Source organism: Amblyomma americanum, chromosome 5 (genome assembly GCF_052857255.1).
Source record: "Amblyomma americanum isolate KBUSLIRL-KWMA chromosome 5, ASM5285725v1, whole genome shotgun sequence".
Lineage (NCBI taxonomy): Eukaryota > Metazoa > Arthropoda > Arachnida > Ixodida > Ixodidae > Amblyomma > Amblyomma americanum.
This window is the reverse complement of record NC_135501.1, coordinates 160,060,640-160,131,702: the sequence shown is the minus strand read 5'-3', so window position 1 is coordinate 160,131,702 and position 71,063 is coordinate 160,060,640. Positions and strand designations below refer to the sequence as shown.

Below are 71,063 nucleotides of genomic sequence, written 5' to 3'. Positions count from 1 at the left end.
GTCACGTAAAATGTTGATCTGCTTTCACTTAGGTTACAAACTAGAAGTGCATTTGGAAATATTCTATGTCCGCCTTCAAAGGGCAGTGACTTCTTATTGCAGCAGCCGATACTGCTCAATGGTGCAGGAAAGAGGCGTCAAAGTAAGAATGCAAGTTGTAAAAGCGTAGACCACACAACAACATCAGGTACTGCTCGTGACAGTTGCTTTGTGCGCAGGTGGCATTGTAGTTTAGGTTCTCATCGGTGAACAGGTGGCCGCGCTCTTGTTTTCTAGGGTGACAACCGCTGAAACTTGAAAAAAGTGTAACCGCCGGGCGCCCACGGCCATTATGATACGAGAAGGAACCTGAATAAAAATATAAAGTACTCTAATTGCAGGCTCTCGTGAGAGATTTATATCGAAGGTAAATTTCAATTTTTTGTTCCTATATTACACAACGAAACGCCTAGCGAGACCACACGCGCGTATTGTAAAAGCGCAGCAAGTTCATTATTAATTAAAAATTCAAAGATCTTTCGCATATCCTTAGAGAAATAAGTGAAAGCAACTGCTCTATACACCAACCCATATCTCGCCGACCCGACAGTACTTGTTACGCTCCCACGTAAACGGTATAACCGGGGTTGACACATACTCCTGTCAGGACCCAGCCGACATGTTTCTTGTGTCTGGAAATCTGCTCGAGAAAGATACATACGTGTTCAAGCTTCTGCAATAATGACCGCCTCTATGAAGTTCAAGCAGAAATCAATCAACCGCAGACTAATTGGATGTGGGTGCAAAACTATGTCGTACTGCTCAGAAAAGAAATCTTCGATTGACTTCGACTTACAGCAATACACGCAGCCTTCTTCTTAAGCGCGTAGTTTTGGTTAATATCTGTTGTCATACCGAAAAAGTGGATTAATCGTGAAAGAGACATGGCTTGTCAATAATGTCACAGAAAATGCAGCCTTTTTAGAATCAGCTGTTTTCGCCAGTTTTTTTCAGCTGGAGCTAGTATGGCCGAAAAAATATCGTGACGGTCCTTCACGTGGTTTCAGGCAGTTCTCGACAAGGTTCACAGTCACCTGCATCCTTAATGAATTGCTGCCATTTTCACAACGCCCCAGTTAGCTCTGCGGCTCATATCAATAAACACTTTCTTCTTTTAAATTAAGAAGGATTTGTATAGAGCTTTATGTAGTAGGCTAATAAATGCATTGTTTTCGTTTAAAACAAACAATCAAGTTTAGTACACAGCATTCGTACATTATGCGTGATCGACTGCTAAAGCACCGCCATGAAAGTTATTCTTGGTTTGGTTATTTTCCTGCATTCTTACTAATTATTCTGGCTCGTTGTCGTCATTGGGAAAGAACGTCGACATGAAATCCCACATTCCTCAGCAATTGCTCCAAGAACCACCAAGCAAGAACAGGACGGATGCCTTCGAGCAACCTTTCTCGCTTCTTTCCTTTCCTTACTGACTCCCTTTGGTTATCGCGGAGCTGATCGCGGGTGATCTCGAGTGCTCAGTGAAAGTTTTGTTTTTTGAGTGCTCTTCGAGTAGCCTACTCAAGCAGCATTTTCCTCCCTAGTGCACCCTAGGACAGGTGGCTTAGCGCGAAGTGTACATTCATTCACCTCAATGGCGCTGGTATGGCCCACCGTATCCTAGTGAAGCCACGTAAACCACAATCCATCGGAAGAGAGCGCCTTAAAACCACTTCCGATAGTCATCGCTGCACAGTTCTCTAGGCATAGACTGATCCTCCCTCTTTCTTTTGATTTGGCTGTTTGTTTAAGTCTCACGGTCACCGTTCGTGTGGCAAATTAATCAGGCTTTTAACCTTTGAAATGGCGTTAAAAATTTGGAGTGCGGTAATAATGAGCAGCAATATATTCTTACCGTCCTAAGAACTACGTGAGAGTCGTCGTATGTAGCAATGAAAGCATGTTCACCGCATCACTACTTAGTCATCGCAAATGCATGCTGTTATGCCTAACACCGTTGTTTCAAATTTTTGTTGTGCCCAATATTGTTTTCAACGTGCTGACGTCGTCAGACTTGTGCTAGTGTAAGCTGCTGACCATATTCTTTCCGCAACTACAATCCAACGAGACGACTAACCGAATTTCTGACACCATGTGAATTTTAAGGCGGGCTCGACAAAAAACAGCGAACCAATACGTGTCGATATGCAAATGTCATAGGGCGGACACTTATAACCCCATTCTGCACGGCTTCTGATAGGCGCCATTCCTACTCATACTCCCGTGCCTGACTAAATGCAAACTTTTTTCTTTATCGCCCACTGCGCACTGGAAAAAAAAAACATTAAACTAAACCTGCTAGATGTTCCGCGACACATGCCAGATGCGGCGGTCTTCATAGAGGAAGTCCCATATTACCATCGGGGTGTATGCGCTGGCCGCTATTTAACTGGACAGCGTTAAGGCTACCGCTCTGTGTAAAACCCAATGCCGTCAGTATCCTAGTAGCCGACTTTGTGAGCTGGGGCCTGGCGGCCCACCTGACACCTTGATCACGTGGCCTTGAGAGGTCATGAGAACTTGCCCACGCTGCAAATTGCCAACCTGGCCGCCGCACTGTAAGCGAACTGCCCACCATGGCAGGTGGCCGCTCAATAAACAATTGGTCGCGAGTGGTTGCTCGGGAAGAGTAAGCTGGATCTCACAAGATCCACCGTTTGCAGCACCTGCCATCGCAAGGCAGTGGCGCTTCGCCTAATCGCTGCATCACTGCGTCATGTGCGGTATGAGGACTCCCAGGGATCTATGAGCGTAATGTAGACAATGACCAAGTCCGCGTATAGGCCTCTTCACATTTGCATTTTTGAGCGCCGCCATCTTACCACTGGACTGTCTCAGCAGAGTCCGGATTGGCGGATTTCATGCAGGCATCTACTGCGCACGCGCAGCGCAGTCCAACACGCACGCGCGCTCAATCAAGCTGTGAACAGCGAAAAGGTGTACATGGACATGTAGACCTTTTGGCTATATTGAAGGAGTGCTTGCGTGGGAAATTTGGTATCCGCCTTGAGGGCGCACATTAAACGTGTGGTCACTTAAGGTGCGTTAAGGTAAAATAAATTTACTCTCTGGCGTACGATATCGGCTGGCATCCGCGATCTGTCTGCAAATGTGCACCTTAACGTTAGCACTCACGACATAGCCATGACCACCATTTGAAAGTGAAAAATTTTGTTAACTACCACACTTGCGCCGACTTCTGCTTGAAGCTCGCTGCACAGATCTTGTCGTGTGAGTGTGGCCGGAGTTTTGAACCTCGCTTGATGCAGTGGATCTGATCGGGGTGCACTGCGTTCTTTTTGTTCTAGGCTGATAATTATCTGCTTCAGGAGACGCAGAAATTAGACCGAACTGGACTGGTGACATTGGAAGAAATGCTAAACGGCTAACTTTTCAGTTGCGCGGTTTCTACAAAGAGATGAGTACACTGATCCTAGAAGGCCCCCTATAAAAGCAGCAACGCCACGTTCTCTGCACTCTCTTCCAAACCAGTGTAAATGAAGAAATTAATATATTTTATAAAGGCGTGCGTCTACTGCTTTGCGGTTTCCTACACGATCAATCTTAGCTCATCACTTTTTTGCGCCAAATCTCCACCCTCACCCCAAAAATATCTTATAAAGAAATGGGACTTCTGAAAAGGCAGAATGAATTAAGACTTGATCCTAGTTGATATCGTCGATGTTATCCCTGTGATGGCAGCTGCCTAGAATCAAGAGCTGTTTTGGCAGTAGCAGTTTACCATACCAATATAAACAACATAAACAACGGTTCATGTTGGTAACACACAACAGCAGAAACCTGCATGCCAAGCGTGTTTTGTTCTCCGCAACCAACTACGTGTACCTTGTTCTTACATGTTGACGAGGAAAACTTGCACATGGTGTCAGGAGCAAAAGTGATATCTTAAGAAATTTTTACACACGTCTTGCCTTATTAGAGACTAATAGAGCAAAACAAAAATGACATAGTGAGCTATTGCTGTGGCCGGCATAACTCTCAGTGCCGCTGGGTTTCAGCAGCGTAACGGTGAGTGGAAATGTGATATTGCAATGAAGAAATGCATTGGTTACAAGAACTAGCGTGCTCCCTATCGTATCAGAAACTTTTTAAAATGTTTCTGAAAACCTAATTGACGGCCCAATTGTTAATTGAACAATAGCACGTAAAATAAAGTTTAATTAGGTACAGTGCAATTTTTCCGGAATATAAATATTCCAGGACCACCAAATTACTTTACTTAAGGAGAACGGGTTGAAATGTAGAATTAAAAACGTTGAAAATTTATTATATCCACAAGTTAACAGCATCTACTGGCAGCAAAATAATGTCTGAGCAGCACAAGAACAGGAATTCTTTGCAGATTATTCAAAAGTCATGTGCAGTTTGCGTGCCGGGCGTGACTGAGAATGGTGTTTCGGTGAAACCGCACGAAATATGGCCGGAAAGTAATAGTCGATACTCCTCCTTAACGTCGTTTAAATTATTACGTTTCTTTTCCCTGATAATTTTAGGCATTTTTAAAACTTCATCTAACACAAGATCTAAAAATAAAGTCAAGAGATAAAAAGCCACTAAAAGTCGCAGATATAATTTGATTCTAAAGGTGTTAGAAAAGTTATCCTGCCTTGAAAATTAAGAAAACAACTTAGGTCGTGGATATTGAGGACGCATAAACATACCGTATAAACCGTATAAACATACAATTTTGAAAGAAAGCTCGGCGCACGATTAATTTTTTCCATTTAATTGTTGCTGACACTCCACATGCCACGTAAAATGCCCGTGCTAGTACTGAGAAATAAAAGTAATGGCGTGCACGCTGTTAGGTGATTGCTCATTGTTCAACCTTCCCAATCCTCCTTTCCTCACAACGTGCGGCGACTTGGGAGAACTACGTCAAAATGGTTCTGCTACCCAGAAAACTGGCTGAAAACAAATTCACGTGACCGACGTGGCACTATCCAGTTCCTCGGAGAGTTATCTGAAAGTTGCCGTTATCTGGCGCTTTGCGCAGGCTTGAATTGCGCATTCACAGTTCCCCAGGTGGTCGAAATTATTCCGGAGCCCTCCGCTATGGCACCTATTCTTCCTTTCTTCTTTCACTCCCTCCTTTATCCCTTCCCTTACGGCGCGGTTCAGGGGTCCAAAGATATATGAGACAGATACTGCGCCATTTCCTTTCCCCAAAAAACCAATTATTATTATTATATTCATGCTCACAGTTTCTCTTCAACCAGTGGAGCATGTGAAAGTGCCGAGAAAAAGAGGAGCGTATTTAACATATACGGAGCGGCTGCGTGAAAAGGGCGGATTGGGTGCTTGATGCTTTAATTTCTCCAGAGTGCTTTCACGGGAACGGGGTGCAAAATTATTTATGAAAATACGCATGCTTTTCTTTGACAGGCAGCAGAGCGACGCCAGAAGCTTAGCGGAACCTCCGTCCCCAGAAAAGAATTCATCGAGAGGGCCCCTAAGATCACAGCGCCGTAGATACCACATTGAAGATTGCACCTATATATCTTAACGTGTCACAGGCGATCCATTCTAACATTGTCTTTGAGTAGTTGGAGTATGCGAAATTTCCTTTTGCGATATCTTAGGATAAGGCCACTGGCGGAATTGTTTGCTCTATAGGATGTGCTTTGTGAGAATGTGATGGAAAGAAAAAAGTGTCGCACATTCCAAAAATGACCAAGGAGGATGAGAGGAAGAGAAAACTTTATTGTACTCTGCGGTTTTGGGAACGCTGATGATAGCCACAGGTCCTAGGTAATCTGGGTCATTTTTTGTCCCTGGTGCAACGAGAAATGGCCCAGAATACCTAGTAAATTCGGCGATCGTGAGGGTACGTGTTTAGCACGTTTTCGATGGAAAAAGTAAAACATGATTATCTGCTGTTCTATGTGCGACAATAATTCTATCTTTGCAGTTTGTAATTACCAGAATGAAAATATATTTTGAGTTATAGGAAGCAAACAACTAGCTATGAAAAAATATCAACTAGATGATCCAGAAAAGACAACCACACATGTCAAAATGATCTAAATGATTTAGAGCTTCTAAGAAGTGAAAATGATTCCTAAGCTAGGACTGGAACCCATTGACGTTGATCGTGACTAAACATTGTTTAGTTGTGTGCAATGTCTTGGTTTAAATTCTAACAAAACATTTCCTGCGCCGAATGAAGAAAAGAATTATTCGAATATTGCTTCTCCAGTTGCAGCACAACCTTTGCTGCCAATTGCAGAAAGTTTCATATTGAATTCTTCGAAAAATCTTTATTTCTCTTAGTGTTACAGCATCTCACTGCAGCTTCGTTGGAACAAGTTTTTTCCCCGGCACTTTTCCTTAGTCTTCGTGCGTCTTCATGCGTTGCCTTTTGTGACGCTGGTGCGAATAGTTCAAACCGTGTTGTCCACCAGAGCGTTACGAAGAACCACTACGAAGTGCTCGTTGAAAAGGATTCTCCACAGTTGTTGGAAGGCCCCATTGAAGGCGAGGCTAAGGCCCCCTATGGCTTGTCTCGCAATGTCTCCAGCCCCTTCTACCACAAGAATGAGACCTTCTGTGGCCACAGGTACCGCGGGCCCTTCATAAGAGAGCACCACATCGCGGCTCGACTCGTCTAAGGTTACACTGAACTGCGTGGTGAGGCGCGTGATCCGCGAACGAAGCCTAATGCTGCCTTCGCTTCCTGAGCAATGCCTCCATCGGGTAGAGAGCGCGGTGTTGCTGCTAGTAATGAGGTCCAACTGGAGCATTCGGGTCCCGTTGACGCAGTAGGGCAAGAGTGGCCCATACCCGTGCACTCCGTCAAGGCCGCTGATGTTGAGGCCACCAATTTCAAGGCCTGCGAACAGTGGTGAAAACGACTGGGAACCGACGAGATGGTGCTCGGGGAGCTTGGCCAGGAGTTTGTCCACGGCGCCGTCCAGATCAATGTGCGTGAAGTCGCAGGAGTTGTCTGCGCAAAAGATACGGTTAAAGTGGCAGTTGTCTTCCCAAAATTCTCTGCTGTGTTGCACTTGACGAGCCATAGATAATTGGAGAGATGTTTACGGATAAAAATAGTAGCTAAGTTACAATCACCATCAAACCTTGCGCTATATTTTGGTGCCGCTGTAAGAAGTAGGAACACTCAACGAACCAGTAAAAGGCAATTCATTGCCCATGTCACGAATCGTGTAAATAAATGATTATTGCAAGCACAAGATAATGGCGCTAGGCAGGAGGATCTATTCTTCTTTCATGCGGCCAGATTCGATAGGCGTGAGAACGTCAGAGAAGGATCATAACAGTTCGGCAGCTTTCTCACGCGATAATAGCGATGTTTTCAGTGCACTCGGAAAGAGATCCATTCAACGCGCTGAGTTATTTTTCGCATGCTTTTTATCATACCTGTTGTGGGGATCTGACACACCTCTCATCGCGTTATCTTAACCCTTGAGACAGCGAACCGTTGGCGAATTCTTTTCTATGTTCTTGTTTGCCTTTATCTTTCACGTGTTTTCTGCTACTGGACTTCTCACTTAATGTTGCTTCTTTTATGACTGCAAATTCATACCCATTGCTTCTAAACCTACAGCGTTCGCAACGTTGAGAAAAGGCATTATTTTAACGCTGCTGTTGTAAACACTCTACTGAAAAGTTCAGATCCTGTACTCCAACACATTTCCATCGGCGTTCATTCTTGCTCGCTCTCTGGAAGTAAAAAAAAAAAAATGAACCAGCGCGGGGCGAAATTACATCGCTTATATTTTCGCGAACATGAAATTATGCTTTTTGATGATTCCATTCCAGCCCAAGCCTGGTGGCTGCAAAATATATCTTGAAATCGACTGTAATCGCTTCATACGTTTGTAAGAGTGGAGCCCAGAAAAAACAGTATAGTAATTATATCATTGTGGTCGACTTAATGAGATGATTTAGCAATGAAACGGAACCGTGAAATCAACGAAAGGGCAGTGAATGTGCACGTAGTTCATTGGAGAAAAAACATTTTGACCTGCTTAATGAGAGCACCAAATGCCTGCGCTTACCTTCTCTGACAGCGCTAGTGTTTATTTCCCAAGAGACACAATGTTACCGTGGCTAAGACATTATTTCAAGTGGTGACACTAATCCTGGTTGAACCACTGACTTTGTGAGGTCTGTTAGGTGTATACTAGGATCGCGAGACCATTGTAGAAAAGAATGAATATATCTTCCTAATGAAAGTTCCCCGCCGGAAAAACCTACTTTTGGCTTCCAGCTTTGCTGAAATATCACTTCCCTGTTTTGTTACATAAAACATAAGTAACAATAAAAACGTTTTTTTTAAGTAGCAATGATTACAACGATTATACTCGACTCTATTCTGCGTACCGCTCTTCGGATACATGAACTTGATTTCTGCATACCGAGCCCCTCGTAGACATTTCTATAGCGCATTGCTGCTGCGGCTGACACCAGGCGCTTACCTGTTGTGTAGGGAAAAGCAGAAGCCATTCCCACGAAGCACACAGAAATCAGTGCAGATAGTGACCGCATTATTTTTGCTGAACCTGAAATGAAGAATCGCTTTTATATTATATATAATTGGTTTTTGGGGGGGAAAGGATATGGCGCAGTATCTGTCTCATATATCGTTGGACACCTGAACCGCGCCGTAAGGGAAGGGATAAGGAGGGAGTGAAAGAAGAAAGGAAAAACAAAGGATTGCTTTCCATAAAGAATTCGTTGGAGCAACCATTTTGTAGTTTATGCAAAGCGAATATAGATTTAGTAAGCAGCTGAAGACGACCTTTACTTTCTTGGGCAGCCAAGCCACAAAGGAATGTGGCTTCATGTACCCCAAAGTTGATGAAGAAACTTTCACAGATTCGTGATTGCCGAGATCGCAGGTAAATGTTTCGAGACTGCCGCTTAGAAAATTACCGTCTCGATTTATAGCCTTTTTGTACTATGTAATGTTTTAAAGATCAAATAGCGATTTTTTCAAGTACTCCACAGGGTTATCGCAATGAATTAGAATTTTTTATAGGCCGGACAGTTAAAGCTGGTTTGGCGAACTGGAATGCCGTGGGCTCGCGAACAGAGCGGTGATTGAACTGATGTAATTCCCATTTGCCCAACGTTAGAAAAGAATGTTTAACGACAGTTGCTTTGCTGCTGATTTGCGTGAGAAGCTGTAAATCCAGAGGTTATTTTTAAGACAATCATAGAGAAATTGCGTCTTCCTGTGCTGTGATAGGTTGTGTTAAATGATACATAGGCAGCTAAGGCCATTATTCGCCAAGCACAAGATAAATAAAGGTTTTTTGCTGAAATTTATACAATTGTAAGTAGTCAGAGGTTATGTAGTGGGCCTAAAACGTTAGTACTACCAAGCGATCCCATAGAAAAGAACTTCTAGAGGTGGCTGTTAGCAGGAGCTTTGAAGAGGGTTGGGTAACTTCAGCAGTTATCTTTGGATTTGTAAGGATCTCGAGGCTACCAGCGAACCGAAATTTCGTCTTTCATTCGGTATAACCCCGGCCTCAATTTTGGCGCCTCCTTCGATAAAATTTCGATGCCGACTGATTGTGAAGACCGCGTTTTGAAGTGGATTAAATTTTAAAAATATATTAGGTACCAGAGAGCTTTGTGATCGTAGAAAATGTTAAATTTTGGAGAGTACCTCTTTTTTGCGGCAGAGAAGCTTACCATAGGCTTTTCTAAGTATTTATCTAGCGGCTTCAGGGCCGCTAAAGTCCCATGCTACAATGATTATATTCACAATATTTAAGGAAGAATAGAGGTCATGAAATAATCTGCTACTTTTTAACCCTAGACCACAATCGCCGAATTCCAAACAAGCACCCTAATTTCTTCCAGTCAGTATAATCAATAAATATCGCATGAATATTTCGTATGAAATATCGCATAAATAAATATCGCATGAAATTTTCAACACTTTGAACCTGATGGCTATGTAGAGACAAACTACAAGATTCCCTTGAATGCTCCCGGGCGGAAGCATATCAGTGCAGTTCTGTCTCTTAAATTGCACTATGCGAACGAGGTTAGGTATTGAAGTATTTTATTTAGTGGAAGAATTAGATCAAATTCTGGCTTAGGCCGCTGTTTTCACATAAGCACACGCCATATAAGCGCTTCCATCATTGATCTACATATATCGCAGCGAATGCACACTGCTGTCTGGGCTACGATAGCTGAATAAGTATACTCACTTTTCAGCAACGTCTTCTAAGGCGAAATAATTTGGGACTTCTGTGTCGATGTAAATGACCTTACTCAAAAAAGCTGTTGTCTCCGACGGGGTTGTGGTCAACACTGAAGCACGTCGCCTCACACAGGACCTAATATAGAGCCGCAGTCGGCCTTGTTTTTGTACGTTTTTTGACACGCATTCAAGAGACGCGCGGTCGAGCAACGGCACTGAATGCAACCGCGATAAACCACCCTGCAACCAGCCTACAATAGGATGTTCTGAGCGGCGCCAAATGTATCTGATTGGCAGGATTGCTGGCCTTTAAACGACAAAATTAGCCGTGATAGGCCGTTTACGTCTGAGCGTGTCCTGACGTCTGTCTGGCATGCATGTGTCTGCTCGGGAAGAAATCGTGTTGTTTGGGCAGGGGTGCTCTTGACGCGAGTGGTGGCTGATCTGCAGCGAAGCTTTGAGATAAACCGAGCAAAAACGTCCGGTGACGCTTTTTCCTTTTCTAGAAGGTTAACGATTAAAAAACAGACAGGAAAATATCTCTCATCTTGCAAAAAATTTCTGTTTATTCTGTTTCTTGCGCTTCACTTTCTTTATTTAATCCTTTATTTAATCCTTGAAAAGTGCGGTGCAGTATGTACAATGTCGGACTTCTAGCAGCAATGGGTAGCACCTAAAAAGTCGGTTTTTTACATCCCCTCTGTGAAAAATATCTCTTCTACCATAATCCTTACCTAGGCTTCGATTATAGACCCTAGAGCTGCAATATGACGCTGCGTAGATTGCCACCTCTGCTCGCTTTTTTTGACAAATGGTATCACAAAACAAGGCTGTTTAACTGTCCTCTTTTCATAGTGTTGCTTGCGTTACTAAGTTCCTCATGCCTTTATGACGTTTGTAGCTAGCTGTTGTCTCCACAGTATGTCATGGCTAAAGAAATACTGCTTTCATATGCTAGCCTGAATTGTTTCAATCAGCTGGGATGGACTATGTAGAAAGAGAAGTGGGCGCTACTAAGAGTGGCTAATGTGTTCAATTGTGATCTGTAGGAGAATAGGTTTAGGTTATCTCAAGGGTTGTTTGGGCGACTGAAATGACATGCAGTCTTGTATTTTGTTAGTCGTTGGCAAATTTCTTGAAGGCTCAGTCATGGAGGATGAAGCTTTTTCTTTAGCTGAGTTTGGGAAGGAAAAAGCCAGGCACCCCGAAGTCAAGCCTAAATATCAGATGAATGTTTATGTGGTTGTTTAAACATTAAATGCCCAGAAACTCGTAGCTAAAACCGGCTCTCATAGAAAGGAATGGGGAGCTTACTGGACCAGGCGGTATCCTGGCTATACAGGGGTTATGTGTTAACTCGGAATTTTATACCCGTGTCACACTGGCAACCTGGCAACCACTGAGTGAATGGCCATCGAAATTTGCACTGACCATCAATATGTACTGCGGTCACATGGCTAATTGCCGTGATCATTCAGTGAGTAGTGAGCATGCGTTCCGACAGATGGCGCTAGGGGTAGCAACAGTGGAAAAAATGTACGCCGTGAAGCTGAGTAAACGATGCGAGTGGTGGAGTAAGTGTCAATTTAAATGAACATTTCACGCAAAAAGCCATTCAAATAGTACGCAGTTCGGCATAATTTACAGATAGCAATCGCAGGGCGACGATAGGCAGCGATGTGCATTTTGTTTCGAAAGAGTCCACCTTTCCCCGGTCAGGTTGCCACACATCAGTGACCGTCTTGTCATGTTCATAGCTACTGTCGTTGCAGCATTTGTGGGACACTTCTTGGTCTCAGTTGTGACAATGTGCGCTATGAGGCAAAAAAAAGAAAAAAAACAAAGCGGAAGGCCGCGATGTCGCACAAAAAAACCGTGTCGGCTTATTGAATGACTGCCAGACGTCCTGCGGTGCTGTGATTACGACTACTAATTAATCAATAATTTTCTAACTGGCTAATGTAGTTTTAAAATTTTGCAAATAAATAAAAATACATTTTGTTTATTTCGACGTTATATTTGTTCTTAGAGTGTATAATGTTGTTATAGTGTATAGTTATTAGAGTGTTGCTATAGCGTATAGTGAGTGCGAGGTTGTTCTCGATGGCCTTTGATATTCTTATAGCCATTCACAAACTTCCATTCAGTATATCTCAGTTGAGTTTAATGGTCATTAAAACCGGCTGTGTAGCACTTTCCGATACCCAGTGCATTCGATGTCCACTGACTCAATGGGGATTGAAACTGCCCGTGTGACAGGGGTATGAGAGAATTCACCATTGTCGGTGGCACTGCTCTCTCAATCTTGAACTTGTTCTTGTTAGTTCCAGTGCGTAAAATCATTAAGTTTAATTTGATTAAGGTATTTCAAGTCAGAAGGATGTGTTTCTATTCCGAAGACCTCATATCACACTAATAGCTTTGGGAACACATTTGTAAAGGATAATTCAAAGCATTGTTGCAAGATCATTCCTTTGCCAATTTCGTCAAAGTTCCAGATAACACAAACTTGTCTTGGATGAGTTTGAATTTTTTATTCACTCCTTGACACCCACGTTTCGTATAAACACGTAAGAGGTAACAAAAATAATCACAGGGTGACGATCGAGAGACATCATACACAATCATGCAAGATTTAAAAGCGGTAAAATAGTGGTAAACATTCTCTAAATTTAAATAACCTCCCAAATCAGAAGACAATGCAAGACATTTTATTTATTTCTTACCGCAGCGTTCAAAAAGCAGCAAATATAAATTGTTGCACTGGCTAAGAGATACAAGCAATGAAATAAGTATGATATCGAGAATTATCTGTTTTTGTTTACACCGCGTTTGATATAGTCAATCAATTCTACCTATGTTTTAAATCTGACTAGAACACGTCGCTCTCTGGCAACACGACTCTGCTCACGCCATTCCAAGGGTGTGGATGTGAGCTTGGCGGTGTAGTCGCTGGTGACATATTGATGGACCAAGCCGCAGGTTATTTTCAAAATACATATCAGCTCTGTCAGTTTGCGAAGGGCCCCCGTCCGCATACTTAATAGTTATTCTGCATCAATGGGCATGGACAGAACGCATGCGGTGGACTCGAAAGCTCGTCAAGCAGTAAGCAGCGCTCCATAATATGAGAGTAATTCCCTTAAGGCCGACCGGGATGATACAGACAAGCTAACTGTTTTATTGGACGAACTCAAAGCGGCGCATTTCTTATAAAATGGGATGGTAAAAGAAATTGCTGGCTTCCGCGAGAAATTTTGAACGACAGAAAATGAAAAAGGAGTTCTGAAACACATTGGCTACCTATCGCAGCATTCAAATTTCGCATGAGTGGCAGCCATCCAGGACATCAGGAAAAGCATCTTAGAAATATCCCCTATAAAGGACAGCCCAGTCTGCATGAAAAAACAAAAACTGTATGCGAACCGCAATGAAGGCACCTTGCATTTTCAAATTAATACAATAAAGCGATAGATCATGAAAATTGATGATTTTTAACTAAGCTGCTTTCTACGCGCTTTTTAAATATCTTCATAACACTCAACATTTGAAAAAAGTTTTCCTTCTTGTTTAACTTCAACCGCTTTAGTGTAATCAAAGCCGCGGGATCAAATCTCAGCCCAATGTCGGCGCAGACGAAATGCGGAAAAGCCGGTGAGCTCGGCGATCCGAATGTATATTAAGAAGCCGTAGGTAGTGGAAATTACACGGTGCTCTCCGCTACGGCGGCCCTCATAACCCATTTGCTTCGTAGGGCTATCAAGCACAGCGCACCCCATCTTACTAAGGAACCGCCGCTATGGCGAAACGCCGTATGAGCAGAAGTTTTGGCTACCGTCATTGCCGGCTCCCGTCGTATTTCAGCCGGCTTGCAACGCAATCTTGTTTTCGAGCCTTTGTAATTCGAGGAGCGGCTTGCGTGGGGAACGTCACGAGGATAGTGGAAGAGGTAGCGTTGCATTTTTCCCTTAGTCGTGGTCAAATAAACTTTGGCAGGCATGATGTTGAACGCTTACGGTCCTTTCTGCATGTTTTTGCGACTTTTTGAAGCATACTGTGAAGACGGCGGGTGCAATAGTTGCGGAAGCAAGCCAGCAGCTATCGGAGAAAAATAGAGATATCACTGGTTGTGCGCGCAAGGTCTTTTTTGACTTGGAACATAGGCGGTTTGTGTGGGTCGCTGCCCGTATAGCTAACTCTTCAAAGACAAGTTCGTTAGGTTGCAATTTCGTTACATATGTCGGCAGGCTCTAAAGGGTACCCGCTTTTCTTAATCACTATCCTTTCAAGGTGAAAACAGCGTAAATTTGTAGTGGACCTGGAAATGATGTGGACTGGAGGAAATATTTCAGTTTCCACTTTTTCCTTGGGGTGTTTGCTTCTGTTACCGTACTAAGAAACTTTATTGTACGTAAATGTCTGAAACAATTGTGACGTTGGAAACGAAAAGTGAGGGAAAAAACGGTTTTAAAATACGCACTAAATATTTCCGAGTGTACGAAAAAAATAATGGATGCACCTAAAGCGAGGAGCCAAACAAAAAAATGTTAGTGGCAGAAATTTTGGCACAATATGCGTATTCACCTTAGTAGTAGTAGTATAGTACTAGTGGTAGTGGTAGTACTAGCAGCAGCAGTGGTAGCAGAATTATCATAGCAGTAGTAGTAGTAATTGCAGTAGTAGTACTAGTAGCAGCAGTAGTAGCAGAAGGGTATAGTAGCAGTAGTAGCCGAAGTAGTACAGTAGTATTGGGGTACTAGTAGTAGTACTAGTACTAGTTGTAGTAGAAGCAGTAGTAGCAGTATAACACTTCCTTTTATTCTTCACAATGTGCTCAAACCAAGTGCTTCAGATATGCTACGGCAGCTACATTAGGCCTCGCTGATCCTTTTTCAAGAGAAGCCAGCCAGTTATGCTACTAGATAGCTGGAGATTTATTTATTTGTACATACTCTCGGTCCAACCTGAACCAAGATAGGAGTGGACACAACATCGGACTTGTAGCTTACACAGACCAGCAGGGACAAGATGCAGCCAATACAATAGAAGCAATAAAACAGTGCTAACAAAGTACAGTCATAAAATACAGATGAAAAATTCCACGTAATAAAAGGTTCGTTTTATATACTTCATTGCTTTGTATGTTTAGCAAGACGGATGAAAAATTAATCTCTAGATTGTGCATAATACAACTTCGTTTAGCAGTCCATTCTATTTGGATGCTGTTACAGGGAAAAAAGAATATTTAAAACAGTCCTTGCGAAATCTCTCTATCTGAACATGTCTACAATGTTTATTGCGGCATATGCGTGCCTTTGTTTCGTTTATGTATCTGTCTTTCCTCACATGCACTAAACTAATATTAGCACAATCAAAAGATTCTCTTTTTTTCTTTTCGTCTCTGAGAAAGAGGGGGCAAATGAGCTTTCGCATAAAGAGGAGTCACGGAATCCAGCCTTCGGTATTCAGAGAACATGAAGCGTAAGGCCCGTCTCTGCACCTGCTCAAGTTTAGGTATGGGCTTTTTGTTGTATGGATCCCATATTTCACATGCACATTGAAGTAAGGGAAGTACAAGCATCTTGTACGCTGTCAGTTTTGTGTCTGTAGAAGCCGGTTTTAGGACGCGTGTGAGGTAGCCTAGTCTTTTGTTCCTCTTGCCGTCAACGTTGTCGATATGTTTTGTCCAGCTGAGATTTGATATTATGGTCACGTCGAGGCATTTGTATTCATTTACCCGTGAAAGCGGACAACCTTGCTAAGTATATGTGTAGCGAAGCGGCTCAGCCTTGCGAGTAAGCGTCATTCAGACCGGCTTTGGAGGGTTTAAGGTCAATTGCCATTCTTTACACCACTTCTCTATTTGAACTAAAAAATTTTTTAGCAGGACTTGGTCACTAGCGGATTTAATTTCACTATAAATGGGGCAGTCGTCTGCGAAGAGGCTTACTTTCAGTGGCGAATCTTGAATCAGGTAATTTATATATATCAGAAATAAAAGGGGGCGATGAACTGACCCCTGTGGCACCCCAGACTTAACTTCGCTTAAACTTTACTTCTTGTCTCCAATGCCCACAGGCTATTTGCGATTGTTGAGAAAATCCTCCACCAACTGAACTAGGCAGGAACATGTGCGTATTAAAGGCAAGAAAATTATTGCTATTTCCATATTTTACTGCACCTTTTCTGTGATAAATCGCTCTCTTCTCGAAGATTTAGAGCGTACCTTCGCCTGCGCAAATATTTTCTGTCAAGGATGGGGTGCAGAAGTGAGCATTGCAGAACAGGCCCTGTATCTTCATTTCTTGGGTCCGACGTTTTTGGAAAATTTTCGTTTCCAGTAACCATTTGATCACCGACGCTAGTCAGCAACAACAGAAAAATCTACTTTTTTTTCTAGACGCGTTCGGGGGAACGTCGTGCACTGCATCTTTATAAAGCACAAGAGTTATAATATCATGAAATTAGGTGTACGGCCAGATAGCACCACACAATTATCTATATACGTCTTATAAGTGTAATAAGCGCCGCTTTATTGGACGCAGTATGAATACAATAAAAGAATTTCGATGTGTAGTTTACCACGCCCTTTTCGTTTTTGTGCACCTAGTGAAGTGCACTGCGCAAGATCTGTGCTTCGCGTGAAATTCGCCCGCATAGCAAAATTCAGTGCTCTTTTTTTCGTTAGGAACAAAGCAATATACCTGACACCTCTATGTTTTCTACTTCTCTGATTGCTTCATTTATAACCTTCCTAATTGTGTACCTTAGGTAACCGAAAATAAACGCGAAAAAATATGCTTATACGACGCACATTATATTTATACCAGTGGACCAAGCTACAACAGTACCTTTGTGACATTTGAGAGAATAAGCTAAAGGAGGAGAACAAACAGGACAGAGTGCGATGAAAAATATGTCACTGCGTGGAATTAAATAAATGTACGTCTTAGTTATTAGTTCTCTGAACCCAAATCATTTCGCAGTGTTTTCCGTGCGTCTTAAACAGCACCGAAACCTTCAACACCCCACCGTATGCTACAAGATATTCCTTCGAAAGCTATTGGGCCTCTCATTTTTTTTTTCAGCTACTGAAGCGGCCGTTGCTAGCGTAGTCGACCAAAAGCCATTTCGAGCTTCACCGTCACTCAAACGTAGCGTCCAATCTCGTTAAGTTGCGGCATATATTTGCAATTTTCCGTCTACTGCCGCCCAGCAGACTGACCAAGGGTCGCCGTGATAACGAATGCGATTATGATCACATATTTGCTTCCATTTTGCTTATTCTCGTGGGACACAGTATCTAAGCCTCTATACGTAGCAAGTACCTGAGCAGTCATAGCACGAGCACATGTAGATCCAGTATAGAAAGTAAATTGAAGGAAATCACCGAAAGTTGTAAACCCTGTGCCACTTGGATAGTGCTCTCCACACGAAAACGGAATGACGAGAAACTCAATCGGCCCTGCCACCAAACACAGAGCTTAAAGGATGATTCTTGAGCCAACGTTTTGTGCTCGTAATGGTTCAAGTTATGTGGGAAGACCGGGCACGAAAAACTCTCCATCGGGTGAGGCTTGATACGACACCAACGAAAGTGCTTGATCTGCATCATCGGAGGCTTGCATCGCGTGGAAAGCACTGGGACAGTTTTCCTAGGTTGAATATATATACGGCGGTAAATTGCACTTTTGGGCAGCTAATTTGATTGTTGGCTTCGATGTCCGCTTAACCGCTACATTGCGATGATCGTAGTTATCCAGGTATGGTGGCTAAAATCAGTGCATGCTTCGAGATTTTTCGTGCCACCCGGTAGGCCGTGAGAAAAAGGGAATGTCCAAGCAACACCATTCGGATATTCTGATCGAAGGGAAGCAGGCATTTACACACTTTTTTGTTTAGGACACGGCTCCCTTACCGGCCTGATCAGAGGAAAGTGAAGTGACGCACGACAGTGAAGATTGCAGACTGTCTACTCATCGTTACACTCCTCAATGCCATGCCGCTTCTTTACCTAATAAATGACTTTAAAATCCACTTCATATATTTATTTATTTATTCTCCATCAGGCTTCAGAAGCATTACAAAGCCGAGTGAATAGATGAAAGATATAATACAAATCTCAACAAACAGCAAAGAAATAAAGAGAGATTGAAACAGGCGTTAACGTTAGAAAATACTGCATTATATGATATGTAGTGGTGTGATTCGTAATTTAAATTTAACGCTTCTCAAGTTTCCGTGTATTTTGTGAATGAAACCGAAATTAATAAAAAAAATGTAGTTTTCCTTCTCAGTAGAAATTGCGCTTAAAAGCACCTTTTTTGTAATGCTTTCTTATCAATTATCTCTCAGCCATAAACCGATTACAGTAGCAATCTCTTATTAACATCACAAATGAAAAACTAAACGTCACACCTGCATTCCTTCAGTACACTGACGATTACCTTCCTTCTAGTATGTCACAAGAGCCCCTCATTTCCCTACTCCTGTCTGCGAAGTAGCATTAGGAGGACCTCTGTTCTCGCAGTCTATATTTCATAGGCAGCAGAAAAGGGTTCTCGCACAGCTCCCGTTTTCACCGATCGATCACGTTCCACGTAAAACTAGCGGTACTGCGGGACGTGTTACATTAGGCACGATGGACGAGAGTGGCGCTAGTGAACACTCTGAACGATTTTGATTTGATTTATGGGTTTTTAACGTCCCAAAGCGACTCAGGCTATGAAGGATGCCGTAGTGAAGGGCTCCGGAAATTTCGACCACCTGAGATTCTTTAACGTGCACTGACATCGTACAGTACAAAGGCCTCTGGAATTTGATCTCCATCGAAATTCGACCGCCGCGGTCGGGATCGAGCCCGCGTCTTTCGGGCCAGCAGCTGAGCGCCATAACCACTCAGCCACCGCGGCGGCCCGAACACCCTGAACTTTAGGTTAGATTAAGCACAAATAGCCCCCAAAGCAGAATATTGGACAGCCGGAGAAGTAGCTCAGTTGGTAGAGCACCATACGCGAAAAGGAGGTGTGGTTCGCTTTCCTGACGTACAGCAGTTCTGGGCGTTTCAAGATGTAGGAACCATTTACATAGTTTTCATTAAACAATGTACTACTGAGGACAGAAGTTTCCGGAAAGCGAGTTCTAGGAAAAACGTTTATTGTAGCTGCACCTCGCTATAACCAGTCGCCTGCTATGGAATGAAGGCATTAAACGCTTAAATGCTCCTTCCTCTCTTCACAATATCAGGTGACTGGGTAGCGAGACGGAGCTGCAATAAACGTTTTTCCTGCAACTCGCGTTCTGGAAAACTTTTGTTCCCAGTACTACAATATGTATTCTAGGTGTAAGAGAACTGGAGAAGCCTTTTGTTATACAGAATTAAGGTTCATGGCTCCATGGCACATTTAAGCGGCACCTCGATTCCTCACTGTACGATGGCGCTCAATATGACCGAGTAAGTTTCTGGCCTACCACGTACGTAAGTTGCTCAGAAAGCTACGTTTTCTCCGTGTTTTTCGTGAAATAATGACTAAGCAAAACTGAGTTGCCCAGACCGTCCAGCAATCTTTATAGACCTTTGAGTCCAGGCGACTGACACGTGGGCAATGTGTTCGTTCTCCTCCACAGCCCCGGCTTCGCTGCTATGATATTAGAAATTGTTCGTGTTATGCAGTAACGCCTTGTGTTTGCAATTATATTCTAAAATTTTGTAAGACGCGCACTTCTCGAGGGGTGCTTGACAAACACGCAATATGGTTGTGCTAGTAGCTCTGCGGTAGGCAGTATATAATAGGTGGGGGAAGCAATCAATTAAAGTGCTTTCGTGAAGCGCTAAATAGAATTTACTAACGCAACCCGCGTTGGTGGTGCATTAAATACATATCAAACCGAAAACCCGTGTCAGTGTTTTTTGCCGTCTACAACTACACCTCTGCGGATACACCCAAAATAACAGTTGGTTCAGGCTGCACACATAGCGATAAGAAGAAATAAGGGAAGCAGCCTAATCACTACCCCGCGTTTCGACAATCAGCTGCTGTGCCTGACGGATGTATCTCTCCGGGTGCAGTTGATATTGTCGCGGATGTAACATTAAAGAATCCGGGGTGACTGATCGAGGCTTTCTTGAAGGCAGGACGTAATGGTGCACGCGCTCTTGTCTTTGCACCAGCGCCTTAGATTCAGTCTTATCGACGGAAAGCAGCACGCTCCGGCTACATATAAACAGTCGCAAGCATGCCGTGTTGTCAGCCTTCTTGAAGACTGCAGAACAGACCCGACACACTTTACGCAGTCTATGGACGTTCGCCTTTGAACGAAAAGGAGTAAACGGTAGGCTTTTTGATTCTACTGCATTTTAACTTAGTATAGTATGCTTTATGTTTGTCGACTGTATTGATCAACTAGCGAGTCACATTCTTAGGTGTAGCCTCCAAGTATTAAAAAAAATTATATTAACCTAAATTGTTACTGTTTGGATTTTCTTGTATATTCACAAAGTAACCTTTTCCACAGAGTCTCCTTATTTATCTACTTACGTTTATTATAATTACGTTTATTATACTTAAAAAGCATTCTGCTAGATGGCCAACGTAATCATCTCAGATTCTATTGTTCACTTATTTACGCCATTTCGGGAGAGACATTTCTGAACCTCTCGATGCAATCGATGTACACTTATAGGTATGTGCTTGTATGAGCCTGCCCCGATAGTTCAGTGGCTGTGGTGTTTCACTGCATACTACAATGTCTCTCATTCGATCTCGGCCATTGTGCTCATATATTAGGGGTGCTCAGGGTAGAAATTTTCTGGCACTGAGATTTAGGGGTATGTTTAGTAGACCTAGCTGGTCAAATTCAATTAACGAATGAGACACGTTAAAACAAACTAACCGATTAGATTTAATCATGTTACATTCGGAGAACTTTCCTTTTTTGAAGGAATTTGAAGAGCAAACTTTCCTGAAACTGAATTTTCCCGGAGCTTTAAAGAAATGTGAAAATAGAAATATCCTCACTTAATCCCTATTCGGCATATTCCTTCTGAGTGTTTACGTAGTCTAGCAGATACAATGTTTCCATGTACAAAGATGTTGGTATTTTGAATATCCTCCCTATACCAAATAGATTTTATGAAAAATAACTAGGTGCGCTTTGGTGGTTTACGAACCCTCAAATAATACGTTATTATGTGGAGCCGGGCCTGATTTGGTACACGAGGGAAATTCCAAGGATGCTCTTACCCTTTATTTTACTTTGAAGAGAAATGAACTAAATAATAGCAAAGTTAAAAAATTTGAGAAAAAGGTAAATATACCTAAAGTGCTCTAAAAGGTAAAATTTAAAAACAAATTGGGAAATGTTAGCTAAGAATGAAACTGCGGCATTTTTTACTCGAGTTCTGCATAAATATCAGTGTGCAGTCATTCCTAGTCACATTATGAACCAAGCATGATGACAAAGGGTATAACCTGCAGGACACTGCATCCTGTCACAACTTACGCGCATTGAACAAAAAATTGGCAGTGGCTTAACTTGGCTAACCCTGGAATACATCGAAAAGCAAGCTCGCTTGCTAAGCGTCTGAGGCTTGTCAATGACATTCCTCTATACGCTCGCGACAGAGAAAATCAAAATTGGTTTCTAGGAACGGAAATGGCACGGTAACTGCCTCACATATCTCGGTGGACACCCGAACCGCGCCGTGAGGGAAGGGATAAAGGAGGGAGGGAAAGAAGAGAGAGGTGCCGTGGTGGAGGAGGTTTCTGGAATCATTTCGACCACCTGGGGATCTTTAACGTGCACGGACATCACACAGCACACGGGGGCCTTTTTGTGTTTCGCCTCCAACGAAACGCTGCCGTCGCAGTCGGGTTCGAACCCGGGTGCTCCGGCTCAGTAGACGAGCGCCTTAACCACTGAGCCACCTAGGCGAGCACGTCAGCCGTTCTATATATACCTACACGACCACGTAGCTGTGACGTGGTATCACATGGTCTTACGACACCCTAATCGGATGCCATCTAGTGGCTTCTCATGACCCAATCGGATGTTCTTAAAGTCAAAGATCTAATTAAAGGTCACCCAATGTCAAAGTTCAAAGGTCAACTAAATATCATTGGTCAAGGTCAAGGGTTCGACACCATAACTGTACCACAATTGGTCATACACGGCTATCCTTGGCCGTTCAAGGTAATTATCCGGCCTACGCGACGACTGCTTTACCTAGCGTAGTGAAGCTTTTCGCTTCAAAAGTATCATTGCCCACACCCTCTAAACGCTGGCGAAGTGCTTTCCCACTTTCTACAGTCGTATATTAAATATACAACCACTGCTGCTTGCACCGCGACCACAAATAGGTAGCCGTACGTACGACGAGAGAAGCATGTTTTATTCGTAGTGTTTCACAGCTTGATGATGCTATGGCACAAAAGCAATGAAAATTTAGGCAGGCTTGCGCGCCGGATTTAAGCTGGTTATAAGCATCTTTTCCTCATTTTTAGCATAAAACATTCGGCCTGTTACGAAATGTATTGTTCTAGAAGCAACGGAAACAAGGAAATAAAGTAGCGTCTTTCTCTTACCTTTAGCGTTTCATTGCCAAATAGTGGATATCTGCTTCAACTCCAGTGTCTACTGATAATCAACAAAAACAGTAACATTGTGAGCCAGAGTTGGGTGTGCGAAAAGCCAAATGCAATCCCGACACAATCCGCACCGAAGCGCCGGGCGGAGAACAGCAGCACCAATTTTGTCGTCATGAAGCGGCGGCACACGGAAACATGCTTTGTCCCTTACCGGTCGGCACACCTGCTGATGCAGCCATCGTAATTTTTCATTGGAGAACTGAGATTTATGTTCCCCAGGAATAGTCAGAGGTGCTGTCCACCTTTCACAAATTCTACGAGAAACAGGGCGTTATAGCTAAGTAAGGAAATGCGAGCATTAGTGCGGATTGGCGTGGAAACTTGCGCCGTTGTTTGTCACTGCCGCGCTATAGGTAAAGATACGACATATGCTGTTCCCATCAGGTGTCATCAATTTCCCAACCCGCGTGCCTGTTGGTGACACGCGCTCGTCGCAGGTCCGTGTGTTCTTAAGAGTCGCGTTAAAACACGGACGACCTCTAACTTTTTAAAAGCCAGTCCTAATATTCTATAACTTCGCATAAAAAAATGTCATTTCGCGGAACAGCAAGCAGGCCCCTTACTGCAGTAGCTTTCTAGGTGCCCTGAAGACGTTTTAACACAGCCTGGGAGTTAAATGGGTGGTCTGAGTGGTTAACGTAGCCAGTGTTCTAGCTGGCGTAGCCAAAAAATTGGGTTAGTGTAAAGCAATTTGGATGCGTCTAGAATCATCTGAACAAGCATTCCAAGCTGGTTGATCAATAAAGATAATAAGGTTATCTAAGCCCCCCCCCCCCCCCCGCTCATACGCACACCTTTTCAGCATTTTTTCTCTTCTGTTCTCGCAGCCTGCAAGCAATTATGGCGCTCGTGACTGCACTGGTTACTGCACTTAGCGTTTTCCTGCCAGTCATTGCTACAACCTATAATCCAGGTAAGAAGCCTCTGACGGCAAGTTTATTTAAACTATCAGTGTCTTCAGTGCTTGAGTATGCAGAAAACGTGGTTCCAAAATATCTCAAATAAATCCATTGTGTCTCACATTCCTCAATCAATATCAGTACATTCATAACCTCCACGCGGTTTCTCTCCGAGTTTCAATGGTGCCTTAGGAGAAGGTTTCGATGCTTTCAAATTCGAAGATTTGTTTTGTACTCCTCCGGCCCGGTTCCACCGCACACCAAAAATGAAGGTAGCATGGTGTAACCTCATTTCAGTGATTTTGCTTGCCGATTTCGTGAATAAGAAACTTTTTAGCGCACGTTTCTTGAGCAACATATGTTTCCCTGAAACTTGACTGCATTGAAGATTTCTTCTAATGCTTTTCAAAATGGTGCATATAATTTTTGCTGCGGGAGCAGTATAACTGCTCCTCGACATCAAAGAGCACCCGCTGTCCGAAGCCTCCTTATGGAGGAAAAACGCTTAGGCGCCCGTGTGCTGTGCGATGTCAGTGCACGTTAAAGATCCCAAGCTGGTTGAAATTATTCCGGAGCCCTCCACTACGGCACCTCTTTCTTCCTTTCTTCTTTCACTCCCCCCTTTATCCCTTCCTTTACGGCGCGGTTCTGGTGTCCAACGATATATGAGACAGATACTGCGCCATTTCCTTTCCCCAAAAACCAATTATTATTATTAATATTATGTCCGAAGCCTCCGCCTAATTTGTGGTGGAAGCACTTTGGGCGGCCGCGGCCTCCTATGACTACACTCACCCAATTTCTTCTTGAGGAACATCTTTAAAAGCCAGTGCAGTTAGCAAGAGGCAATGAGAATGCGTTTTATGTTAGAAGGACCACAACAATCTGTCATGGTCACGTGGCGTCCGTCGTCACTAACAGTTTGAGTGAAGAAATTATTGATCAGCGCCCCTGGCGGGGCGGAAAGCAACTAGCGTTTTGGAGCGTCCAAATACTGTCCTGTGATGCGTGTGCTACTCCTGGAGAGGGTGTGAGCATGACGCACTGTGCGGCGATAGGCACTACAAAAAGCGCTGCCGCCACGCGCTCGCTCCGTTCACCTTTTTGGGTGACTTACAGAGGTGTCTACTATCTACTGCTAACTTAGAGCGACGTCACCGTAAGCAAATGAGGAAGACCTGGTGGCAGTTCAGGGTGCTCGGCGAGGCGAGCAGTAGCGTCATCTGTGCGAACAACAGAGAGAAGGACCCTTTCAGCAATTGCTGACAACGATTTCGTGTATCGTATCGCGTAAACGTAGATTTTTTCACGTCGGGCATAGGACCTTTATTACTGCATAAAGCGGGTGTAACCATTAATCCCAGCAAATATTCAGCGTAAGTTGGTTATCGATGAAAAATAATGACTTAGCAAATGTCTCGCATCTCGGTGGACACCCCGACCGCGCCATCAGGAAGGGAAGGAATGTGAAAGAGGGTAGAAAAGGTGCGTTTGTGGTTGGTGCAAATTATTACACCACCTAGGGATTTTTAACGTGCACTAAAATTGCACCGAACACGGGTGTAGCACGGGTATTTGCCTCGCTTTATGTGGTTTGCGATAAGCACAGCTTATATTGGCGATTTTCGCAGTAGTAAGCAAGGAAGCGTACGGCTTTGCTAACTTCTTGGCCGTGGCCGGACAATCGACGGAACTGCCACATTCTAAACATGTGATTAAGTATAGAAAGTATTCTATTGAAGTCACAGAGAAGTGAGAAGTAGCTTCTGTTTCATCGTGCTAAGCCTTACCTTAGCCGTTGTAGTTTTCTCATTCTGTACAATTTTCCGCTTTTGCTACGCAAAAAAAACATAACAGTTTACCAAATGTAGCCCTTTAGCAAATGCCAGAAGAAATGTAACGCTCTTCCATTCCGCAGCCTGCGACTTTAAAGGCTGGGACTTGGACAGCGCTGTGAACAAGTTCCTCTCAAAGTTGCCTGAAAGCCATGTACCTTACGTCCACGAATTCCGAAGAGCTTTCGAAGGTGTCGAGACGGGCCCTCTGAATGTGACTGGCCTCAACAGACTGAGACAACTCGGACCGCTCGTGCCATACTGCGCCGGGGAGAAGCGCCTCCTAAACGTGGAGCTGCTCAACGAGGGAGACGCCGTGCTCTCCTTACCGTGGAGACTGTGCAGCGGGAGAGAAGGGACTCTGACGATCTCCGCCAGAGTGTCTCGCTTCACTGTTCTTTTTAGCGTAGCCTCAGGTGGAGCCGGACAGGACGTTAAGCTCTCGTACGTCGGACCCGTTTTGTCGATCTCCACGGAAAACCCAAAGATTATCATTCATGGAGCCGGTAAACAAGTGGAGGTAGCCACTGATGCCCTCAGCACCTTCTTGTCGGGATTGACTCACCGTGTATGGAACGACTACTTCTTTATCTACCTGCGTGGTGCCATCCGCAAGGCACTGCAGGAAGCCTTCGAGTAAACTTTGCTAGTAAAAAGTTGCCGAGGGCCATCAGAAGCAGAAAGCCAAAGCTGAACGTAATTCATGCTCGATGTACGGCTCCTTGCTTGGTTAGTAAGATATTGTGTTCCAACCACATGGCAAAGGTTTGTGCTTAGATAGTTGGTTTTCTTCGCTGGATTTCTTTAATAGCACGTACTTTCGATGGTAACTTGCACCTTCCCGCGTTGAGCAGATTCATTATGATGTCTCTTTCTTTGTCTCTACTTCCTGTTTGTGTAAAAAATGATATCTTGCTGTTTGTGTCCCGTACCGCCCTGTTGGAGAAAAGGGCAGGATTTCTGTCAAGCTTGCGAACTTTTATTTCTGTGTCCCCTTCTTTATTTCAGAAAAATAAATCACTTACCGATAGATTGATTGATTGATTGATTGACTGACTGACTGACTGACTGACTTGCAGACAGACAGACAGACTGACTAATACTATAGCTCAATGGAATGCCGCGTTTGAACAAAAGTTTTTTCGTAGTAGTTTGCTTTCAGGCCTAAATACTGTTAAATGGCTACACGGAACACTGACTATTTTAAACACATACAGTACAGACCTTTGATAACACAATGACAAGGAATGAAGAGGCTCGGTACTTTTCCTCTACGTTCATAAAGGAAGAGTACACACGGAAGCAAAAGGCGCGACAGCTGGCCGAGTAACTCAGTTTGGTATATCGCCGTACGTGAAATGCGGACGTCAGGTTTTCGAATCTATCCGGCCGCATGTAAGTGGCTTTTCACTCTTAATTTTCCATTTGCATTATTTTCAGTTGAATTATTTCCTATCCAGCGATGCTTGCACTCCTTAATCCCAGTGTAATCAACACTATTAATAAAAAAAATTCTTTATCCTTTTTCTTGTTTCACTGATGAACAGCTTCATTTGTACACATGCTATTTTCTGCATAACTATATGCACTTTTATCCTAGCTGTAGATAAAACTTTCAGCTGTGGTCATTTGTGTCCTTTTATGTCCGCACATTGCAGAGATGTGCATGATGGATGATGGATGAATAATTTTTTTGAATGGAGGGGTACGCAGGTTGGCCCAAAAGATGAGCATCAGTCCTGCTACTCTGCACTGGGAAAGGGGAGGAGGAGAAGAAACAGGGTGTTGATGGGTGATGATGTGGTGAGGAGAGAGGTGGAAATCTATACAAACACAGTTTTTGACATCACAATCAAGAAACAAGACCAATGTCACTCAAAAAAAGTGAAAACTGACGCATTGCCTTGACAGCTTTCCAATTCTGAGGATAAGGGCCTAGCAGTAAGTCCAGAGGGAGTGGCGTGCTTTGGAAACCCTGCAAGGAAGCAGCCAACGTTAGTCTTACGTGCGCTTACACTGGGCACATGCTGCATAGTGTGGGTTATACCACAAATGTATGCTGATTTTGATATCTTTGTGTTATCTATTGTGATATCTAGTGTTAAGCTGTGGTTTCGTTCTCAATAAAGATTAATAATGTTCTTTAGCTTGCACCAGGCATATCCCAAGCAGCACATGTAATGGGCCAAATATTGGAAATTTGCTTGTAAAGGCCTGTTCTATAAAGGGACAGGGTAAAGCCATCAATTTCCATTACTGGACCAATTGCCTGTGCTGCTTGGGATGCAGCAAAGCAAGGGAAGTAAAGAGCGGAACTTTGCAAAAAGGCCACTGTATATTTCTCAGGTTGTTACGAATGGGGACAATTTTGGTGTTTTTTTACCGCTTTGATACTCAGCGCTTGTCGGTATTCGCAGCAGCGTCCTGCCGTACATCTTTAGAGATAATATATGTCAGAAGTTTTTGAAATAATCTATACAGCAGGATAGTACACACCTATCCTCTATATAAAATCTATAAAAGAAAAAAAAATCACTTGATATATGCAGTATGCGGACATTAGGAAGAAGTTCACTGTTTAGATTACTGGGCCCTTTCGACATTTGCGCAGTCACGGGAATGCACAGCGCAATCGCTGTATATTTATGCGTCAACTTCTTATGCTCTGGTGAACAACCACCCAGTGGCAGAATCGCTTGCCATAGATGCTTGAAAGCTGCGGGTATACTGGAGTCACCACTGACAGAGGGCAGATTGGACGTGAAATAGACAATGAGAAATAATCAGCTAATAAAATACGATATGGCAACAGGTATTTTTTTCTTTTTCATTTGGCATGACGTCAGTGCGACGGCAGTTTGGGGCGAAAACAGAAAGCGGTCATTGACACAAATCCCAAGCTAGCGGGTCCCCACGTCGAAGGTAATCATCTAAACTCGCCGCACTCACCGACTCACTATTGGCTGCGATATGGAGCCAATGGGGAGGTCCGTCCGCCCATGAGCCAATGGCACGATCACTTCCCGCTGAAGCTTTAAAGCCGCGGCAACGTCACCGAACTGCTGTGACCAGTTCCGGGACTAGATGAACCTGAAATGTGAAATAGATAACGTATGCAGATCGAATTCGGCCCCATGTAAACGACCAATTGCTTCATTATTAGTGCGTTTTATTTTTTCCGGAGGCAAACTGAGCACTGCCTCTAGCCATGCATATTGAAATTCAATAGCTTAGTAAAGAAGATAGAACCAAGAAACGCCAATTTATGCACTTCATATCATAATACACAAAAAACGTTCAATACAACAATATGCTGCTTGGGGCGGCGTGTTTTCACCCCAGCAGAAAAACCAATTAAACTTGAGGTGGACTTTTGAAAAACAAAGATAGGCAGACCTCGCTGTGTATTCTTTTTCTAGAGCCACGGGTGCTGCTACTTAAGAATAAATTCCGTTGTTCGCGCCATTATATTGAATAATGCGCGCTGCATGACTGTTTACTGTTTAACTAATGGCCTGACCGGGTCTCTTTTCTTAAAATTAAAGCTTCCAGTGCGCGCTTCATATTCCTATCAGAAGCACAGCGGATGTGGCGTCGCAGGAAGCCTCATTTAAGAGTGTAACGAGTGGCATTTTCTGGCGTCACGTGTATGTCGCAACGCCTTGCGGCTTGTCGGCGGAAGCTAGCGATCCACGGCGTCTAAAAATTTATGATTGGCCTCTTATCATGTTTTCGTACGAGAGAGTGCGCCCACCGCCAAGCTTTATTTCCATTCCGCTCAGCCTACAGAGTTCGGAAGAACCACTTGCTCTAAGAGGCGCCGAAAAGTAAGTAGTTGTGCAAGCAATGCATGAATTGGAGATTGCGTCCCACATTAACTACGCGAAAGCTGAACTTGTGCGCTTATGCATCAACCATGATATATCACCAGTTTGTTGTCTGAATTCTTTGACACAGACGGCCCAACTTTCGCAAATTTTAATGTCCTAAAAGGGCTGAGAAAGTCTTCCGCGTCACTATCCAGACGGAAGGTAGACAGGCTGATAAAATTAAAGTATTACACACTACAAACGCAGCCCGTAATTGAAAATAATATAACTTACGGAGTAGGAAAAAAGATCGTGTTAAGCTCTCTTGAGTGTGTATCTGAGCCACGCAATAATGTCCAGAATCAGTAACATTAACATCATTGTTTGTAGGGTTCTTAGTAAGCTCCCCAAGTGGGTAGCGAAAATGTCCCTTCCGCTGGAACTGCTCTGATTTATATTTGGTCTAGATGCTTTCAAGTCCATCAGAAAATGAATGATGCAGTAGCTAGCTTGCTAGGCTGTATTGAGTGATCCGAAGTTCGGTCTGCAATGAAGCGCTCACTAAGAGAAACAGTGATTGTAAGAGAATAAAGTGTGCCATTATGACAAACAAGGAGTTGGGCATGTTCTCTGTAATATTATTCTCTTTGTAGTCATTGTGAGGGTGGTTATTACCTTCTTGCTTACAGGACGCGTTTTTACAGCGAATGATGTTACAGTATTGTTATAGCTGTCATAACAATCTTCTTATAACAATAGCTGTTACGACAACAGCTGTTTTAACAGTGTAGTAGATGTAACAATGTTATAACAACAATGAATTGCACCATGTAATCTACAGCGTCATCCGGAAGACCATGGCTGCTACTGAATATATTTAATCACCACCTGCACGTTGAGCAGGTACCAATTTAAGTGAATATAATAGACTTTACTTATTACCAGGGGAGGTGGCAATTCATATCCATTTAATTGGATAAGGACAAATGTTGCCTGCAAAGGTGGGCAGATAGCAATTGAACTAGCAGGTTACAGGACTTGCCAGGGGATGGCTGCCAGGTGGCGAAGTGTAGGCATCTCAGTGGCTTGTAGTTCACAGCGGAGGATAACGAACGCCGTTATTTTTCAACATGCGAGAAGCGACAACGCCGATAGCAGCTAGCCGGAAATTCTTACGTGCTGGAGAAGAACGTTTCAAAATATGGTCGCAGCTAAGTGGTCAGCTATTCTACGACTGGATGCCCTTTAGATTGACCACGTAAAGGGGGCCACGAAAGTCATTGTCGCTAAGACCGTTCGTTCTCTTCAAAATACCGCTCTGTTAGTGTGCGCGATCAGGTCTTAAATCACACGGATATGGTGTGCTCGCCAGAGAAAATTGTACGAGAAACTTTTAAACTCCGTGACTATACATTCGAGTGTGGTTAACAGCGAAGCGACAATTGGGCCGCCAGGGTGGCAATGTATGCGCCACAAAGGCAGTCATGCTTTGGAGAACATCTTACCAGTGCTCTAGAGGTTGATGTCGACAACAGCATTGGGGAAACTTGTCCCATCTATTTGCTTAACAGATTGGTGCTGTCTGTGCGTATCTGAAACAGTACTTAAAACGTAGACTCGTGCTAATTGAAAGTTTCAACGTTTTTGTCCTGCTCCGCCTTTATGGAAGCCATCACACACTTTCAGCTCAATTCGGCTTCAGATCTATCACATCCAGCGACTAGTCGCCACATGACGATCTGCGAACAGAAATTCTCTTTGGTCACAGCGCGCGATCTTAGTTCCACCAACTTCAGCTCTGACTAAGCTGAGGTACTTTTCTGTCACAAATAAATTAATTTTTCGAAAACAATTTTGTGGCTAAATGGCTAAACCGAAGCTTTAAGAAATTTTCCTGAATAATACGCTTAGCCGATATCCTTGCGTACAAAAAACTGCTTTTATTTATCTCCGTGTACACTATTCATTTGTGCGGGAATAAATTCAGAGACATAGTAATTTCAAGGTCACTTTTATAAACATGAAATCGTAGTACAAGCGAAAACGACGGCGACTACAGCTATCAAGAAACTTAACCCTAGGAGAACTTGAGAGATAGAGCAGTCAATCATGCTAAGCAGCTTGCAGGATAACAGCCGTCTCTTGTCGAGCTACAACCTAACCTGGGTGGTCGCCCACGGCCCCATTCGTCGGCCCTTAATGTCCAAGAACCAATTTTTGCAACCATATGTCCCCCCTTCTCCCCTCCTCCTCCTTTTCGCAACGCATGTCCCCCTGCTTCTATCGGGCATAACGGTCCAAGAGTGAGAACCCAGATCCTTAAATTTTAACAAATGCTGCCTGCAGAAACACAAATAGTTTTAGCAAAATCTTCCAAGGTGCATTCAGGAAAACAAGTCTTGAGCGAGGCATGTGGCAGCTGGGATCAGGGCTCCGTATACCGAAGAAGGCTAAGGAACGCATTCTGAGTGAACGCAAAGTGCATTGGCGAAATGGCTCCTAGGTAAATCGAAGAATCCCAAGGCAAAGAAAGTGGCTATGCTTCCGTCAGTCTTGTCTACTGTACTTTGAAAACCATCAAATTCTGATCTATAGAATACTATAGGCACAATTGCTGCATTTTCGCCGATGATCCACGTGGAAAAAGACGACCTTGTTGATCTAGCATTTCAGGTGAGACAGCAGGAAGATTGAGAAAGTTCGGCTGAATGAGCTTTAGGCAAAGGGCCGTCGATGATCGCACGCTGCCATTTTAATCTTCGCTATATATCACTGATAAAACACACGCTACTTGAACTTTTTTGACGTGCTAGATATCCGAGCATTGCAAAGAAGGTTCCGGAGTTCCCGGGTTCGAACCCGACCGCGGCGGCTGCGTTTTTATGGAGGAAAAACGCTAAGGCGCCCGTGTGCTGTGCGATGTCAGTGCACGTTAAAGATCCCCAGGTGGTCGAAATTATTCCGGAGCCCTCCACTACGGCACCTCTTCCTTCCTTTTCTTTCACTCCCTGCTTTATCCCTTCCCTTACGGCGCGGTTAAGGTGTCCAACGATATATGAGACAGATACTGCGCCATTTCCTTTCCCCCAAAACCAATTATTATTATTATTAAAGAAGGTTACAGCGCCATTGTGGGTTTGTTCGAGGGCTTTTTTCTTGTCAAAAAGGCCTAAACAGGAAACATCCGCTACGTAGGAAATAAAACAAGTCTTATTTCCTTCGAGTGTGGCTGTGCCAACCGGACTATTACGTTAATATGAGTGATCCGGAATCTTTTCTGAATTATTTGTTGATCAATATGAAGGCAAAACGCCTTAATGGAATTTTTCTAACTTTTTTTGTATAAAAGTGCTTCCCAAAGAATCGCAACACATTACAGCGCAAGAGCGCCACAATGCTCTTTTGTCTATGTTATGGCCTAGGCCACTTTTCCATTGCAAAAAACATATCGGATTGGATAGAGCGCACTGTTGGCACGCATCCACGTTTGAATAGCAAAAAAAAAACGGCACCATTTTGTTGGAGAGGTCCACTAACAAAATCGGTATGCCTAGGAAGTTCAACAAAAAAGCTTTCTAAATGCACACATACGACCTTCATTACAAGCTGCAGAGGGCTTGGCCACGTAAAGAAAGACAAGTGAAATGTTAGGTACAATGACGCAATGCATTCCTAAGCGCCAGCTGCTTATGAAACGAGAATTATGGGCGATAAAAAGAAACTTTTCTTGGTGGGCTTGTCCTGAACAATCTTTAATTTCGTGGATTGCACATGCTCAAGCAAGCTCACCGTTTACTAGAGCACAACTTCAGTTTCGATTTGTCATTTTCGTTTACTTGAGAGCGTATTCGTTCCTCTTTTGCATGTGCAGCCTTGCGAGATTAGGAACACCATGTGAAATTGCCAATTTCGAAATGTCATTTGACAAAGTGACTCAGTTGATAAAAATATTTTTAAGGGTACTTTGTGGTACCAATTGTGAAAGCGTTGAAACAACAACCTGACTACTGAGCATGATGGAATGCTTTCGCAGCTAAAGCAGCGTGCTGAAATATTATTGAAGGGTCATCGATTAATACTCAACCTGCGTATGCTCCAGTGTGCGCAAGCGGCATTACGCGATCGGTTAAAAGAAAGGTGTCCACAGCAATTTTTCAGAGCATGCTTCTCACGTTTTCGCTGCTTGCACAAGCGGCAAAAGCAGTTATCTACTATTTGGACTCATACAGAAAGAAAGTGCTTAAAATAGTGTTAGTGATTCAAGTTCTTCAAGTAATTTAAAGTTCATGTTTTTTCATTGTGCAGGTTAGTGATCATGGCTCCTGTGAAGATTTTGGTTGGTATTCTAACCGTCGGTCTTGGAATTACCGCAGCGGAACTGGAGACAGAAGGTAAGCCTAATGAAAAATTACTCAAAAGTCGAGACCTCACAGCGACAAAGCCAGTCTCACTGAACTGCGAGTGGGCGCGCCTAAATTTATATGTGTTTAAAATGCTTGACCACAATGAAATATATACGAAATGGTGGTGCAGTGTAAGAGATTTAAATAGATAACTTAATTTCGTGTATTTCAGGCCCTTGAGTAAACGCCACATCTCGCTGAAGCCTGCATGCACCACGCCGAATATTCTGCCTGCCAGAAGCAGTTCACAAACGCCAAAGAAAAAATTGCTTGTTTCTGGTCACAGAGTTTTCGAGCCAATTTTTCTAAATGCATAATGGTCTGCGTACGTTTTAAAAATTGCTTCTGCGAACTATTGATGACTAAAACCAGTTTTCAGGCAGCCACCGTGCCATCCTGAAAAGCAAATTTGAGGGGGTATTGATGGTATTAAGTCTGTTGTGATGCGTTTGTGTTCTCTGGTTTTTGTCTGAACCATGCTGCTGATCAATACCACACTCCGGGGCGCGCCCTCCTAATACTGGTTCGAAAGGGCTGCACTATGGATAAATAAATAAATAATGAGAAACAGATGAATAAATACAATCAGAACCTTGAGACCCTACGCATGCACATTTCACACACAAAAAAAAAATATGTGAGAGCGTCCCAATATCAACAAAAAATGACCTTAAGATGTTGTCTTACTTTGAATGGATTGTGCCATTCTTTCGAAGTATCGAACGAGGTGCAACGTTTCGTAGCGACTTGCACTTGCGAGTCCAGATTGATGAAATCCGCCAGATGCTGCCGCCTGGTTGTCATGCCCTTCCTCAGTTTCAAGAGCACTTTGAGCTATAGAAATGGCGCATGCTCTATTTTGCTTTTGTTTAAAGCCACCCGTCACACTGCGTCACAGCTTGAGGCAGGGAGTACTTACAATAACTATTTCGATCGAATTATCCAATTGAAAAACACCGTACTAAGAAAAGTAAGTCCAACTACTTTATTGCATCAAGCCTTTGTTTCACAAATCTATGATTATCTTATTTAATTTATTGCCCAACTTGAAAACATCTTTATATGTTCACAACATTGTAACACATAACCGCCCCTTATATGCATGAATACCTCACTCCCCGCTTCGGTTTACTGGGCCGCACCTCTCCTTGGGTAATTTCAACATCCCGTCCATAAACTACGCAAAGTAACGTTTAGTGTAGTTTACCGGTGTGAAAACATGGAACACGCTACGAATTGCTCTGAAAGAGGCACTAAATTTCACTGATGCACTTAAATACTCCTGAAAGAAGAAACTCTTGTGCCCCGAAAATATTTTCCTTTTCTTTTCTCTTCCACAGAATTTTTTAATTCCACTCGATGTGGAATTGATCTCTATGTCCGTATGTTTATCGTTCCATTCCCAACTGTTGTCATAGCAAGGCTATTTGCTGTATTTATACTCTTTGCGTACTGCTGCATATTTGCTATCTTTTGAATTTATTACTATGTGAACTTGGACCCGTACTATCCGTTGGCTATGGGTCCAAAAAGCATTTCTATAACCTGAAAAAATGGGAATCAAAACTGAAACTACAATCAAAACCGAACCTACGCAGAGATTGGTAGGCAAATGCACTTTGTTTATGCATGCATAATAAGAATAACTTCGCTGTTGTTTTCTCTGTTTTGCTAAGGCTTTTAGAAAATAGCTGGCACCTTGAAATGTCTTTCATGTATCTGTTCCACTTGAAGTACTGATGAGAATTCTCTTGATATACCACGAGTAACTATTTGTTATGGGCAGCCTTCAGGAGACACTGAAATTGTTCAACTGGGCGCATAAAACTGCTCCCGTTGGCCGACTGGGTCGCTACGAACGCAAGGCCATATTTTTAACCAGGGGGGCGTTTAGCTTTGACATTTGCCCAGGTTCTCTCGATGTAGACTAGAAGTGGCGCACGCCACGTGTGGCTGCGACAAAACGCTGCAGCGCATTGCTTATAAGAACCGAGAGATGACGTGGAAAGCGTTACGATGGCGTAAAAAAGATTTTGCGCCTCAAGAGGCTGCGTATTAACGCTATGCGATCGACAAAACAAAGTTCCGCGTTGGGGTAGTGTGCGGAACAGATGGCCCTGAGGGACGTAGAAAGAAGACATTCCTCGTTAGAGAAGATGTTCCCCAGCTCCTCCTGTCTAAACTCATAGTTTGGTTTGGTTTTTGGGGGTCTAACGTCCCAAAGCGACTCAGGCTATGAGGGGCGCCGTAGTGAAGGGCTCCAGAAATTTCGACCACTTGGGGTTCTTTAACATGCTGTCTAAACTGATAAGGAGTCGCGCTGAAAAAGTATACTGTCAAACTCGGCTATATCGAACTTGAAGAGGATCGCGAAATAGTTTGATATATCGATAATCTGATGTATAAAAATGGCAATAGCTAGCTTTTAGCCGTAGCCTAGAAGCAACAACACCCTGAACCGGTGCTAATGGCGCTACTCTCGCAGCGATGTGCCACCCACAGGCCAGCTGGCAGCGCACCGCTCGCCATAGGTTGCTAGGCCTAATCAGCTTAGCATCACAGACGCACTGGTCTATTCTTGTAACTAGCCACTGCCTATCATAAGGTGTCTTATTAGGAGTACACTAAGACTAAAACAATCGCTGATATGAATTAAGGTAATTTGGTTACTGCAACGGGTTCGGCTGTTAAGCACGCCCGATTAGCGGTGCCACTATGATTAAAGTTATAAGTAGGTTGACTCAACCGCTTAGCAGCGCCATCGAGCGGAAATTGACTGCAAGAGCTCGACGGCCAGCTTCAAGCACATCCGAATTTCGCTTCGTCTCACGCTTTCACAAATATAGCACTGCTAGCAGGTGACAAGGCCGCGCAGCGTGCCCGTCTCTGCTCGGGAAATGTGATCCTTGTGGCGAAATGTGAAAAAGTGGCGCTTGTTGAAGCGCCACTTGGAGATTTGCGGTGCCAATTTCGATGAATCGAAGGACTGGCGAATCAGTTCTATATACTGCACGAATCTCGCATATTTTTAAGCAGTATATTAAAGTGAAAATGTGTGCGTTCGATATAGCCAGTAATTCGAAATATAGGGGTTCGATATATTCTGGCTCGACTGTAGGAACAGTCGGGTCGGGGTAATGTGTGTTATGAGTTGTTCTGCTCTAAATGTGTAAGAATGTGAGGCGGTAAACTGGTGGTGTGGCGGAGGCAGTCTGCAGCATGTGTGCGAGGTATGTGCATAAGGGACTTCACGTACAAGCGGTTTTCCACCCGTCACGTTTAGGGAAGGGCAGTGTGGTAGGCGTGGCTGCCCTCGCCCGTCTTGTTTAGGAATGGCAGTGTGGTAGGCGTGGCTGCCCTCATCCGTCATATTTAGGGAAGGGCAGTGTGGTAGGCGTGGCTGCCCGATCGCCCCTCATGTTTAGGAATGGCAGCGTGGTAGGCGTGGCTGCCCTTGCCCGTCATGTTTAGGGAAGGGCAGTGTGGTAGGCGCGGCTGCCCTCGCCCGTCATGTTTAGGGAAGGGCAGTGTGGTAGGCGTGGCTGCCCGCGACAGCGATGTTTAGGGAAGGGAAGTGTGGTAGGCGCGGCTGCCCTCGCCCGTCATGTTTAGAGAAGGGCAGTGCGCTAGGCGTGGCTGCCCTCAGCTGCTCACGTCGACAATTAGCGCTTGTTCGCTTGCCGGAAGACTGTGTGTAAGGTCTTGTTTGACCTTACAGTAAAATATATTGAAGAACAGAAAGCTGGGCGAGCTGGTTTATTACCCACATGGAAAAGCGCGAGAAACACGAGGACGGAACAAGTACAACAGCACCGGCGCTGCCTTTCACCTGAAGATGTATTACGAGAGACGACATTAATAGATTTTCCCGCAAAATGAAACGCGCACACAAAAAGCCGCAAGACAAAAAAAAAACACAAAAAGGACAAATCTTGCTTCCATCTGATAGAGAAAAGTGTGAAAGGCCAAATTGCCAGGCGTAGGGAGGCAGGCTTTTCAGACGGTACGATCGGAAAATTATGTGGAAGAATGGTTTCCAAGAGGAAATCTAGCCGACACCGCAGCGGTGACCAAGTAGTAGAACATCCGCCTCGTATGCGGGAGGTGCGGGGTTCGATCCCCAGTGCCGCCGGGTACCCACCGGTGATACAATGGGTACAATCTTTCCCCTGGTCTGGTGCTCGGCTTATTTAGGGTGAAATGCTTGGGAAATGGGTCTTTGACCCCACCTTGAGAAAAAAAAATACCTTGTGACATGGCGCTCTTTGGCCATAGCTGCCCTTGCGCCATAAAAATCCGTAATCATCATCATCAAATCTAACCTTAAGCGTGAAGCAGCCAGGCGACAAAATATTGCGATTATTTTATACATCCACTCAGTATGTCATCGTATGAAGAAAGTGGGGCGCAAATTTGAAGTGGATGTTATGTTTTCTTCTCGAAGGAAATTAAGGAATATTTGCCCAGCTGCACAACGAAGGCATGATTCCCAACTAGGAAGGACGGCCGATGTTGAGTGTACCGTTATCCATGCTGAAAGGAGGGTCGACTGCATCAAAGGCGTTGTGTATAGAATTCCCCCGTTCTGGCGGCGCATGGCATGTTGGGCAGACAGGATGTTGTTTAAACGATCGGCTTAGGGAATACTTTAATTATTTGGGCAAGCTGGTGGGGGCAACGTTTGGCCTAAAGCCTATTTGGCTAGGAGCGACTCAGGACAGCAAGTACTCTAAATGTACGTTCAGAAGACGTCAACTGAACGCCGAGCAAATATGTAAAGAAGGTCTGGCCACGTTGAGGTGCTTACAGGGCTGGCAGCGGCATTTTGAAACTAGCCGAAAGAGTCGCAAATTATACTGACTTCTTGCCGTTTGTTGAAGCGTCAAGCCGCTCAATAACGGCAAACAAATTGATTTGCTCGCAAGATTGTAAGAATGAGAAAAAAAATCACAAATAAATAGTTCACAGTGCCATTTTAGCAGTCCTCATGCTTCGAGAAAAATGTGCAGATGTTTCTGATATTATGAGCTGGACAGCATTGTCATGAATACCGAAGCTGGCACTGGTGGCTTTGGGGCCAATGACAAGGCACGTCGATGTTAAACGCCCGGCTATCAGTAATGACTAGTAACCACAGTGCATTCTATGGCAGCATTTTTGCAGCTTTAGTCGTAAGGTGAAAACACATCCTGAGGAAACAGTTTGTTTGCAACTTTTGTGACAAGTCGTTTCATTCAGTAGTAGAGAAATGTTACATTGAAAGCAAACTTTTTTGTTTGAAATGCTATATGTATATTGGGAAGGAGCGGCAACATGAAACGTTTTCTATTTTCTTTGAGCTCACAAATATACTCTGGTGTTGTCATTTCTGCAACGGTACCAATTCGTTAGCTCACTCACGTGGTATTTGTAAGCGCAGTATGTTTGTGGTGTATGGTGTCAACCTTATGTCGCTCTTCCTCAAGGAGTGGAGTGTCTTTATGTTCTTAACTGGGCCTTTGTGTGCCTGTCTTTGTTTATGCACAGAATGCGACTTCTCTGGAATCGATTTGGACAAGGAAGTGGACAAGATTGTCAGCATGCTGCCAAAAACTTACCACGCCGGCGGCCCTGAAGACTTCACGCCCATCTTTACCGGCCTAGATGTCGCTGGCGTGCAGGCGACCGGGATTGACAAAATCAAACGATACGGGCCAGTAGTTCCCTACTGCTTTAAAGGCACGGCTATGGCCCATATGGACTTCATCAACGACGGCGATGTCCAGTTAACTGCTCCGTGGAGGTTGTGCTCCGGGCAGAAGGGCAAAGTGTCGCTAAGAGCAGAGTATTCACGCTTCACTGTACACCTGCGTCTACGCAGCCGGAACGCCGGAGAGAAATACCTGGCGATGACTTCCGAGTATCCCATCATGCCTGTGGAGACGTACGGAGCTGCAATCATTGTGGAAGGTGTCAGTGACGGGGTAAAGATTGCAAGCAGCATCCTTAGCAGCCTCTTCCCCTCAATTCCCCTGAAACTCTGGATAGAGAATTTTTTCCCCAATTTTCGCGAGGCACTGCGGTATGCTGTGGAGGGCAGCAGGGAAGTCTTTTAGCCGGCTTTCCCGCATAGCTGTTCCAAGGCTCCACTACTTGGCTTGTACTGTGAAGTTCGAGAGCAACACATTGATCTAGAGTGTGCTGGAATATGCTCTGGAAGAAAGCTTGCTAAGAATCACTGAGCTTGGAAGCAATAAACTACCACTCGTTAAAAATTGAGTCCTTTCAGCTCTACTATTTAAAAAAACAGCTCGCAGTCTGCTTTGAAATGCGCACTTGAATGAATTGATATTTTGCCCTGCAAAGTGACGCTAGTCTTGCAAGCAAAAATACAAAGGTGGAGGTTCGTTCCTCTATGTGTATCTTCGAGGACATGTTTGGCGTCGAGCGTATATTCTCAAATGATTCTCCAGTCGACCGTTTTCAGTTAGGGCCTTTTCATGCTGTACATTCTCTTATGATCAACTCCAAGGACGCAGCGGGTATGTCAAGCTCAAATGCATTGGTTTTGGCAGTACTTGTAAGCAAGTGCGTAATATCCAGTTAAAGCATTTATGCCGGTGTCATGCCTTCAAGATTTTGGCGTAACCTTAGGTACAAAAGAGAGGTTGGGAGCCGTGTTTATTTCACTACTAATTTATCATAATGCACTGTCGTCCTGTAATCGCTTCATTATTGGTTTTCTCGTTAAACACTCAGGATTAAAAACCACTTCCTCGTTTCTTGCTTGCTGCAAGCTTTGAGGTAAAAAGAGAACGTAGAGCATGTTGTTAATCCAGTGGAAAGCTTAACTTTGTAATAAAGAAAATTAGCAAGTGGGAGAAAAACCAACACATTTTTCTTGGAAACTCTCACTCACTCACTTCTGCAGAGAGAATAGGACAGCATGGCAAAAAAGCGCAGAAAAGTTAAGGCAAACCTTTCTGTGTTTTATTCCTTAGGTGCACCAGAATAAGCACGAAAAGAAAAGATAGGAGCACCGCTTGAGCAAAAATTAGGCAATGCTTTGGCCGCATCTTATACGTCTCAAGGATAATACGGAAAGAAAACGATAAGCAGTATCAAATTTGTTGTGAAATGTATTGCGCTGTTGTTTTTGCCTTTATGACCGTTGGACAACTTAGAACAAAGGCACACACCTTTATATATGTTGCACAGGAAGCCCAAGAGCTTCCTTAGAACCTGACGTAGTGTAAGAGTGAGAGAGACGACACTGTCCCACTATGGGAATTTCAAACCAACTCGTAGGGATTTTTCTCCTCAAGCAGCAGATCGTTGGTATCTGAGAAGAAGCCACAGCGAATATAAACTGGCAAGGTCGTTGACTGCACCAGGAAAAATACCTGGATGAATGGTTGGAAGATGGTGGAAAACGCAGCGACCATAATTAAATACCGCAGCAAACGCAGACATAGCTGGCAACAGATTATTTTCGCGCCTTCCTAAGCCCTCGAGCTTAGTTCATCGCCAAAATTCTATATCTGTAGCATCTTAATTCTTTCGAACAAAGGCAAACTGTTACTAAACCTTGCATTTTGATGTAGGACGGCTGTTTCCCAGGTCGTCTGCTTCGATACAACAGCCGTTTTTTCAGAAAATTGAACTTCATTCATCGAATTCAACCACCATTGACTTCAAGTAGGGATTTCAGTGCTCTCCTAATGATTTGGTGCCCCCATATAATAAATATTCTTATCTTCCTGCAGAAATCATGTTCGAGCAGCTTTTCATCGCTGCCCATGCTAAAATTTCTTTAGGTACGGCAAGAGAGAGTGATAATAGCATGAAAGCATTGACTGTTAGTTCGACATTGAAACTCCATGAAGCCGAATTGTCTGGTAGCACCAACCGATTTGTGATGCCGCTGAGCTGCTGCAGCAGCAGCAGCTGATCTTCGGAAAACTTCGCGAAATTTTTCTGTTTGATTGCTTCGAATAATGCGTTAATTATTGAAGGATAGTGAAAACCATAATGGTTGCCTTGCATTCAATCAATTCTGCCTATTAAAAGCAATCGCTGAACACGTACTGCTAAGTGAGTTGGTCTCACGTGCTTTTAAAAATGGCGCAAAAATGAACGGCAGCCAAAGAGCACACGTGACATAAACGTAGCTGCAGCAACAACTAATAGTTTATTTCTTGCTGTACAGAATAAGATACTGCAGCAAAGGAATTAACATTCAGAAAATCTTTACCCTCTTGCACAACACGAAAACAACAATGCTTTTTGCACCATTTTTTTGTTGTTTGGCATTGAACCCAGGATATGCCAGCTCTTTCGCCAGTGATGACACATAGGGATCGCTAGCACATAATTCACCGCGATTTTTTTTCGTCCTGAAGGCCCCTAGTATTCTGCTTATTAACTGAATTTTAGTGCTACCCAAGATGCTTGCCTTTTCGATGTCTGGTGCGCGCTTAAGTTCCCCAGAGAATACACTGTACTCTCTAGGGCACTTAAGCGAACGCAGCGCTGTGTTCGTCCTTCTTTTCCGTCTTCCTTTCTTTGGCTATGTGCCGTTGCGCTGGAATACCATGAATGTGACTCAAGAATACCAACTAGCCCAAGAACTGAGTCTACTGAATTACACTGTACTTTTGTCTTTCCTGCCTTATTTTCTTTTTATTAGGAATATTGTGGAAAGTAATTGCAGGAGTACTGATCGAAAGGGAACATTGATTTTTATCTCAGCGCCGTGAAATATACTGTTTTACAGCGGTCGTTGGGCCGTTTTACCATCAGTGATACACTCACTTTAGAGCTGTCACTGGAATTTGTCGTACAAAGAAGACAAAAGCAGCCACTTTGCATCCCCGGCATAACGTCAGGTGCTCAATCGAGTTCGCCGTGCATGGAAAAAGGTGACAGGAAGTTTTTTCATCTTTTGCTTTTTCTTATCACTGCCTTTTCTCTTTTGCCTTTAGTCCCCTCATCCCTTTCCCACAGTGCAGGGCACCAACTGGTTTCATCTAGCGGTTAACCTCCCTGCCTTTCCTCCTCCTCCTCCCCTCTTGTTCATCTCGTTCCGTCTCAGAGAGCGACTTTTATACTCTACGTGAGTGAAGCACATCTTAGAGAATCACAGGGTTCTTTTTCCGCCTCTGGAGAAGAGAAAGAGCGTGGTAGCAGTTTAAGTTGTTGTGAGCCAGGAGAGTTAATCATGGCACCGAAGGCCTGCGCTCTTCGGCATTTAGGCTGAAAGGAGCACCCGAGGTTCATTTGGCTTCGAAGATGCGAATAACGTTCACGAAAAGCTGTTCTTCACCAGTTGGCTCAGGGTCGATCGATGGTATACAGAATTGTTGATGCTTTGACCCTGAAGAAGAAAACCATTTCTTTAATGTCAGCCTTGTAGAATGGAGCAAGGTCACAATCTTTACAACCTAGGTGGCATTGACTCAGTTGGCGGAGTCACAGGGATCACGATTCGCCAGTTCACCCCACAACTAGCATACAGTTTGTCTCCTTATACGTAAACTGCGCCCTTCAAACTAGTACTAGTCGGCAACGGTCAACCAGTGGGACGTGTCTAATGTCAAGTATCCAAGCATGCCTGAACGGTTCCTTTTCGCCACGCGACCTACGTGGGATCGAGTTTCCGGAGGCATGAACAGACCTTTTTCGAAACTGTGGGTTCAGCGCGCTCACAACTTTCGAATGAGAGCTTCGCCGCACAGGTATCGCGCCTCACGAGCTTTATTTATCCCAAAATGCCGGTTTCAATTTGACACGTGAAAGATGATGTCCATTCGTCTCGCCTCTCGAAATAACCAAAAACATGCACCTACGCTTCTTCTGCGCCAAGTTTGAGAACAGAAGTGCTATCACTGGCTCTTATATTCGGTAAATGTTCAGCAGCCCAAAACACACTAAAAAAATAGAAGTTGTCCCGCCCGCACCGCCAACCGCACAATAGGCGCTGGCTCTCACAGGTGAAAAAAAAAAAACGGTTCCCGGCTCTCATTGCTTCAAGTCACGCAATATTGGAATAAGAAGCTCGAAGACTACAGAAGATGCCAAACGACAGACTCGTTCGTTCGCACTGCGACATGTGCTCTAACGGCTACGGGAAGGGCGAATTTTTGATGGTGGGACAGCTGTCCGGGAGCAGAGAGAGTGCAAAGAAAAGATGCCGCATAGCGCTAACTGAGAAGTGACACAATATACACTCCACCACTCCTATAAATTCAAGGAGAAATGGCTTAAACTCTCGGGAAGACAGCAGGAAACAAGAACCAGGAAAAAGACTGCCAGGAAGTGCACATAGGTATTGACATTCGTACACACGATATAACATGAAGAAAAATTAATTGCAAACTAAGAACTGATATTCTTTTTGAAACAGATGTGAGTGGAAGGCTATTCCAATTCAAACCAAGCTGTTTCCAGTCATCTGTGATTTAAAACTATTGTCAGTTGAGTCCTTTACTAATCTTGATCAGCGTATTCTCCTGCGAAGGGAACAATGCTATTTGTGAAATAAAACAAATCTTGTAATGAAAGCTATGGAAAAGTGGTTGGATAATTTTCAGTGATGCTGAATTCAGCTAGGTACATTTGCTCTCCATAAAAGACAAAGGATTTCGGCGACACCAAATTAAAGAACGCGAGGTCAAAATATCTGTGCTGCTGTAACGTTCATCGCTCGTGAGTCGACTACATATGTTGAGTTAACGTGCAGTCACCAAAATGGGTGCTGTTTGATCCGCACTAAGTGGAGTTCATAGCTTTCCGTAGCGTCCTTTCCAGTGCGGTAAGAGCAGACAATACGGAACAACCACGATGTGCAGAATGGGGACACTGGTGAAAATTTATTTCATTTCTACAATTTTGTTCCTTGAAATGAAAGCACCTGGGGTGCGTCGGTATCCGCTGGTGTCTTTTTCAGCTTCGTAAACTACTGTACGCTTAGCCGTATAGCTCCACTTATCTCTCTTTAGCAGAAAAAGACTTTATATTATACGTTATTTCACTCACGGCTACTTTACTCAATATTAGTGTGGGGCACTACGACGAAAGGAAATTACGACAGGCTGCTCGTACTGAAAAAACGCGTTCTACGTCTATTTGAGAATTATAAAGGTAGAATACGTGACCTACCAACCCAGCCACTCTTCATAAGACACGATATATTGCCGGCCAACAAGGTGTATTACTCTCAACTGACGCAGTTAATTCATAAAAAAAGCTTTATACTAGATTTACAGATATATCGCCACATTATAGCTTTCGAACCCGCACACAAAAAACAAGAAACGTGAGAACAAATTACGGGAGACAGGATGTTGATTATCAAGCAACCGTTATAAAACCATCGTGACTACTACAATGATATTACGCTACCATTTAAGACCTTCAAATTAAAGTACAAAGCATTCCTAATGATCACAGAAGACATCTTATGTATATAGGTGCACTCAAATGCTCATGCAAATCACCAGTCGTGCAAAAAAAAATTTTTTCACATGTTTCTGTCCATATGTTATCCTTCTGAAACGCGGTTTCTTTTTCTCGCTTGCGTGTTGTCGCGGATCCTCTAATGTGTTTTGTCTCAACGCGAATCATTGATTCTCTTCGAAACTTGCGTAAGTCGACGTTAGTCGATTTTATGTCTATACGCACAGTGTTTCATCAGGAGAAATCCCTGCAAATGTATTGAAGTTTTGCCTCTTCCGACCTACTGACGGGAGACGAGGCCTTGCCAGGCTCCTTGCCTTTCTCCTCGTCTTCCACTTTCAACTGAAATGAAATAAAATGATCTGAATCTTAAAAGTCTAAACTGTATGTATCCAAAAAAATGGCCAATATTTACGATTGTTAGGAGTAGCCAGGAGGAGGAGAAAACAAATATTTTATCTGGCCGTCATTTCAGCACGCTCGATGTTGTAGAAGAATGAGGCTGACTGAGCAGGCAGCAACTGGCCCCTCCGGCCTCTTGCCGCCCTTTCATGTAGCGCGTCTAGAATAGCTAATCTGTATGAAGACTCAAGCATGAAAGTGTGGAGGTGAAAGCTGGCAAGGGAGAGAAAATAGCGGCGATAGGGCTAGTCGCATGGAGTGCTCGTTGTCGGGCATCCTCTACTGTTAAGGCAGACGGGATGTTCAGGCAGTTGTAGGCTGTCTGCCAAAGAGATGGGAAACAGGGGGGGAGGGGGCGGGGAGGATGGTTTGTGTTTGGGCACTGCGAAGTGTAGGCCTTCGGGGAAAGGGCATGCTGATGCGAGGCCACTTGTAGTGGGGCGAAATAAAGATCGACACCAGTGTGTGGTTTGCGCATTGTAGAGCAAAGTTTATTTCCACTGCAAGATACTGGCTTTGCCGGCGTTAGTTTAAAGGAGTATAAGACACCTAACATTTGGATGGATGTTTTGCTGTTCGTAATGATGCATAAGGCATTATTATACATGGATTGCCACCGGGTTTTCTCCTACAACGGCTAAATAATTTATAATCGCATTTATTTATCGTGCTGTTTCGGTTTCAACAGTCGAATGAGGACTGTGACGTCAACGTGTGCTTAAAGGTCACGTGAGACATGAAAAACTTGAATATGATCACTGCTTCCACATTCTTTGTAATACCGGCTCTTGAGAAGGGCTGGCTTCAGCACTGCAGTAAATTAAAACGATAAAGCAGAGATTATATGCACGTTTTTTATGCCCCACGTGAGACAAAAGCATTCTTTGACGTCACAGCCATCGTTCAGTTGTTGAAACCGAAACCGACAGCAGGACCAAAAAAAAATCAATTACGAATTATTTAGCGGTCGTAGGCGAATACCACATGGTGATGCGTGTGTAGTCGTGTCTTCCGCATCATTGTGGAGAAAAAAACATGCCGCCAAAATTAGCTTTTTAATACTCCTTTGAGAGCTTTACTTAAAGTTTAACCATATTTTCAGGCTTGTGATCACAATTCAGCTGTCTTCACGACGCATGATCAAAAGATTTTATGCGATGTTCTCCTGCAGTGTGTTGTAAAACATGACGTCGAATCTCGCGTAGAACATATTATTCCACAGCTGCTGGAGCCCTGTGCTAAGGACTAAGCTAAGGCCTATGCTCGCTTGCTTGGCGATGTCTCCAGCGCCCTCTAGCTCACATAATACACCCTGAGTAGTGACTGGCACAAGAGGTCCCCCGTAGGAAAGGAAGACTTCCTGGTTTGACTCCGACACGTTTACACGAAGCTGTGCAGTCATTCGCACGAGTGATGAGCGAAACTTGATGCTTCCTTCAGCCCCAGAGCAGTGTCTCCATGGGCCTGATATCTCGGCGCCGGAACTTGCGATGAGGTCCACCTGCAGCATCCGTGCGCCGTTGATGCAGTAGGGCAGCAGTGGCCCATACTGGCGAATTTTGTTGAGGCCATTGATGGTAGCACTGCCGACTTCAAGGCCTCCGAACACTGGCCTGAACGACTCCGAGCCAACGTATGTAGCAGCAGTTAACTTTTGCAGTATTTTCTTGAAAGCGCCGTGAATATTGATGCCAGTGAAGTCGCACGATTCTTCTGTTAAAAAAGGTGAAAATAAATTCAAAATAAGCCAAAGCAGACAGCAACGCTGCACCCTGAATGAAGTTTGCATTCAAATAGCATAGAACCTAGAAATGCAATACTGGTTGAAGGCACGTTTTGGTCACAGTAACAAGAAGGAACGGCCGTAAATCGATAAATAAGTGTTCCAAAGATATTTTACAGCCTACTGAAGGATACCAACCAAGTCGCTTTTTCGAAGATGAAAGAGTGCATCTAGGGCACGGCTGTTTTAGCGTGCGCAAAAATTAGACTAAGAGCAAAGTTTCAAAAAGTTTGGCTGGATGGAGTGTTTCAAGAAGTTTACTGTACCGCTTACGATACAATTTGACCCCTTAAGATAGAGTGTTTACATCACCATCATTGACGACGAAATCATTCGTTCCTTATCCAAGTGAATGATCAAATTCCGTTAAGACACCGCAACAACAAATCTCACAATTAACTTCTTACATGGCAAGGCATGCATATGTAATACAATTACAATTCAGTATTGGCCTGATATGTAATCATATGCCTGAAGATATCAAGCCAGCCACATTATATTTTCCGGCTCTGACGGGGCTTCTGCGCAATAATTAATGAACGTTCCTTATCCGTCCTTGAGGTTGAGTTCGGCGCTTCTTTCCCCCTGATTGCATATGTACTGCAAAACCTTGTTCTTTGTAATTATGCGTGCACAGTTTCTTAAGCGGAGGAAAATGACTGTTAATTGCGCAGTATACGAGTTCTTCGTGTGATTTTTATAATCTATTTTGATGCAATAGCGTTAAGAGTCTCTCTCATATGAGAAACCACCTGTAATTGGCGTTGGTGTCGAGAAAATTTGGGTTGGTCGAGTAGATCATGTCGTCACAACCATAAGACCTCACCCAGCTTGTCCGAGAACTCAAGAAGGATTCCACACTACTAATGTGATACATCATGACAGACTTCCTCATTGATCTACGTGGTCGTGGCGTCATTTTACCTCGAATATGTTGTGCCTCTCAAGAAAAAAAAAGCAATTGCGCTGAAAAAAAATGCTCGAGCAGGTACTTCAATCGATCCAATCGATCGGGCGCTCTACCACTCGAGCACTGATGAGCTTTATCTTTTATTGCACAGAAATAGTGCTGAAAAGAAAAATCAAAGCATGCTTACGCCACAAAACACCAGGCCACCATACCCCTCCACAACTTCACCTTAAAAACATCAAAAGTCTGGGAGGCACGCACATGCATCCAGATTGGGAGGCCTGCTAGGCGGCTCTTCCAGGACAGCATATACCCCCGTGCACCAAAGCGCATTGCTCATTGAACAATGATTTCAATGACCACAGCGTTTTCGCGTGGCGGTCCATCATGCGGCTCTTCCAGAGAATAAATGGTACCATCAGCATAAATAGACCACATGGCGCAAAAGTTTTTCCCAAGAGACAAAAAGAAACGGATACTGCAGGATGTGTCCTTCTAAAGTGTTGGCTGCAATATGTCCGAAAAAAAAAACATAGCATCATTGCACAGAATAAGACAATGGTGAATTGTTGCTGGTGTATTGCACAGGCGACAATTCACCGTCCATGGCAAAAAAAATCTCCTTAGCATGAAGCCACGTCTTGAGAGGTAGCGTCGATGTGTGCAGTTTAAAAAACGTTTTTGCAGAAGTTGTAATGCGCCTTTGCTTAACACGTTTTAAAACACTGCTGTCAAGAAAGACCGTAACAGGTTGCCGATAGAAAGGTATAGGAAAGAAATACGCTGCAAGTACCTGAGTCATCTGCCTTCAGGAGAGGCTATACAGGTAAACTAAAGAAAGCGCACTGTGAGAAAAATTTAATTGTCAGAAATTTCGTTACGAAATCATCATAAAGGCACCTCACGAGTGTGTCCACTCGGTGCGGACAAAAAATGCAGTTGAGCGTTAGGACGCCTAATAAGAACATCTACTAAAAAGCGGCGGTTTGATGTTTAAAAAAAACATAAAACAAGGTGATACACAAATAGGAGAACAAGGCCTATTCCACCACTTTGCAGAAAGGAAAAGGCTCCACGACGCGTGGGTTCCCACAGGGAGTACCATACAACGGTAGCAAATATTCCATGATTCGTCTGCACTCTCTACCTCGCACAATGGAGAACGTGCAGACATAGGCGAGTTTTGAAGAAAAAACAAATTGCAGTGGCTTATCTCGGCTATGCCAGGATATACGTAGCGAGAAGCACGTTTCCCTGGCTGAGCTTGTTGTCACTGTATATTTAGCAATGAGAGACATTGGGTATGCACATCTATGATTCATTTTGCTTGGCAGAGACGAAGACTGCCCGGTGATCTCGATTTGGTAGAGCCTCTGTAGTATACAAGCTCTATAGTAGTTCCCCATTGTGTAGTCGGGACGTGAGGGTCCGAACCTAAATTAAAGTCAAAACTTTTCTTTCATACACTGACTTAGAGAGTCCTGTTTCCGGTTGAAATCACCCAGAGTCAAACACAGCTGTGAAACCTTGTCGCAGGCTGGTATACACGTGGCAACCACATCAATAATCTGCTTGACAGATGTTCCCGGTGCCACGCAGACTCCTTGGATGATAATGCCGCTTTCCAGAAGCCGAACACAGCAAGCCTCACTATTCACCGCGATCGGAGGGAGATGTCTGACCGCGGCGATACCTTGTTTCACGTACACACAGAGTTCAGAGTTCTTATTTGGTTCAAGCCAAGTGCCAGGCGACAACCTCAGGATCGGAAGTGTTAATCTTCTCTTGTCTAGTCCGCCGATTAGCAGTGGCTGGACTCTCCTTCTCTGCATGCATGTCAACTGTTGTAATACAGACGACCACTACATCTCCGCCTTTTATAAGCAATCCTGCGCATGCGATGCGGGTTCGGGTGATAGAGCGGCGTGCGTAGAGGCGGCGATGAAGAACGCGGCGCAGCTGAGGGGTCTCTCTGGTAGGCATGGTATCGGCGCACGCCGCACTTTCCTCGTCTTCGTTTGTTATGGTTACGGCGCATGCGCACAACTGGCCTCTCTCATGTACCGTGAAATGCTCGACTGGTAGCCCAGTGTAGCTCTCACTACAAAAAAAAAAATGTTGCAGACTTGAAGTCGAGGAAACACTGACAGTTTCCTACGCATCGAAGCCGGGGTTTGGCGCCTCATGCACATTATCCGTGCCTCCTAGAGGAGTCCACTATTAGAAATTCGGTACTTTGGAGACCCAAGGTAAATAGGGTGTTAGGGGAGGCGCCAGGTGCAGCTCTTAAATTAGGTAACTCCAAGGGATTATAGTTGGCTCAATGGGAAACGAGGCGCCCTTCAGGGCTTATGGCTTTCCTGGAGCACTGAAGAACGTCCGTTCGACTTGACTGAAGGGTGCCCTTGTGTGTGATTAGTGGTAAATTTAAAACAAAACTTTAAAAACTAACAATTTAAAATATAAATAAAAATACAGTGCCCGTGTCTCCACACATATGCAAAGACAACTCCAGAGCGCTCATTAGCGTTATAGCGTCACAGTCTTTAAGGCGTACGTTAAGTGTCCTCCAATTTTTTTTTGTTATATTTATCGTTATGACTCCGTGTATTTCGTAAGCAAGGGTCATTTGCCTTTTCCAAGCAAGTGTCGCCGAAAGCAATGCTATTTCATTTATGCCACTAGCCTGTTACTTATGATCAGAACTTAGCATGATTGCTTGTCATTTTTTATATTGCAAGTGACGCGTGGGACCCATATTTGTCATGATTCTACTTACTGTTCCCGCATCAAGCCTTTTGGTTCTACGTGACGAAAGGGTTTTAGCACTCTAATAAATAAGAAATGAAAACAATTTTGAAAAGGGCTGTTCATGTGATATAATGTGTAGTTATCAATGAAGTATTCTGGACGGCCTAAATTAAACCATTTGTATGCGCGTAGTCGATTTGGTGATCGCACCGAATGGCTCTCCTGATTAACAGGCGTAGCTGTGTTGGTAGGCATCGTTTTACGGAAAAGAAATATATAAGAGCGGCGCAAATTTAGAGTCACTGACAACAGTTTTCATTGTGCTTGGACGCTTACTTGGGCGAGAAACTGGCTTTCCTTTTACCGGTCTTTGCGGCGGGTTTCTGCCTGTATCAGTGAACAAGATCGTACCCCGCTCATAGATTCGCATATTAATTAGCTGAGACGTCAGAAGCCACTGAAAGTTTGCTGCGGGCAGTGATTATTTATTTTACCTGTTGTGTCAAATATTTCTTCGCTTTTATCAACAGGCACGAGCTAAAAAATCTGTGAACGAAAAATTATTGAAAGTAAGGTAGGTGGAAGCCATTTCTCACAAAATCAATTTGTTCAAAACCGTATCTGACGCAAAAAAACATTGTTTTGCGAGATGGAAGTTGTCGTCACCACAGAATTTCTGCAGAAGCGCAAAAGCTATAATTTTCGAATGCTGAAAATAAATTTGAGGATTCACATAAGGAGGCGAACAAATATATATATATATATATATATATATATATATATATATATATATATATATATATATATATATATATATATATATATATATATATATATATATATATATATATATATATATATATATATCAGATCATGAGCGTAGAGTCGATATTCATAAGAAAGGTGAAACAGGGCAAAGCCGTTGTGAAGCAGAATGTCAGCTGGTGTCAAGGAACTAGAGCGCATCGAAATAAATCAAAAGCACACCATTGCGGTGCCTCTTGTCGCCTCCTTAGGGTGTACCTTGGCATACCACATCAAAGGAGTTTACACTGTGCCATTCACCCCGGATATTTAGCTCTTACCTGTTGCGTAGGCCAGAGAAACAGCCGCTCCAACAAAGCTGATGATGAAAATGGCTTTCAGTGAGCCCATTATGAAACTTGCACCTAGAATAAAAGGTTTTTTCCTATCAAGCACATATAGATACCTACTGGAACGGTGTGTCACGGGAAAACTGTGTGGCTCAAAGTAACTTATAAAAGCTTTTGAAACTGCTTGGCCTACTGCTGACAAGATCAAAACGAGCACTGGGTAATTCTGGTGCAGTGTTTTAGCAGACATGTATATACAGTCATCACAACGTCTGTGAGATGACAAATGTTGCGTGCTCAGGAAAGTAGGTCATTAGTTGAGGGCCTTACTGTGACTAGAATTTGTTATCAAAAATTTGTTTTATAGATCTAGTTTCTGGCTGTGCTATGTTTGATTGTTCCAAACCTTCATTCTCAGAAAACTGACTCGTTACTTGGCAATTATGGCCAACTAAGTCTTCATAGTATGTAGTGCAACAGAGGTGCCCATTTCGTATCATAATCGCAAGATAAACATGAAGGTCTAGGGAATAGCGCGTGAAATAAAGATCCAGAAAACAAAAAGCAACCATTTAACACGAGCGCATTGGAGTAAGGGCCTAACTAGGAGCTGTGATTCGTTTTAGGCGAATAGATCTTGTAGAGTTCTCATATAGAGAAGACAATTCAGATTAGAGAAATTGCCGCATATGAATGGCACTCACTCTATGAACATAACGATATTATTTTAAAGTCATGTTGGCTGTCCAAGCGTTTTTGTATTCTCGCGAAGTAAAGTCTTAGTAAGACGGAGGATTGAGCTAGTTGGAACACACTAACTGTGAATAACAGTGCTGCAGAGACAATGTACACAGGAAGAGAGTAGGAGAGAGGGAGGTTCAGTGACGGTCCAGTTTACTTCTCTTCCGCCTGTCTCTGCGTTGTTATTCAAAGCTGAGCCTTTGAATATAAAGACTCCTATCAAACCCTTTCATCTCCAGTATATGAGTTAAATCATGTTCAAGATAAGGTTGTCACTTCCTCGATTAAAATATTTATTTACCTTGCGGATTACTTGCTAGAGTTTCTAAGAATTTTCTAGACACCAGGTCTAAGAGTGCGAATGAACAGCAAAAACAAGAAAACTAAAAAACCAACACTCACTTTAGAATTATTCTTCCGAGTTGGAATATTTCTTGAACAGGAATCGGACAGGCGAGTGGCTAAGCAGGGCAGTCAGCTGTCTGCACTTGTGACTGTCTGCACTTGTTGAGTACTTCGTTTCTCTTCGCGCGCAGGCTTAATATAGTGCTCGAGTCTCGAGTGCTGTACGTCTGTTTTCTGGCTCCCTTCCAAGGAGGGCACGACTTTTTGACACCGCTCGGTGTAATGGCGATAAAAGTGCGGCCACCGCGGCCTTGGCTCTCTTTCAGATACGCTAGAGCTCTGATTGGAAGGAGTGCTAACGTGCCTTTTACACTTAGGCGTCTGCCTGAAACTAAATCTGGTTGTTTCGATATAGAATAGGTGCTTCCTTGCGTACGAGGTTTCAGGAAGGTTGGAAAACTGGCAGTGTTGCATTCTTAATCTTATCGGCCGTAACAGGATAGAGAAAGCAGAGGAAAATATCTGACTGCCTATTTTTAAGTGTATTCTTTACTTTTTCGTGATATGATAGCGTATTTATCCTCGGATTGTGCCCTAAGCACGTGTGAAGGTTTAAGGGCAACTTGATGACAAAAGAAAAATATTTTTATATGGGCACACGTGTATCAGACAGATGAGGTTATTGTAAAGGTGCCTCGTAAGAAGGCTTTGTACGAACGTAATTACTTCACTGAAAACACACAAATATGTCAGTTTTTTACCAAAGAATACGCTATGAAGCAGAGCAATACAGCTAAAGAAATGCGATTTAAGTATCATCGTTGCATGGGTCGAAAAAGAGCAGTGCCTCAATCTTCTAACCAGGGATCAAGTGTGGAACGGTAAAATATATTAATCAATCCATGGAGCGCTATGATAGCAAAAAGAAAACAGCAAAAATCCGAAAAGAGAAGCGCCAATCAATGACACCTCATAGAACAATTTCGCATTCATTCGCAATCATTTCTTAACTGGGCACCTCACTCATGTCGTGAAAACTGTCCCTAAAAGACCGACTATTTAGACACATCAGTTTGGGCACTCGTCCGCTCGGTTATTCTTATTATTGTCTCTCACAGTAGTCCAGCAGCTGCGCTGCCCATGGGCTCAATGGGGAGACGCCGGCACAAGAACGATACCCTACTGAAATAAAACTGCACTATAAAATAACCTCTGCAGGCTTTGTTATAAAAATGTCGTAAAATTTGCATACCATTGTTTAAAATTGTCGTCACAAATGTCAGAATGTGCTGTGTTGCATTTGAATGATAGTTATTGGACATCCATATGACAAACCTGCATAGTGTTATTTCATCATGTCGCTTTTTTTCACTAGTGCAATAAAACGCAATCGCGCCAGAAAACCTCCCTATTCCATATTTCAGGCTCATTTATTTTTATTACGCTCACTTTTAAACAATCAGTGTGACTCTTTCAGTGCATGACACGCTTCCAGCAAGAGCGGGAGGCACCCGAACTCTGTTTATACAATCCGGGAGGTGCCTTAGAAGAGATAACTTCGGGGCTGCCATACTTCCTTTACTGCAGATTGAACTGGCCGCCCCATCAATGGTATAGTCATGTCGCCATGAGCTGCAGAACAAACTTTAAGGGTACGATTACGACCTTTCTTATGTGGAGGCCGTAGAATCTTGACATTCCCTAACTACGATTTCTACCGCTTTGCGTGCAGCTAATGGCGGTACAATATTTCTGGTTGTGTGGAAATAGATAGTGCCTCGGATCCAGATGGCGGGTATATTTTCGGTTAGGCGACAGACCAGAGTTTGCTTTCCTCTCGGCACCTCCGAGATGTGTGGCATGGTAAAAGCGTGATACTTGCTTCCTCTTAGAGTCCTTCTTTCACTCCCCGCAGAGATGCGAAAAGTGCCCATGGAAAGGCTGAGTTACAACGTCTCTTTAAGTAGTGTAGTCTAAAGGCCGTGATCATTGGACTAGTGAGCGTTTTTTGTTAATTAACGCTTTGAAGACTGCTCGCTTCAACTTTTGCCACTTGTATGCCCTTCATGCCTGCGTATGTACGTACCCCATATATCACAGGGAATTTGAGCCTATGGCGCCTTTCTCATAAACTAAAATTTGCTGTCCGTTTCGTTTTCTTTCATTCTCTTTGGCACCCTCTAGAGGATTGTTTTTGTATCAAACAAATTGTAAAATTCTGCAGTCAGTGAGCGTAGTCTACAAAAAAGAAAACATACTCTAAGCAAGAAAATTATTTACAGCGCCACGTAGTGTTTGAGGTCCCTAGCACAAACTTCTCTCCTTGGTGGTGCATATCAGCTGCATTTGTTTCGAATATGTGCTGGTCGTCATTATGGTTACGTTTCTTTAGATCAACAGCTGCTTAGACCTCAACACGTGTCGTACGTTTAAAAACAAAGCAAAATTTCCGCCAGAAAGGAAATAAGGAGCGTATTTTCTTCTCGTGCTACGTGTTGTTTTTTTCCCCGTCGAATCTACACGCACGATACTATTTTTTTTATCTCTAAGTAGGCTTCTCCTCTTGCTACTCCCCTCTCAGCGCGGTATGTGTCGCGTTACAAAGTCTGGAAAGCAAGTCCTCGTGGTCGGCCAGATAGCGACAATCCGGGATAGGGTTTCAGTGCTAACCCACATTGCTCATCGTTGCACGGCCACAGTGTAAGAATGTCAGCCAACTGCATTTCAAATGGTTCTATTCCAAAGGATGGCATGATGATTGACTGGTTTATTCGCGTTGAAGCTTCGGTTGGCCAACCTTTAAGGATATTTACCCGCGCTCGAGTAACGCGCACCTGTGCAACGATTGCGCAAGCGGAGCTAGTCGACATGTTTATCCAGTCTCTGTGCAGATGCGCTGACAGCCTATCCGCTTCCGCGCACAGCGTGCTTTAAGCTTTAATGTCCTCCTGGGCCGCTGACTGGTAACCGGACTTCGGATAACCCACAACTGCCTACGAAGGGTGCTTTCAAAGGTATGCACAGGTGCCGTTTGGTGTGATGTGGGTACAATAAAAATTAAGCTTTTATATTGTCACGGACTAAAGCACTACAAAGTGGGCAGTGGCTCGGCCTGACTTGAGTGTCAGCCTGACCTACAACTCCAGGAAAACTAAAATTTGTTCTTCATGTAATTATCTTCTCAATATCCTCACAATACTCTAAGACCATATTTTGTACCCAAAAAATCGTAATGAACTAAAGTCGGTAGAGGTTGCTGGTGGCGAAGTTGGTGTGCTCCAGGCAACCTAGTTATGTAAAACGCAACCGAAGGTTAGCGGTCTATAGCAAGAAGCAGCTATCGTTGAGTTAACAACATGCCTTTCAGCAACATTAGGTTTATAAATTGTGCAACTTCGAACGTTACTCATTACTTTCGTTTTTGTCGACAGTCAGCGGCCTATTCTTTAGCTCATCTGGCGCGTTTAGAAACCATATAAGAAGAGTAATGAAAACGCGTGACGTCTTCATGCCATGCAAGCTTTTTATTTTTCTTTTTGTGCTTGACTCATAGTCGCTCACTTTCTCTTCATACCCTCTTCCATGCAAGCCACTCGTGGCGTTACAGACTCTTCAGAAATGCAGACCTCGTCACAGGGCACACAGTGATATTACCGAACGCGTCTGGGAACTGACCGCCAGGGGCCTTCTGTCGCGTGGCTCCTGTGTAAGCAAGTCAGGTACCCGGAGCTTGTTACAGCCTCTACCACGGCTGAAATGATTATCCATTGTTTTAATACGGTTACAGCTCTTGTTGTTCTTCGTGTGAGCCAATTATACTTCTATACTTTTGAAAGAAAAATTTTCTAAGTTGAATTTTCAAATGTGAAGAACACGTAAGATAGAAAAATATTTATAAGCACTCAACTTATTAATCGGAAAAATACTCTATCCTGCAGTCGTTTTCGTGATATATAGTACGAGCGACTGCGAACAAAATTTTCAATTCGCAATCTAATTCGAACTTGGAGCACTGATAATTACCGATTCTTAGATATTTTCGGTAATGTAGTGGCAACCAGGTTCATGGGAATAACATCGTGCGTTGCTCAGGCTGGTGCAATCATTAATTTGTATCTGGCTTCGGCAGCAGCCTTCTATGGAGCAAGTGGAAGAAAAAAAAAAGTTGAGACGTCAGCGATGCGAAGCGCGGATGTCGCTAGCGACGACTGCGAGTTGTTGTGATGTTTGTTGTCCAAGAAACACGCCATTTGTTGCTGGTTGCCGTTCCTAGAAGCAGCTCGGGGGCGATGGCTTTGGAGGAAGTTACCGCTGTTGCACAGACGACCAGCGTCTTGCCTACGTCACGCCACCCAGATGGCTCTCTTGGTGTCACTGTTTAAGAACTGCGCAAGAACGCTGTGGCGAGGAAGATTCTTACATGGTCTTCCTGTAGGCAGCGGTCCATTTCTAAAGGTTTCAGCTGTATCGTTGCCCGAAAAAGTTGTCGTTAAAACAGTCAGCTGCTTTTCAGTGAAATCGCTCCCGCTTCCATACATAAGCTTATGGCACTAAGCTTAGGCCGAGGAAATCAATTACATGACACCCATTGTGTATCGATAAAGATTTAAAGGTGGGCCCCATAAAGCACAATTTCATTATCTCGCTGCATACTTACATTCAACGCTGCGTGTAAAAGTGACAATTAAATTACTTCGCTCCACTGAAGTCGCTCTACACATTTTTGCATGCATTCTACGAAGAAACACGCGTCATGTTTTTCTTGAGCATTCATTGCAACTAAGAGTTGTTTCACTGCTACAATCATTGATAGTTCGAGTGTCTCTGGAAAAGGAGACCAGTTGCGACGTGCAGAGCAGCTGGGTTGCTCGTAAACCAATAATTCAATATGGCGGTGAAACACAGTGCCTAGAGCAAACAGAGAGAAGGACCAAAGTAAGAGTAAGAGACAGGACACTGTCTCTTACTCTTACTTTGGTCCCTGTCTGTGTTTGCGCTAGTTACTATGTTTCACTGCTACAACCAACAAGCCCGAATGAAATCCTTAGCATCAATATGGCGCTTCCGTCACTCAGTGATCACGACCATCAAGAGAATTGTGGATTTAGAAGATATTGAGATCTCAGGATCTGTTGCTTTCATATGGGCTATAACTCGACTTTTTTTTCGAAAAAACACGTGTCATCGCGACACGACCGTTAGAGAAAGAGTGATTTTAAATGCACGCTAAAAAGAGCAGTTGTCAAACTGCCATAGAAGACAGCATGGTGTGGAAGTGCTTCATAATTGTGCTCTTTCAAGCACCAATATAGCCATTGGTTGTGTTGTCTCGTCACTGCTACGTCTTTTCGTCGAGTGGTTTAGAATCAAGTCTGGCTGCAGCGAATAGCGCAGGTGCTCGTGTGTCTCACATTTAATATGTAAAAAAAGAAAGTCGGAATAAAGAGAGCTGAGCCTTTCAGTAATAATCGAAGGTGCTACTCGCAGTTTGCAGCGTTTTCGCTCCAGCGCTTGCAAGCTTTCACTTTGCCTCGCACGCAGCCTCCTCGTTTGAGTGTTCTACCACAGCGTGTTGAATATTGTTGCTCGAGCGCCTTTAATGGGTGCGAGTCCACACCTCTATAGAGCGCTAGACCATGGCATGTGTAGTATGAGTGTACGCTACCACGCTTTCGATAAGCCTACACCCTCTAGTGGCAAAATAATCGCAATAAAAACTCTGAGCGAGAAGAAAAACTTTTGATACCTTTGCTCCTCCTTCATGTCTATCTCATTAAGTGCTATAATTATGCACTGAATTTAATTAGGCCGTGCGCACGGCGACTCTGGTCTTTTGCACTCTAAATACTTATCTTAGAGCCTTGCAATAAAAATTACAATGCACTGAACTTTGGGAAAAAATATAGTTATCAAATGTATAGAAGCTCTCTGCAAAGAACCGCACTCAAGGCATTTTTTGTCGAGCCTTCCTTAAGCAGTCGCTTCCAGGAAGCTGAGAAGCCGTGGTCTTATGAGTTAAAATGAAGAAAGGTAACCAAGCGGAAAATTATGGTTGTCGCAGTTGGAACCAAAATTGCAACATAGAGGTGCTAATGGAGAGGGTAAACTCGCCGCTTGCTTAGAAGGTTTCGTGACAAAACTCTACGACAGAGGACGCGACTACAACTGTATTTTGAGGCGTCAGTGAGGTATACTTAATTTTGATTTGTTACAATGAAGATTGTGATCAGCATTGACGTTAATCATTTCACAGTCAAAAAACAGTCACCTGAAGTACGGATTTAGTAGTCAAGAACATGCAGCCATGCTTATGCTGTCGGTCCAGGTGAACGCCAATTCTCAAGCAAAGCTGCACCTCGTGACTGGATTATGTGAAAGTGCCCAGACCACCCTGAATAATACATATATTAGAGAGCTGCTTCAAGTAAGAATTTAGGGTTACGAAATCGCAGGAGGGTGTTATGAAATCCGGTGACAATCCGCACAGGAGCTATTGAGTAAACTCGTGTATAACACACTTAGGCGGTAAGTGTGCAAAGCGGTTCAACTTGTGAAATTTTATATATTGTCCTCAACTTCCTGCGAAATCTAAACAGGAGAATGAAAAAAAATAACAAGTGTCTTGTCTGGCAGTGAAAGTAATTTCCGATCATTATCCTCTATGCGTTATCATTTAGTGGCTAGCGTTCTGCGGTATCGAGCACAAATTCGCACGTTCTGTCCAGGTAGCAGTGGCAGTATTTCATCGGCAGCGAACGCAATGGTGCGCATTAAATAATCATACCGAATCCAAACTGATATTGAGTCAAATATTATGGAGTGCCCGTTAACCTTCCATACAACCAAGAAGCTTAAAAATTTGAATACGGAGTACAGACTAGATTTATGTGACGAACTGAAGAACAGTCAACTCTCTTTAAAGCTAATGAGTATGCTATCACCTCCATGCTTATTTAATATAAGACCGAATGCATTGAATTATGCCCTGGATTTTCGTGGCTATAATCGTTAACGCTCTTATCGGGTCCTAAGCCTCTGTTGTTTATACGTTTGGCGTGTACTGCCTCTCCTGGCGAAGCATTATCTCATTCCACACATAATGCCGAACATGACATCAGCATAACACAGGCCTTTTATTTTATACAGCGACGATTTGTATGCGCGTAACAACGAAAGCACGACGTGTATTTTTTATTTTCTTGGCTTTACGGCTGCTGTAAAATTGTATCGGTGAGCGATAACTTGCTGTGATTTCTTGCTTGAAGAGCACTAGAAGTTGCCCAAAATGGTGTTATTCCACTACGGCACCTCTTTCTTCTTTCTTCTCTCATTCCTTCCTTTATCCCGTCGATTACGGCGCGGTTCAGATGTCTGCCGATATGTGAGACAGATACTATGCCATTTTCTTTCTCCAAAAACTAAATAAATTCCATTCAATATTTTAGTTGTCATCGCGCTGACATGAGGTTCATATCACACACGTACCGTATAGTGCTGTTTTAATGATAAATTTCGAAAATATCTATAATGCTTTTTTATATTTTTAAATTTCCAAGGTTGTTTTCAGGCTGCGGGTTACGAAAATATGTCTGGCAGGCAACGTACTTTGCGATTGTGGAAACAGGCGCGAAGCGCTGGTATAGGATTAGAGCCGTAGACTGTGCTGTACGTAATAATCGCCACACATTTAGTCTGGAGATACTCGATTAGCAGCCTCCAACTGTTAGCCGGCAACAATGTAGCGATCATCGTTTTTCATTTTTAAAGCTGAAATTTGAGACTTCAGACTTCATGTCTGGACATCCCACATCATGTTTGGACATCCCACTCTGTGGTCAGGACAGCAATGGATGCGGTTGGAGAAAACTGTGGCGTTTTAGTAATTAATCCAACACTGGTGTCGGCCACTTCTCAATTATTTGAGAAAATCCCAGTGGCGAATAGTTTGGCCACCCAATGTATATCCTGGAAGGAAAAGTCATGGCCAAGACACTCTGTTCAAATATATTTTGGAAAGTTTTGTGAGGGTCCTTATCGTATGCGGCACTTGAATTTACTCAAAATTGCATTTTGACCCGGATGCTTGTGCAAGTAGTACTCGCTATTCACAAGTACTCAATTCTCACTTCGTTTAAGGGACAATGACTGCTTGAACTTCATCACCATCCTAAATACTAGCGCAAGAAGCATTGGGCGCCTTTACCTCCTAGCATCACACATTCGGTTACTTGAATCTCGCCGAATTCTCAACAGACAGTTGAGCTTTCGTTTAAAAAGGCGCTCTCCCAACGGCACTGGTCACAATCACAGACCTCCACAGGGCACGCACTGTAAATTACATCCGTGTGCGCAGGATTACACTCGCCTCCAAGGTCAGAATAGAATCCTGAGCCGGAGTTATAATTATCTTCAGCTGTTTTTTTCTTGCACGTTTTTCATATTTTCTTTAGTGGTTCCTATCTTTGGCCTTATATCCAATTCGAGCCTCTCACATTAATTCTTGTCTTCCTGGCTCGGTTGCATAAACGTTGCTGGAACAGGTGGAGGCCTAGTAGTTACAGCGTCAGCCTCACATGCGGAATTTGATCAGTTGTAGCGCTCAGCAACCACTGGTGACATAATGGGGACTTTTTATCATGGCCTCGTGCTCGGTTTATTTGGGGTGAAATGGTTAGGAAAAGGCTGTTTTACCCACTTTGCGTACGTTAACATACTACGTGTCCGTGCGCTTTATTCTTGCTGTTCAAAACCCAAAAAGCCCGAAAAAGGCGAGGAACCCCCGAAACAATCTACCCGCTTACTGAAAAGTGAACATACTAATAAGCGCAGGTACTGCTTTCGTTTTCTTGTCAGATGTTTGCTCTCGTCTCATTATCTTTATTTTTCTTTGTGCTTAGGCCACATTTTGTGCGCTCACTTTTTCCGCGTTGCAATGACAGGTCTTCCGATCTGCTAGGCCGCCTTTGGGTTCTTTACTGCTTTATATTTTCTGGATGCGCTTTTCCTGTTCGCTAGAATTTTTCCGGTCGTACATGACTGTTTTGTCGGTTTTAACATTACAAAGCAACTGAGGTTATGGAGGACACCGTAGTGGAGGGCTACGTATAATTTAGACCACCTGGGATTCTTTAACGAGCACTCACATCGCACAATACATGGGCCTCTAGAATTTCGCCTCCACCAAAATGTGACCACCGCGACTAGTATCAAGCCTGCGTCATTCCGGTCAGCAGTCGAGCACCATTATCACTGAGCCACCGCGGAGGCTCCTCACACTATATTTTTTTATTCCGAAAGGATTGCTAGTCCAGTTATGAGAAAAGCTGGCGGCGTGTGTGCACTCGCCCAATGATTAGAAAATCGCAGCGACGGGAAGAAAAATGGAAGGAACAAGTTCAGCAATTTCGGACAAAAATTTTGAAAATTAAAACATTGTAACATAATTTTGAGGTGATATTGAAAGTAATAGTGCATTCATCTGATCTGTAACAAATTATTTCTTTTAAAGTGTTTCCATCAGTCGCATCAAGCAGCTAATACTCCCATAGAAAACCGAGAGGGAAAGCTTTTGACAACAGCAACAACGTTAATAGAAAATAAAATTCAATACTGCCATCGGTCGATCTGGAGCTATGTTGATTGTTATAATGAGATCTCACATTACTTGCAAAAATTGCGTTCATAAGTGGCTCCCTCTCTTCCCAAATGGCATTTGCCCAGAATTGCTAGGCATGATGGTGACGTGATCGAGCGGCATTATGATACACACAGCAAGCCGAGCACCGCCAATTCAGGCAGTCCTATGCATGTTGTTCTTCTATATATACTCGCCGCTGGCCAGCCACCATGCGGCACCAGTTTCCCAGACATTTGCACCAAAATTGTGGCCAACCATATGTCGCACGCGTTCCGGGTGGAGCACCACACGCCCCTGTGTCTCTGTGTGGTGGACAAAGTTGAGCGCAATGGCTGCGGTGCGCAATTTACGCCATTTATATCAGGGTGGTGACCAATGCGCCCAGGGACTGTAATGCTTTCGCAGCCCCATGCGCAAGCAGCCTTACTGGCTGTGCTGAATTTTCTGTCTTTCTAAGAAGACTCTCTGAGGCGACAGCAACCGGTATAGGTTAGTACATGGCCAGATGTCTATGTATTGCCCACGCATTGCTTCTGTGCATAAGTATTAGGAATTGGTATGAAATCGTGTCTTGGGGGCCTGGCGTATATTGTGTCCACGTCCCTTTTGTCTGTATTTTTTCCCGGTAGTTGCATTTAACAAGCTACAGCTGTGAAATGCTTTTGTTTTCATCCATTCCCTCCATCATATTACATTCTATGGTTCTGTCTGGCGTGTAAATTTCTCTTCACGTACATGTGGGTCCGACTCAACCTTTGCCGAATACAGGCAGTAATAACTGAGGCCAACTCATAAAAATCAGTAAGCAATCGGGTTCATGCTTCTGTCCTAGCCTACGAGCACGGCTGAAGCTATTTTGGTCAAGAAACGACGGTACATTTTGTGCGAGCAAATAAAAAAAATACCAAGCCTCCGTAATTGTTTCCACTCCTGATGTTGATCAATGGGCGTTTTTTTCCGGCCAACAACATAAGGGTTCAAGTCCAAGCTTTTTAGCGTGTTGAGAAGTGAAGCGGATGGGGCGTTTTCGAACTCTTAATTGGCTATGTAAAGGGTGACATTATATGAGGGTCACGCAAACACTCGCAATGGCTGGCGCCTTATCGACGGAAGCCGGCGGCTCACACGCGCTTTATAAGTCGGCAATGCCTGCTTCAATCCAAACTTCGCGACGAGGCGTGTGGGTCTCTGCAAGCTTTATTTGATTTCGAGACCCACTAGAGCAATGAAGTAAGCCACTAGCAGTGAGCGTTTCAAAAAGTAAGCAGTGCCATAGACATGTTCTGATCTCAAAAATGTGCAGCGCCGTTTTTGACGTTAATCATGCCAAATGGATGTTTTACAATTACGATGACAATAAGGCTGATCTTGGACTGCGATGTTGAAAGCATGATTTACAATGTAGCCGTTTTTTTTTGAGCCCATGGATGATTCCACTGAAGTCACCCTTAATTGTAATAAAACAAAATTCCTCATATGTGACTCGCGAGGTAAACATATTAAAAATGTCATCAAAATTCGCAAGAACAGCTGTCTGCTTGAGCAAATTAATACTATTAAACATTTTCGATTTATATTGCGCAAAATGTGTGGAAGGTTACCATCAGGCTGCTTTGCGCTGTCTGAAGCACGTGATGCTTCGACATATACATATAGCGAATACTTTATTTTGCGTTTTTTCGTACCGATCTAGCTTATTGCATTGAGTGTTGGGGCTCCCCCTCCAGTGCATATCTCGATTCTTTTCGGCGTTTGCAGAAACGGGCAGTTATATTTATAACTCACACCAAGTTCACCGATACTCCTAAGTAGTTGTTTGAGGAATAACAAGCATTGTCGTTTGATTCTCTGTGCCGATAAAAACAGTACTGTGCCTTAAAAATATAGCCAAACACAATTATCGGTTCATTGTATCTCTATTTCAGTCATCATTCCGTATCACTAGAAACCACTGTGATAATAATTGTCACCTCTCGCTTGTTGGTAATGCTTAGCGTGAAAAAAGTTTGCGGTTCACAGGTATTAACGTCTGGGATAGGCTACGATATGATTTAAAACTGGTTACTAGCTCTATTAATGCTATGAAGAAGCATCTCACTAGTATGATATGATTGTTTCTCACTATTATATTGCTATTCAATTCTATCACTTGTGTTGTGGTACGCATTATTACACTGCCTTTTAATATGTGGCTTGTGCTGAATACTCGTGATTATTTCATATTTTTCCATTCCACGTTTTTCCATAGGCGCTCTCGAATATCTATGTTTTACAATTTCTTGTATTTTGCGATGTGTACTGTTCTATTTGCAAGGTATTGTCGCATATTACTTTGTTTCTTATCGTTGTCTGCATGTTATTTCTTGTTTCGGACATTAAGCTAGCCAAATGCTATATAGGTAAAAACATTTTTGCACATTTTGTACAAAACGTAACAAAAATAATAAAATAAGGAAAAAAAACAGCCGCTGTAAGTCAACCCTAAGGGTTCTTGGTCAGTAGTCGCCAGCGGCATAATTTCAACAAATTCTTGTGTTCTGTACCATTAGTTAGAGTCTGATAGTCTTCATTCTGTGAATTAAAAATGCGTAGAAGTAATAAAAAATTTAAAACAGAATACGTAAGTAGAGAGCAAGCTATGAATTTTAAACTCACGTAAAGGGAGAATAATTTATATTTTTCAACTTCTTAGGATGCGTATCTGTGTCCGTATGTCCAAAATGCCATGACATTATTCGAAGAACTCTAAGGGTGTTTAGATATATAGGCTTCTACGAAGCGAAAAATATTGCTCATGTGCAGTTGTTGTTTCTTATCTTTTTGTTGGCCCGTTTTTTATGTTCACCGGAAAGTGAATATCCCAGCAGGAAAATAAAATGGAAAGATTCAGTGAGACGAATTTTGGCCTGCAAACTTTCCTCTGCTTAGAGACATGCAATTAGAAATAGATGCAGCACGTCATTACGCAGAACCCTTGCAACTGTTTTTCGTAGTAATATTTTTGCGTTCCCCTTTTTCCTTTCAGAAGACTTGGCGATCCCGGTTATCTTTGCTTCTTCCTTGTACGTTGAATTTCTTTTCTTCGCGAAGGAATTCCTTCAATTGGACAGAATTAGGTTGAGAGACAGAAGTAACTTGAAGTTATTCTTGGAAACCAAAAATACAGTGCAAATGAAGCTGAAAAATAGCCGCTGATAACGATTTGCCTGAGCTCGGCTAAACGAGAAAAATAGAGCAGTCCTTCAAAGTAAGCCAATGTATGAGATCATGGGCGTCGTCGCTCACGCTGAATGATCGACGGTACTTTCGCTCACTGCTCGCGGTCGTCGACAGCTCCATCTCTAAGAACCAGCTGTTGCAATAACGCCTCCCCCCCCCCCCCCCTTACCCCACCTTTTTCAAGGGCGCGTACCTGCGGTTCCTATGTATTGATTTAAGCCGGGACTAGTCTTCCAATAGCAGCCACCGATCCTGATAGCGAAAGGACAATTCCGGCGAACGCCGACAGTGCTTAGGCGAAGTGGCTCAGAGCTTCGCTGAGGGAGAGAGTAAAAAAAAAAGAGGCACACGGTTGGAAGGGCCCGCCTAATACGGTCTCGCTATATTTCGAAGTGCTAAAAAAAATGAGCCCAGTGGAAAGGCCCCATGCTTAGGCGATGAGGCAAAGACGTACACGATGAAAATCAGATCAGGAGAACGTATACGCCCGTGCACACTTCTAGATCATACAAAACTCTCAACGTCAGTCCTTCTGATTTGGAAAACAAAGCTGTTTTGGCCCGATTAGTATGGCGCGTTGTACTATAACTGCCATATATTTATTATAATTGTGCATTATCCAAAATAAGATCAGTGTATTTATTATTTATTTAGTATTATTTAGTATGAGTGCAGCATTTACAACGAAGACTGTCGTTTCATTAAAAATAGGTCAAATTCTAGGGAGACTGAGGAAGTGCAGTTAAATGTGTTTCAGTAAAGGGCAGATGACCATACGCTGCTGTTCGGCATTGCTGGAGCGGGAACAAAAATGCTCAAAAATTTTTCATAGGGTTACATTCTCCAATTTTTGTCTCTGAGCTCCCACAAATCTACGAGAATTCAAGACGCTCCACAAAACTCCTCAACTTATATTCATACAAACATTTGTTGTCGTGCTGCTGAAGCCTATCTATTTTTCTGTAATATTCGTGCGTAAAGCGGTTTTATCATACTTCTTGTTTCAGCTTAAAAAGGAAAATAAAGTTTGTCCGGTTACATGGGTCTCAACGCAACCTATATAGATATGTGCGGAATTATTCCCGGCAATTGTGTTGGCGCAGCTTAATATAAATGTGGTAAGGAGAACTGTACAAGAAGAAAACGTAGTTTACAAAGGCAATATTTCAACGAGACGAAACAATGCATTCTCATTTAGAAACCGATTCCTGATAAAACCTTACGGTTCCCTCAGATATTTATTGGATGTTTCGCGTGTTAAATGTTTACCATGCATTGTGTTAATAACGGCATGAAGTCCAAGTTTTGCGTAAAAGGTGTCACTGCATCGTACTTCGAACAACACTGTGCGAATCCCAACAAGATCATACACTCTTCTCTCAATGTTGACGCATATCCTTGTGCAGCTATCACTATGTAATGGTGATGACAGAGACTTGGTATAACTGACTTAATATTATGATGTCAAGCCTCATAGCATAATGTTTGTTGCTCATCCTCTGATGTCTACGGATGACACGCATTGCACTGCAGGTCACCAAGAAACATGGCGTTTATGAAAGTCCTGGCTGCAGTTGTTCTCAAGACTCTTGCGGTTGCAGCGGGTACGTTCAGCACTAAAGGTAAGCCAAAGAGTTCAGGTTTTTCTGTTGGAAGCAAAAGGCACGAATTTATTATGAAATTATAGTGGTGGACGTGATTTATAGGCGACAGGTATTATAGTGGGTGACATGAAACAGCGAATGAATTTATTGAAAAATCGTCCCAATGAAGACAATGGCTTCAAAGAAAAGATACCGTTTGTAGCTTACTAAATGCAGTGCTATCACTTTGCAAAGCGAGACATAATTTAAATATAACTACGTAGATGTGGTAAGTATTTGTAAGCCCTATGCTGCTCTCTGCACTCCTTTAGTGGTGTTTAGCGCTGAACGCCCAAATTGACGCTGCTGCAGTGGATACGAGAGTGGCCAAAAAGTAGTAGCTTTAATTTTTTCTGCGCTTTGAGTGCGTCCTGAGGAATGGCAACAAAAATTCAGAGGAAATACAATTTAGGAGAACACTGCATCCCTCACCGTTTCCTTGTGCTAAAAACACTTACGTTGTGCTACATCTCTAGCAAACTTTTCCATATTATAGACTTGTTGAATTGAATTGTTGAAGAAATATCCACATCTAAAATGATATTTATCTGAGCTGAGCAGCTGACAATTCAAATGCTGTAACTTCATTCGCACAGCAGCCACCAGTTCCTACCTAATTTGAAGCCCACATTGCGATTAGGACCCTGGCAAGTTGTAGGCAGATGTAAAAATTACACTTCTGAAATGAAGTGCTCACATATTTCTCCTTTAAAATATTATGTCTTTTCAGGCCCAAAATGTGACATGCCGGATATTGATATTGAGGACGAAGTTGGCAAACTGCTATAGAAGATAATAATAATTGGTTTTGGGGGAAAGGAAATCACGCAGTATCTGTCTCATATATCGTTGGACACCTGAACCGCGCCGTAAGGGAAGGGATAAAGGAGGGAGTGAAAGAAGAAAGGAAAAGAAGTGCCGTAGTGGAGGGCTCCGGAATAATTTCGACCACCTGGGGATCTTTAACGTGCACTGACATCGCACAACACGCGGGCGCCTTAGCGTTTTTCCTCCATAAAACCGCAGCCGCCGCGGTCGGGTTCGAACCCGGGAACTCTGGATCAGTAGTCGAGCGCCCTAACCACTGAGCCACTGTGGCGGTTCTGGAGAAGATGCCGCAATCCTTTTTTTGGGAGGCCCGTCGAGGCTTCAGTCCTATCTTTGCTGGCCTAGAATTCGGTGACGTGAACGTGACCGTTATGAACAAGGTTAAGCGAGTCGGACCAGTTGTTCCTTACTGCAAGAAAAGCTCAAGCATGGTTCAGGTGGAACTGGTCAACACGGGCGCTGTAAAATTCACTGCTCCTTGGAGGTCTTGCACCGGACAAGAGGGCACGCTGCAGTTGAGCGCTGAATTGTCGCGGTTCACTCTACATCTCATGGTAATTGACAGCGAGGGAAAACATGGGAAGTACCTTTCGATGGGCGAGAGGCCGTATATGGTGGCCGTGATGACATACAACGTCAACTTTTTTGTGGAGGGCCTGGGTGACTTCGGCAGGATTTCTAGCGTAGTATTGAACAAGCTCTTTCCAAGGTTGCTCTTGGAAGCGTAGATAGAGGGATTCTCCTGGAGTTTCCATGTGGCGCTATGGGGTGCACTGCAGGAAAACAATAGACATTTAATTTGTGCACCTCGACTGCTAGTTTCAAGAATCGACTACCAAGCTAGCACAGAGGAGAGCGGCGGTTGAAGTTTGTTCTTAAAACACACTCGCCAAACCTATGGAAGATGGATGATTGTGAACCAATAAAACACCCCTTTATGAACGTCTTTTTCATCATGGATGTCACTGCTCAATGCAGTATGGTGTATTTAAAAGTTGGAATTCGTTCGGTACGACGTCGCCAGAAACGCTGAATTCTCGCTCAACGTTCCTTCGTAGTATTATGAAATATATAGCCCTCATCAATTACATCAGAAGGGCCTGAGAACTTAAATTTGATGCTGTGTGCTTGTCGTCTGTTCGCGGAGCTTGATCGAACGCCGCAAGCAGACGCCCTTTCTCCAACCACGCGCCATCATTAGAATTGTGACCTGAGGCAAGGACGGACGATAAACGCTGTCTAGCAGCTATAAAAATTATCTCAAGAATATTGTTGCGGGGAAACACTATTTACATTTATTTACAAGCGTTAGGGGTTTAGAATGAATAGTTTCTAGCAGGTAGCACCAGCGTGAACCCGAGCCACATTAACCTCCTCTTCTTCGTTCGTCCTCTCACGCGAGAGGCCACTTCGTCTTCCACTTTCACTTTGTCATAATTCAGCCAGACAAAGGCGAAATCCATATGCGAATGAATTAGTGCTAGGGTCTTCAAAAATGCACGTACGCTCGTTCTGCGCCTAGTTTCTGTACAAGAGTGCGGTGACTGGTTGTCATATACGAATGACGCGCAGCTCCAGAAAAAAAAAACAAATTAGAAATTGCCGCAGGAAAGCGGCACGTGTCCATTTTTCAATGTCGTCTGTAAAGACGACATCCCCCCTCTCGGCACCTACCAGTCCACCCAGCGGTCATTGCTGCTGCAATGTTGCAGCTGTCCTGAGCTCCAGGAGCAGGTGGGTTGGTAACAGCGTCACGCCGCACAAACGGCGAAGAGATGCTTTTGTCGTCCTCAGCTGCTTTTCAAGCCCCTGCGACGGCTGCATTTTTTATGATAACCGTAGAAACCGATCGCTATCATTACGGTCTGACAGTGCTAGTGCGTACCCAGAGGTCCTGTGTCCGAGCTCAAATATATCTCCGAGCTCGTATGTCCAAAACTACGTCCCAACAGCAGCCATCCTATTTGTTTCTTTCATATAAAAGATTGAGAGCAACACTGGCTGTTTGCCATGCATCCCAGTGTCATTCCTGCGCCGGACGGCAACTGAAAAACTACAGAGAATGTTTGCTACATTTCAATCAACGTGAAAACACGCATTTCTCCTGCGTAGAGGACGACGATGCGCCGTCAGTGGAGCGGGACGGAGTGCTCACACCAGGCCAGCTGCGAAAAAACAACGGAACAGACATCGGACGATTTTGGGCGTTATTGGTACCGATCGGATTAGTACGCACTACATTTGCTGCAGTGTTCTTGTGTTACACGATCACAGGCAGCGTCGCTCTTGTAATCAGCACTTAAACTGCATTTCAGGCGTTACGGTTTATTTTTTTTTTCAAAAGTACTGTCATGTAAATAAAGCGTGCACAACTGCCTATTGTTGCAAATAAAGAGACCATACAATAAAGCACTGACAAAGTTCTTTTCTTCTCG

At 43.6% G+C, this 71,063-nt stretch overlaps 5 protein-coding genes across 5 annotated transcripts in view; 3 read left to right on the top strand and 2 right to left on the bottom strand.

Annotated features, from left to right (window-relative positions):
• LOC144135210 (uncharacterized) overlaps window positions 1–910 on the top strand; it is a 6,927-nt gene extending 6,017 nt beyond the window's left edge. Inside the window, exon 3 of the mRNA XM_077667949.1 lies at window positions 1–910. This exon is cut by the window's left edge and continues 1,182 nt beyond it. The gene's annotated coding sequence lies outside the window, so the exon portion shown is untranslated.
• Window positions 911–5,754: 4,844 nt separating this feature from the next.
• Window positions 5,755–10,395, bottom strand: LOC144132870 (uncharacterized). Its single transcript, XM_077665583.1, has 3 exons — window positions 10,254–10,395; window positions 8,502–8,585; window positions 5,755–7,006 (listed from the first exon to the last, which is right to left on the bottom strand). Exons 2-3 carry the CDS (start codon window positions 8,569–8,571, stop codon window positions 6,444–6,446), a joined length of 633 nt encoding a protein of 210 aa, XP_077521709.1. The 5' UTR covers window positions 8,572–8,585; window positions 10,254–10,395; the 3' UTR covers window positions 5,755–6,443.
• A 10,080-nt stretch (window positions 10,396–20,475) lies between these two features.
• On the top strand, window positions 20,476–26,658 carry LOC144132869 (uncharacterized). The gene is made up of 3 exons (XM_077665582.1): window positions 20,476–20,578; window positions 23,721–23,806; window positions 25,711–26,658. Exons 2-3 carry the CDS (start codon window positions 23,734–23,736, stop codon window positions 26,265–26,267), a joined length of 630 nt encoding a protein of 209 aa, XP_077521708.1. The 5' UTR covers window positions 20,476–20,578; window positions 23,721–23,733; the 3' UTR covers window positions 26,268–26,658.
• A 2,640-nt stretch (window positions 26,659–29,298) lies between these two features.
• LOC144132868 (uncharacterized) lies at window positions 29,299–40,097 on the top strand. The gene is made up of 3 exons (XM_077665581.1): window positions 29,299–29,454; window positions 33,742–33,827; window positions 39,366–40,097. Exons 1-3 carry the CDS (start codon window positions 29,354–29,356, stop codon window positions 39,932–39,934), a joined length of 756 nt encoding a protein of 251 aa, XP_077521707.1. The 5' UTR covers window positions 29,299–29,353; the 3' UTR covers window positions 39,935–40,097.
• Window positions 40,098–46,141: 6,044 nt separating this feature from the next.
• LOC144132867 (uncharacterized) lies at window positions 46,142–53,570 on the bottom strand. Its single transcript, XM_077665580.1, has 3 exons — window positions 53,359–53,570; window positions 52,207–52,290; window positions 46,142–47,390 (listed from the first exon to the last, which is right to left on the bottom strand). Exons 2-3 carry the CDS (start codon window positions 52,274–52,276, stop codon window positions 46,828–46,830), a joined length of 633 nt encoding a protein of 210 aa, XP_077521706.1. The 5' UTR covers window positions 52,277–52,290; window positions 53,359–53,570; the 3' UTR covers window positions 46,142–46,827.
• Between the last annotated feature and the right edge of the window lie 17,493 nt (window positions 53,571–71,063).

What these genes read in the sequence shown, in the direction of transcription:
- LOC144132869 (XM_077665582.1), top strand. Translation starts at nt 23,734, where the DNA reads ATGGCGCTCGTGACTGCACTGGTTACTGCACTTAGCGTTTTCCTGCCA. An exon ending in TGCTACAACCTATAATCCAG is followed by an intron (nt 23,807 to 25,710) that starts GTAAGAAGCCTC and finishes TCCATTCCGCAG; the next exon opens with CCTGCGACTTTAAAGGCTGG.
- LOC144132867 (XM_077665580.1), bottom strand. Translation starts at nt 52,276, where the DNA reads ATGGGCTCACTGAAAGCCATTTTCATCATCAGCTTTGTTGGAGCGGCT. An exon ending in TTCTCTGGCCTACGCAACAG is followed by an intron (nt 47,391 to 52,206) that starts GTAAGAGCTAAA and finishes CTTTTTTAACAG; the next exon opens with AAGAATCGTGCGACTTCACT.
- LOC144132870 (XM_077665583.1), bottom strand. Translation starts at nt 8,571, where the DNA reads ATGCGGTCACTATCTGCACTGATTTCTGTGTGCTTCGTGGGAATGGCT. An exon ending in TGCTTTTCCCTACACAACAG is followed by an intron (nt 7,007 to 8,501) that starts GTAAGCGCCTGG and finishes TCTTTTGCGCAG; the next exon opens with ACAACTCCTGCGACTTCACG.
- LOC144132868 (XM_077665581.1), top strand. Translation starts at nt 29,354, where the DNA reads ATGTTTTCGTACGAGAGAGTGCGCCCACCGCCAAGCTTTATTTCCATT. An exon ending in GCTCTAAGAGGCGCCGAAAA is followed by an intron (nt 29,455 to 33,741) that starts GTAAGTAGTTGT and finishes TTCATTGTGCAG; the next exon opens with GTTAGTGATCATGGCTCCTG. An exon ending in AGCGGAACTGGAGACAGAAG is followed by an intron (nt 33,828 to 39,365) that starts GTAAGCCTAATG and finishes GTTTATGCACAG; the next exon opens with AATGCGACTTCTCTGGAATC.